The following is a 72,089-nucleotide window of genomic DNA, read 5'->3' as shown; positions in this document are numbered from 1 at the left end:
CTGCATCAATTTACATATACAAAATGTACTATATCTTGAGAAAAAAAGGCTAACATACATCCTAGACTGTCTTTCAATTTGATCTAATAAAGTTGGAGGTTATTTTTCTAATATACTAAAGTTATTAAATTAATTGTACAATGTCATAATTATTTAATTAATATTTGACTGGTAAACCTAGGAAATAAACAATGTAGTTGTTAAACATCTAATACAACTAATATGAGCATTGAAACTATTTCATGTACCTTACTTAAAAAAACAAATTGATTAAACATTGTGTTTGTACAAACAAACAAAAAAAACAGCCTATAAAAGTAATGATATAGATGAAACCGTAGGTTTAAAATCAGTACTAATGTTGGTATGGGTTAATTGAAGCTTGAATTCATAAACATGAGTTATAATACGCAATTATCATAACTAAATTAATATAAATATATAATAGTGGTTGTAAACTTACATCTTGGCTTGTCTTGAAACATAAACCATCACCTACTTTCAACGTCTCTTTAACATGAACCTTCTTCGGTGTAATTGACGTGACTGTTCCTGATGGACTTTTATCAGAAGTGGGCTGGTTATCATCTTCCTCTATGTCCTGCAAACATAATATTTAAAAAAAAAACTTAAAAGAAGGATAAAAATGGATACAAAATTTAATACTTAATAGATTCGAACCTTAAAAAGCGCTTTATCATAATCGGCCTTAGAGATCTGAATTACATCATCATCATCATCAGATTCAACCTTCTTGCTCAACCTTATCTCAACCTCGTCTCGATACACGGTTAAGCCAAACATAATATCATTAAGTTTTTCCAAAACCAGTAAATCATCTTCTTGAACGCCAAGATCGTTGCAAAGTTGAGCCCAACCTTGTGAAAATACATAGTTTGAATTAACCTTACTTGTTGACACTGTCCACGGAGAACCCTTATAATTAATTTCATATGAGCCAGCCACTACATTGTCTCCAAAACATTGTTGAACAAAAGAATCTTCAATGATCTACATAATATGAAACATAACACATTGAATGTTGGCTATGTACGTTAGATTATAAAAAAGTGAAAAACATGTTAAAGATAAATTGTAATGAAAATGAAATGAAATTACGTACCGTAAAACCCATTCTTAGATGACGATTAATTGTGAAATAAGATTGACGACATACGCCATTAACATAAGATGAAAGATGGAGACCAAAATGGTTCAATGGAAGAAATGTAAGCAGGCAAACCTTTTGAAGTTCAAGCTCTGAAACAACTGTTTCCCAGCCGTCAGTTAAGACTGGCATACCTTTTACTCGTTTCAACATTACGACCCATTTTTTCCCACTTGCATGATATATACGCAGCTTCCTATCGGCCCAATCCTCTCCATAGAATTGAGTAACAAAGGAGATCGGGACATCCTGTATATATAATAGTGTTAACTATATTTTAGTATTATAAGTTTCAAAAATCAAAATACTAAAAAATATTACTAAAAAAACTGAATTATAGGTAACATATAGAATGCATACTATACTCAATGATGATGGCTTCAGAAGATACTTTACAAACGAAGTATACATTTTCAAACCTGCAATAACAAAAATGCTAAGACGAATGATTTCAAAAAACAAATAATTTCACATTCTCATACTTTACCGAACAGTAATATATACAGTATAGAACAAAAACACTACAGACAGAACACTGATTGGCCTAACAATACTGAAGATTCAAATCATGAAAACACAAACTTATGTGGTTGAATAATCCAAAATTTATATGACCTTACAGATATTATTATAACTAATTTGAATGATTCTGAAATTTATAGTTCTTATACCCGTATATATCAAATTTAAAGTGAATGATTAAATACAGAGTAATAACCTAACGTTTATGTATAAAGTATACTCGGTATATAAACAAAAGTTGAACATAGAATAACAAAAATAAACTACAAACACTAATTTCTACTAATTAAAGTCTAGATCTTACGGAAAACAACAACATAAACGGTTAAGATTCGAAGTATATCAATGTATAGGTAAAAAATCAAAGATAGAAAGGATTATATCAAAAATTCATCAATAATCTAAAGGAACTTAATGTTGTTACCTACAAATCAAGATGCCAAGCCCTAATTCCAGAGTCGATCAGCTTAATAGAGAAGATTCCGGCGATAATCGTAGCAGTAGTTCCGGTCGGCGATTCACTTTAACATTGGGATGATGAAGTTTTGATATATGGTTGCGTATGGTAAGGAATCTAAAACATAATTACAACCGTCATTTGAAATGTTACATAAACATCCCCTATCCTTTGAACATTGACGCCAATACAATGGATTTAACCATAAATTACAACAACACCCTTTTAGTTCCAGTAATGGTTAATAAATATTGAAGAAAGTGTTAAAATATTAGTATTTTTAAATCATGTATATCTAACCACAAAGAATTTCCTTACAATGTCTAACCACAAGGAGTTTATTTAAAAACGTTAAATTCTGTATATTTAAAGTATTTAAATTTAAAAACGGATTGTATTATTTAAATTCTGTATTACTTAAAACGTTAATTTTTTTTAAATAGTATGAAATACTTTCTATAACCTGATTAATATATATGTTTAGAATAAATTATGGTAACTGTTTATAAAAGAAATTGATAACGTATTTTATACATTACTTAAATACATTACATCTATAATTAAATTGCTCATAAATTTAGAAATGATCATGAAATTGATTTATCGTTACAAATTTAATAAAATAATATGAATATTTTAAAGTTACATATAACACAAAAAATGTATAATTAAAGTTTTATATAACAAAAAAATTTATAATAAAAGTCAAACTTTATAAATAAAGACTTTGAAAATTCAAAATATGACGCTTTTACTGGGACGGATAGAGTAACATTATTTTTTTAAAAACGGATTGTATTAAAAATGATTCTGATTAATATATATATGTTTATATTAAATTATACGTTTTTTAAATAATGTAGAGTATATATAGTAAAAAAAAGTAGAATAATCATGACATATATATAAGAAAAAAAAGTATAATTAACAACAATTAACAAACAAAAAATTTGTTTCCAGAAATAAATAACTAAACCATGAAACAATCACGTTCATATAAAATAACCACACGAGTCAAACCATTGTCAAATTTCGAAAAAAACCCAACAAAAATATCCAAAAAATGAACACAAAACAAACGATGATATCAAATGTTTGAATTATAGATGACTAAGTTTCTTTCTTTGGAATTAGAAGCACTTCATCGACACCACTGTCTTTACGCATCTTTGATGAAGACTGGGAAGAAACATCATCCACGTCATACACGGTATCCAAATTGCGCTTCAAGTCACGTTCGTTGTTCGTATCCAAGTCAGCATCCTTCTGATCAAACGATTTTGTAAAGCCAACTTTAAAAACATTTGAGCAAGGGGTTACATCGTCTCCCGTTTGGGATATAGAATCCTATAAAAATAAAAAAAAAAAGAAATAGGGATGAGTTATAAATATTCATTTAACAGATAATGAGTAAAACTTAAAAGATATATAAGGTAAAGAATAGTAAACCTTAACAGGCAAATCATCATTACGATTTGAATCGGATGGTTCGACATTGACGGCTTCCTCATCAATAGGCTGATTTTTTTTTTAAAAAGTAAAAAACAAAAATGATATTAAGTAATAGTTAAACATTGTTGGCAAATTGTAATAATAGTACAAAGGTGAATTGGAATAAATATACCTGAATAGTGTCAAAATGTTTATCAAGCTCGGACAAAACAACAGGGTTATCAGTCATCTTGGAGACTGAGTAGCCATCAGACTTCTTGCTGATGTTAAAAGAAGAAACAACAATCTTGAACGCAAACTTCATATTGAGTAAAGAATTTAGCTCCTTTGGAAAGCTTCCTTCGTTTGCTAACTGTTGAAAAACAAAATATACTTTAGTGTTGTATAATAACCAAAAATATGATAAAATGAATTATTTAGTACATACTTCAATGTTGTTGTCTAAAAGCTGATTAGCATTAACCTTCAAAAGCTTTGTCACCTCACGCTCAAACAATGTTAGACTCACAATGCCAGTACAATCTTGCACACGTATATAAAGCCTAATTCTGCAAACAAATATTAATGAGATTTACTTTTTTTGACAAACAAAACTTAGCATGGATAATATTTACCTTGGAATTGATGAAACGGTCCTTGTATTACAAACATCAGTCTTGCATTCCAAGACAGTAACCTCTTCAAAACCATCAGTACCATCCTGCTTCTCTTTAACAACAGTAATGGTTGAAACCTTTTTGTTGCAGTTTGTGCACACGTTGTAAAACCACTCATTGTTCGATGCAAAACTCTTGATAGTCCCAACAATGACAACAAACTGCGTCTGTGTTTAAGATATAGATAATGTATAACAAAATAGATAATGTAAAACATATTAAAACAATTTTTTATCAGTGTTACCGTATCTATTGAGTTTAACGACCCAATGGGATAAAAAGTCAAGTCAGAAAGGAACTCTTCAGTGGCAGAGTTCGCAACAGAAGAACTTAAGCCAGAATAACTGGAAGAAATTTCGGGAGAAAGTTTCTCGATAAATCTAATAAAAAATGAAAAATATTAATTTAGAATCACAGAAATGCATACAAAATTATAAAAACATATTAGGATAGTGAACCTTTGTTTAAACTCAGCAACTTCATCAATATCACTGTTAATTAAGACTCGGGTGACGGTATACAAATTAGAAACCGACAAATGCCCTGTACATAATTATAAATTTTTTTAATTAATTTAAACAATTATTTAAAGTGACACCGTAAAGAAAAAACACAATATATTTGAAGTAATACGATACCTCCCCAGAATCTGTCTTTCCCAAACTGAATGATTACGACGACATTTTTTTCACCTCGATTGTTGCTCTCATACTCCATTATTTGATCCGCATAACCGTCCCAAAGTGTCACAAAGATCTGCTTATTGCTGAACATTAAAAAGGTTAACAAAAAAAGTAGTAGTTCAGAATACATAACATAAAAAAATAATATTATAAGGAATAAAAATGAAGATAAAATAAATAAATACTTCAAGTCTTCAAGCATAAAGGTGACTTTCTTCTGGTTTTTTCCATTATTAGTTTCCATGTCTACCTCGAAGGGAAAACTTTTGACCACAAAACCAATTACATCTGGGGAAAAAAAGTAAAAAGTGTCAACAAAATAAAAAATGTGTTATGTTGTATTATATAGTTTTAATTGTATATGATACCAATTGGACTTTTAAAGAACTTGTTGTCAGCTGTTGTGTAATAACCCTCGGTAAAACCAACACCCTCATAATAATTCTAACACCCTAATATATCTTATAATGTCTCGATATGTCTTTATATGCATCCCGTATGTGAAAACCGAGCCCGAAATATAACATAATTTATAAAATAAATTAAAAACAGTAAATATTAAGTTGAGGCGGGCCGCGTAGACCTACCCCAACCATTCACGCGGGCCGTATGAAGGTGTAATCTTTAGTTGACGCGGGCCGCATAAGAGATTTCATTAGTTGACGCGGGCCGCGAGGGTCCCAAAATCTGGCACGACCCTGGGCCGCCACGTGGCCCAACACCCGGACAAGCTAGTTGATGACCCAGCTAAGCTACGCAGTTGACCGGAGTCAACGCGGGCCACGTAAGCCCTGCCCATATATTACGCGGGCCGCGAGAAACCTCGATTACAGCCCTATATAAGAGGGCAACGGGCCTTCAGTCTGTTTCGTTCATTTCTTTCAACTCTCTCTCTAAATTCTAAATAGTGGGCATTATACCTGAGTCCAATACACCCTAAATAGCGAGGTTCTGCTACGATGTAAGTATTATAACCCCTGGAGACGTATTAGATACGCTGCCCGATTGATCTAGGGTTTCGTAACGGCTGTCGTGGTTCTGCCCGACGTGGTCGTTAGAATGCCGTCTCGGGGAGGGTATTACTAATGTTAAAATGGGTTATTATACTAACACACGTGCATTTGTGTAATTTTTAGATTAACACCAGGAAACCCTAAAGGATAATCTAAAACAGCAAAGTGAGTTGATCCACCTTTTGTAATTCTTTTGTTAACTATTTTTACAAAACCTTAAATACCTTTCCATGCGAATAACAGTTATTGAGTATTTGTAAGAATTCAATTATCGTGGGTATGTTGGGGTTTTGTATACAAAATTTGTTACCACCTGGTTAAGGAGTAACATTTCCACAAGTCAGGTCTGACAGTACCGACGGGTGATAATTGATATAACTTGGGAACAAATGTAATTGCGGGATCGCCCTCAATACTGTTCACTGTGAAATGATTTTATTTAAACTTGATTAAACTGGGATTCACTCACCAGTATTTTCCACTGACAAAATGTTTTTAAAACGCGTTTTAGGTAACAAAATGTGAAAGCCAAATAGAAGCCAGCTGGACAGCACTGAAGGCTTGGAAAAGTGGCAATAAAGTTACCTAATAATAAAATAAATGTTTTGTTAAATAATATAGGATTTATTCCTATAAAAGTGTGTATACTGAAAACTTGGGTTTTACCCATGTGTTTAATATTATAAAATGTGGTGGTTTACTATGATTTAATATTTCCTAACTACGGTCCTGATGAAAATTTCCGCTGCCAAATTGGATAATAATGTGATACCACCGAAACTGGTTCGCGGCCGCCCGTTCCCGGGATCAGGGATGCGACAGAAGGTGGTATCAGAGCTATGCCACTGATTCAGCCACAGAAGTGTTCCGCTGACGTCAAAATTCAAAATGTTAGGAAATAAATTACGAAAATATGTGTATAATTGTATTTTCTTGCTATGTGTTATCTGACTATTTGTTAGTTTACAGTATGAGCGACCAAGGACCATCTGACGCGTATCGTCAATTGTCTGGTTCGCCTAGGAGCGAAGGTACCTCCTCTTCTCAGCCTGCCCTCTCGGGGTATTCTGCTGATACGGAAGAAGGAATCTTTGTGTTTAAGGCTCAATCTGAAGAGCCATTTCCTCAGAAAAAGAGGGGATGGTTCAGTAGGGGAGCACACGAGCGTAGGAAACGTATGAAAAAGTTACAGGAACAGCGAGTGTTAGCCGCAACAAAAAGAGAAACTGATGCCTATAACCAGGATATGCTCAATAGGGGTATAGCTAATATCCATATTTTAGCAACCACTGCTGCTGACCCAAACCTGGAGCAAATGCTAGCACCCCAACCACAACCACAAATTCCTGACCAACCCATGGAAGTAGAAAACCTTGGAAATCAAGTAGAAATGCATGATTTCAACCCGGAGGAGATACCTAGGGTACCTGCACCAAACCCCCTAGACCGAAATTATGACCCCTGGTGGGATGAAATTAGGGACTATGTGCAACAAAACCCAATACAGGAAAATGTGCCAATGTTCAACCTAGGAGCCTACCCAGGGTTAGATCCTCAAGATCCCTACAACATTAGTGATGCATATGTTAGGGAAATTTTAGAGAATCCATACCCATACCCGGCCCCTATACCTCCGTACCAGGAACCCGCACCCCAGATTCCAAACCCAGTCCTAGAACCTGCACCCCCAATGAGTGCAGAAAATGTCCAAGAACTTAGGACTTTCAGTGAGGAAATTTTAGAAAACAGTGAGAGAATGCGACAGGTGGGAGAGCGTCTCGTATGGAAATACGATGAGCGCAATATGGATTTCTGGATGAATCCATATCCCTGAATCGATGGTGGAGACGGTAGTAGTAATAATAATAATAATAATAATAATAATAATAATAATAATAATAATAATATAATATATGTGTGTATGTGTTAAAAAAACTACGGATGCCTACTACTAGTAATGTAGATTTAAATTTCAGTCGGTATTGTAATTTTATTTCAGTATTAGTGTGTAATAGATGCATAATATACGAATAGAGTAAAAGTCGCAATGCTCGACGCTTTTGACCAAAAAGTGTGTGACATGTGATTGGCTATACTCAAATATTATTGGTGATATTAATATTTGGTAAATGTTTAAAATTCAGATGGCCGACGAAGGAAATCAAGATAATCTGAATAACGATAACCAGAGTAACATTAACGTGGTTAATGAGAATCTGGACAACAATAACAATGGAAACCAAATGGATAATAGTGCCGTTCAACACATAGTGGCACAAGGAATTATAGATGCAATGCCATTTATTATTCAAACAGTTCAAGAAGCGAATAATAAAAGTAAGCATAGCAGTAAACGACCAAGTGAACCGGAACACAGCGTGAACAATGGACCCATACTTCAGGTGCCCATTCCCAAAAGAAGAAGAACCATGCCATATGGTTGTTCTTATAAAGAATTCTGGTCCTGTAAACCAATAGAATTCTCGGGCAATGAAGGACCCATTGCAGCTCTACGCTGGATAGAGAAAACTGAAGCTGTTCTGAAAATAAGAAAGTGCGCTGAAGAAGATAGGATAATGTTTGCTTCTAATTTATTTAAGAATGCAGCTCTAGAATGGTGGAACACTATCCTCCAGTCAAGAGGAAATGATAGGATATATAACATGGAATGGGAGGATTTCAAAAATATGGTAGAAAGGAAGTTCTGCCCTCCCAATGAAAAGGAACAGATAGCAAACAAGTTTCTAAACCTTAGAATGACCGGAGTAGATAGTAAGGGGTACACTACTACATTCTTTGAATATGCTAGAATAGTGCCAACCCTTGCATCACCCGAACCAGTGTTAATCTCCCGTTATATCTGGGGATTAATTGGAGAAATTAGACATGTAGTCAAGGCAGCTAGACCCCAAACCATAGAGGAAGCTGTAGAACTAGCCAATACCTTGACAGATGAGTTAATCCGTACTAGAGAAGAAGACCAGAGGAGAAACCTAACCCAAAGGCTTACTCAAGAATTCCGTTCTGGGAATTCCAACCGTAGGAATGTAGGTTCTACCTCTGCACCATACTGCAGAAACTGCAAGAAGAAGCATTCTGGAAAATGCTCCACTCACTGTAATTACTGTAAGACACCAGGACACAAGGAAGAAGATTGCAGGAGAAAAACCAGTAATGGAATGTGCTACAACTGTGGAGAAAAAGGACATTAAGACAAACTGTCCGAAATTGGCTCCAGCTGCAAACAACAAGAATCCTAAAAATGCTAGAGCCTTTGTTCTAACTGCAGATGAAGCCAAGATGATTCCAGACGTCATAGCTGGTACGTTTTTAGTTAATGATATTTTTGCTAAAGTATTATTTGACTCTGGTGCAAACCAAAGTTTTATTAATACTTCGTTTTGCAAACTTCTAAATCAATCATTAACTAAACTACCACAAGAATGTCTAGTAGAGACAGCAAATGGAGAAACCGTTAAGATTTTTGAAATCTTGCAAGGAGCAAGAATAGAAATTTTTAATCAAAAGTTTATTGCAAACCTTTACCCGATGAATCTGGCTGGATTCGATGTTGTGTTAGGAATGGATTGGTTAATAGCCAATAAAGCCAATATCTTATGTGATCAAAAGTCAATTCAGGTAAAATCACCAAGAGGTGAAAAGATCACAATTAAAGGAGATAAACCATCTAGATCCACTAAATTCATCTCTGTGATGAAAACTGTAAGTTATATAAGAAAAGGATCTATAGTGTATTTGATTTCTATAATCACTAACACTAAAGGAAAAGAATTAAAAGACATTCCAGTAGTGTCTCAGTTTTCAGATGTCTTTCCAGAAGAATTGCCAGGACTGCCGCCAGACAGAGAAGTTGAATTCAGAATCCATCTGCTACCAGGAACAGCACCAATTGCCAAAGCACCTTACCGTTTGGCACCCGCTGAAATGCAGGAACTGAAGACACAATTAAACGAATTGTTAGAAAAAGGATTCATACAGCCAAGCTCATCACCATGGGGAGCATCGATATTATTTGTTAAAAATGTCACACCCCGGCCGCGTATAACATGCAACCGCGGCGGTAAGAGTGACTGGTCCGATTATGTGGATTTGTACGAACACTCTAGCCTTAGACAGAAAACTCAGGGTACAGGCATTCACTCTTCCAATTCGCACGTGTTCACACTATTAAAACCCGAAAACCTTGACGAGATTTTGAAAATTCAAAGGGGTTCAAAACCTTATAACAGAGGGTTCAAAACCTAGTAATCAATCATCCTAGAACAGATGATTAATTTTCAAAGCGGATTCGGAACCGAAGTTCCCGTTGTGGTTATCACCTAAGGATAGGTGAAGTGCATGTTTTTAAAATCTAAACACAAGCTAACTTGTGTTAGGGTCCTAGAAAGTTATAGTCTAGGTCAAAGCATTACTAATAACCTAATTCCCTATAACCAATGGCTCTGATACCAACTCTTCTGTCACACCCCGGCCACGTATAACATGCAACCGCGACGGAAACGCCGGGGAGTGTTGTGGACAGAATTAATTGTTTCATAACCATGGAAACCAAAGTTACATTTTATTTATTTAACAAGCGTAATACATTGTCTTAAACAGGAAAACAAAGAGTTCAGAACATAATTAAACTAGTCTATCTTCATTTTTATTCTCTAAGGCACAGGTCCGCCCTAGTGTCATGATCATCATCCTATGGAACAGCTCCTGAAAACACATGTGAAAGTAGGTACGTCAGCATAAAAATGCCTGTGAGATACATAGGTTTTGTGAAAATGGGATTCATGACTTGAGTTTAAAGAAATGTTTAATAACAGTCAGTCATGAACCTTGTAATTTGTCTTGCTTTGTAAACCATTTGAAAAACGATAATATCAGATGATATGTATAGATAAGTGTAAGGTTAAACGAGTAACCAAGTAAAATGAGTTGAATAAGATAAGTTGTTTGTAAAAATAATGTCTTGTGAAGAGTATGTTATTTGTGTAAAATGTAATGTGTCTAAACTGAAATGACTTAGATAACGCTACGATATGTAATATTATACAAGCATTTATATATAGGAAGAACCAGCGGCGTATCCACCATGTTTGTATCATATTACATACGCCATGTTACTCCAACCATTTACCCAAACCAACCACCATGTAAATTGTTCATGTATAAATCAATTGTCAAGTGTTATTGTGTAAACCATATCGAAATGTCTGTGTTCAATGTAAACCACCAAGTATGTATATCAATGTCAAAATGTTTATGTTTAATGTAGACCATGTAATGTGTACCCAAAATATATCTTGTATGGTAAGTGAGATGTATCAACTAAACCATATGTAAAATGCACAAAACAAGGTGTTGAAGTAAAACATGGTTTAAATCAACGTTATGTTTTGTGGAACAATGCATGCTCTACTGATATAAACATTTATGCGGTATTGTGAAATGCATACATCCAAGCCTTGAGACTATGGCGATAAACCTTAAACAGATTAAAGGTTTATCTAAGTTATGTATATCGAATTCGGTCATTCCTTCCAATCCAAACAAACCCAGGATTTCAGGAACGGGAGTTGTCAATTCCTATGGTACCACTACCTACTAACGAATGGCGTGATCAATGTTAATGAATGTATTGTTCCATGTTAAACAAACCAAATGTCATACCAAAATGAAGGCATGTGATGTAAACAATTGTACTAAGTATGCACACAATGGGCATAAATCGCATGAGATGTAATGTGAAACAATGTACTAAGTACGCACACAATGGGCATACATAGCATGAAGTGTAATGTAAAGCAATGTACTAAGTACGCACACAATGGGCATACATAGCATGAAATGTAATGTAAAGCAATGTACTAAGTACGCACACAATGGGCATACATAGCATGAAATGTAATGTGAAACAATGTACTAAGTACGCACACAATGGGCATACATAGCATGAAATGTAATGTAAAACAATGTACTAAGTACGCACACAATGGGCATACATAGCATGAAATGTAATGAAATCATGTACTATAATGTACTAACGAACATAGCAGGTATATGATGTGAAAACATGGAAAGCATGAAAGTAACAAGTAGGCACATGTGTTTCACCCCAAAACAGTTTGGAAAACAGTAAAAGATGGGGTTCTATGTACTCACCTGAGATTGCTTTGAATTCCTTGTGTAATAATCACACAATGCTAGAGATCACGGGATATCAAACGACACCTAATAGGTAGCTATATTAATATACCGGACCAAAATCGGAAGGATCGGATAGTATGCGGGTTCGTAAACCAAACGAGTATGGAGACTCGTGAAATATGGTTTAACAAAGCCTACATACTAAAATGAAACCTAACCTAAGTGCTTGCGGCCCATTACGACCCGTTTAGGTAGCTTATGCTACCTTAACGCATCGTTCGCGTAGAACGCGTTTGGAACGCCTAACATCGTGACCACAAGGTATAACCTCGGAAGGTTACAGCTATGGTCACCTAATGTGTTTGGTCGGATCCTAATGATCGACCAAATGGGTCAGGTTCGAAAGTATAAGCGATGGTTTAGATCGCTTACCTTACGACCCTATATATGCACTAAACGAAAAGTGACGAGCTAAGCATGTTAGAACATGCTTAACTAAGTTTAGAAAACAGTTTTGGCATCAAAACAAACGGCTTTGATGCTCACGAGTAGTTTGGTTACAAAATACGCAAGAGTGCGCATTTTGGCCGAAACTACGACTCGTCATTGAGCCTAGATAACGTGGTAATCAGTAGGTACAGTCGCCATGGACTATAACCATCGTGATCACGCTCATGTTATGAAGTTCCATGAACATCGTGTTGACCATAGGCTGGTCAACGCAGAAAGTCAAACAAAACGTTGACTTTCGGACTCGAAAAGCAAATAAAGAACGAAAGAACACTTACGAAGGGTCCCCGAATGCTAATCTAGATCAAAATGGCTTAGGTATGAAACAAAGGTTCCAACTTAGAGCTTTAGATCAGATTTTTGTGGGTTTTAGCCCAAGGGGGGGTATTTATAGGAAAAGTAAAGCCGTTAGGATCGTTTCTTGAATATCGTGCCACGATCCAAGCCGTACACTTGTCAAAATGTTGTGGTGCCTTATTTTGCCCCCACCATAAGAATCCGACACGTGGCGTTGCCCTTTGGGTGATCGAAAGGCCAAATGCAAGTGGATTAAACATTGAATCTGGTCTGCATGTCTGATGCGGCCCGCGTGAGGGTGCAGGCCAAACTAATGCGGGCCGCCTAAAGGTGCAGATCAGACAACAACTTTCAGAATTTACAGTTTAGGTCCCTATTGCATGTTTAAGTCATTTCCGACACTTCTAAGGCCCGTAAAGCCAACTTTAAAGCCCTAAAATGATGCCTAAACATTGTGGACATGAAACATGCTCAAAAATGTTCCGGATGTTGGTTCGTTTGGCCGTACGATCGCGATGTTCGGTTAATTACGACGGAATGCGCATAAGCGCGAAAAACGATCCAAATGACGCGACGAATGGATTTTTCTCATGCCAAACACTAAGGCATAATATAAGGATGTTTACATAAATTTTTGGATGTCCGGATGTATTCAGAACGTAAGTTATGCGCGAAAGTGCAAACTTGTGCACTTTTTGACACTTTTAGTCACTGAATGATCCAAAAGTTTGTTTTAGCATACCAAACCCCTCAAAGCCTATTTCTAAGCTATGTAAAGGATATTTATGGTATGTTTAACTTATGGACATGTTCCGGAATGTTTGTTACAGTTCAAATTGGCATACTTTCGCAGTTTGTCAAGTTTAGTCCCTGTAAGCGAATTAACTTGTTTTTGCCATACCAAAGCCTTTAAAACTTATTTCTAAGTTATGTAAAGGTTATTTAGGGTATGTTGAGTATAAGTTGATGTTCCGGAGTATTTGTCGCATTAAACTGAGTACGTTTACGCACCAGTTTGCGTATAATTCTCCAGAAAGTGATGTAGAGTTTGAAATTGAACAAAAGTCAAAACCTGAAAAATGTAAAACACAACCAAACAAACATTGGGATCGAATAACATTGTTTTATTGATAATTGAACTGTTCACAATGATTTCAAGCACAAATGTTACAAAAAAGAAGGACGGATCAATGCGTATGTGCATTGACTACCGTAACTTAAACAAAGTCACGATTAAGAATCGGTATCCATTACCGAGGATCGATGATTTGTTTAATCAACTTCAAGGAGCTCGATTTTTCTCTAAAATTGATTTAAGATCAGGATATCATCAATTAAAGGTACAGGAAGAGGATATTCCTAAAACCGCATTCAGAACAAGGTATGGTCATTATGAATTTACTGTCATGCCATTTGGTTTAACCAATGTCCCAGCCGCATTTATGGACATGATGAACCAAATATGTAAGCCATATTTGGATAAATTCATAATTGTCTTCATAGATGATATTCTAATTTACTCTAAAAGTAAGGAAGAACATGCAAAGCACTTGCACTTACTTCTAAGTTTATTGAGAAAGGAAAAGCTTTATGCTAAATTTTCAAAGTGTGAGTTTTGGTTAGAACAAGTGAAATTCCTTGGACATTTAGTTAACCATGAAGGAATCCATGTGGATCCAACAAAGATCGAGGCAATTACTAAATGGAAAACCCCTGAGTCACCAACCGAGGTTAGAAGTTTCTTAGGATTGGCCGGTTATTATAGAAGGTTTATTCGAGATTTTTCTAGAATAGCCATTCCTTTAACCACGTTAACCTGTAAATCTGTTAAATTTGAATGGGGACCAAAACAAGAAGAAGACTTTAGAATCCTTAAGCAAAAATTAACCCATACACCCATACTAGCGTTACCAGAAGGAACTAAAGACTTTGTAGTCTTTTGTGACGCTTCTAAGTTAGGTTATGGATGTGTATTAATGCAATGTCAAAAGGTTATAGCTTATGCATCTAGACAGCTTAAGAATCATGAAGAAAATTATTCAACCCATGATTTGGAACTAGGAGCTATAATTTTTGCCCTTAAGATTTGGAGACATTATCTTTATGGCAGTGTTTTTACAGATCATAAAAGTTTAAGGTATGTCTTCGGGCAAAAAGAGTTGAATATGAGACAAAGACGTTGGATGGAATTACTTAGTGATTATGATTGTGATATCCAGTATCATGCAGGAAAAGCAAATGTAGTGGCAGATTCTTTAAGTCGAAAATATCATGAAAAGCCAAAAAGGGTACGTTCTCTTAAATTAAATCTACAAGTAGATTTAAACGATCAGATTAGAAAAGCACAAGAATCAGTAATCAAGAATGGTACTGAAAATTAAAAGGAATGATTAAGGAATTAGAACAAGGAACAGATGGAATTTGGAGGTTTCATAAAAAGAGAATGTGGATACCTAAATTAGGAAATTTACGTCACCGTATATTAGAAGAAGCTCATAAGTCTAAATATACGATGCATAATGTACCAGGATTTAAGGAAAAATTTCTGGTGGATAGGAATGAAAAAGGATGTAGCAGTATATGTTTCTAAATGTTTAACTTGTTCATAAGTAAAAGCTGAACATCAGAAACCCTCAGGTTTATTACGGCAATTAGAAATGCCAGTTTGGAAATGGGAATTGATAACAATGGATTTTGTTACCAAATTACCCAAAACAAGAAAAGGTAATGATACAATCTGGGTGATTGTAGATAGGCTAACCAAATCAGCTCATTTCTTACCAATGAAGGAAACCTTTAGTATGGAACAATTAGCCAAATTATATGTAAATGAAATTGTTTCATTACATGGAATTCCTTTATCAATTGTTTCTGATAGAGATAGCCGATTTACCTCTCATTTTTGGTCAAGTTTCCAAAAGGCAATGGGAACTAAGTTGAATTTAAGCACAGCTTATCATCCTCAAACAGATGGGCAAAGCGAAAGGACAATCCAAATAATGGAAGAGATGCTTAGAGCTTGTGTAATTGATTTCGGAGGTAATTGGGATGATCACTTACCTTTAATAGAATTTTCTTATAATAACAGTTATCACACAAGTATCAATGTTGCACCATTCGAAGCACTTTATGGACGAAAGTGCAGAACCCCAGTCTGTTGGGCAGAAATTGGGGAAAAGCAATTATCTGGACCTGAAATAGTACAAGAAACAACTGACAAAATCATTCAAGTCAAGGAACGACTGAAAGCAGCACGTGATCGACAAAAGAGCTACGCTGACAACAGACGTAAACCATTGGAATTTCAAGTAGGAGATAAAGTATTGTTAAAAGTCTCTCCTTGGAAAGGAGTGGTAAGATTCATCAAAAGAGGAAAGCTTAGACCCAGGTATATTGGACCTTTTAAGATTATTAAAAGAATAGGACCTGTAGCCTATCAGCTACAACTGCCAGAGGAAGTGGCAGGAATACATGATGTATTTCATGTATCTAATCTCAAAAAGTGTCTAGCCGACGAATCACTCATAGTACCTCTTAAAGATATAGAGGTAAATAAACAACTCAAATTTGTAGAGAGACCTCTACAGATTGAAGATAGGAAAATTAAGAATCTCAAGCATAAGAGATTAGTTCTGGTCAAAGTGAAGTGGGACTCCAAAAGAGGACCTGAATACACATGGGAGCTTCAATCAGAAATGCAAAAGAAATATCCACACTTGTTCCAGTAGATCTCGAGGACGAGCTCTAAAACAAGGTGGGGAGGATGTAATAACCCTCGGTAAAACCAACACCCTCATAATAATTCTAACACACTAATATATCTTATAATGTCTCAATATGTCTTTATATGCATCCCGTATGTGAAAACCGAGCCCGAAATATAACATAATTTATAAAATAAATTAAAAACAGTAAATATTAAGTTGAGGCGGGCCGCGTAGACCCACCCCAACCATTCACGCGGGCCGTATAAAGGTGTAACCGGATTCCTTCAATTTCTTTAGTTGACGCGGGCCGCATAAGAGATTTCGTTAGTTGACGCGGGTCGCGAGGGTCCCAAAATCTGGCACGACCCTGGGCCGCCACGTGGCCCAACACCCGGACAAGCTAGTTGATGACCCAGCTAAGCTACGCAGTTGACCGGAGTCAACGCGGGCCGCGTAAGCCCTGCCCATATATTACGCGGGCCGCGAGAAACCTCGATTACAGCCCTATATAAGAGGGCAACGGGCCTTCAGTCTGTTTCGTTCATTTCTTTCAACTCTCTCTCTAAATTCTAAATAGTGGGCATTATACCCGAGTCCAATACACCCTAAATAGCGAGGTTCTGCTACAATGTAAGTATTATAACCCCTGGAGACGTATTAGATACGCTGCCCGATTGATCTAGGGTTCCGTAACGGCTGTCGTGGTTCTGCCCGACGTGGTCGTTGGAATGCCGTCTCGGGGAGGGTATTACTAATGTTAAAATGGGTTATTATACTAACACACGTGCATTTGTGTAATTTTTAGATTAACACCAGGAAACCCTAAAGGATAATCTAAAACAGCAAAGTGAGTTGATCCACTTTTTGTAATTCTTTTGTTAACTATTTTTATAAAACCTTAAATACCTTTCCATCCGAATAACAGTTATTGAGTATTTGTAAGAATACAATTATCGTGGGTATGTTGGGGTTTTGTATACAAAATTTGTTACCACCTGGTTAAGGAGTAACATTTCCACAAGTCAGGTCTGACAGTACCGACGGGTGATAATTGATATAACTTGGAAACAAATGTAATTGCGGGATCGCCCTCAATACTGTTCACTGTGAAATGATTTTATTTAAACTTGATTAAACTGGGATTCACTCACCAGTATTTTCCACTGACAAAATGTTTTTAAAACACGTTCAGGTAACAAAATGTGAAAGCCAAATAGAAGCCAGCTGGACAGCACTGAAGGCTTGGAAAAGTGGCAATAAAGTTACCTAATAATAAAATAAATGTTTTGTTAAATAATATAGGATTTATTCCTATAAAAGTGTGTATACTGAAAACTTGGGTTTTACCCATGTGTTTAATATTATAAAATGTGGTGGTTTACTATGATTTAATATTTCCTAACTACGGTCCTGATGAAAATTTCCGCTGCCAAATTGGATAATAATGTGATACCACCGAAACTGGTTCGCGGCCGCCCGTTCCCGGGATCAGGGATCGGGGGTTGCGACATGTTGGATCCTCCACAACAGAATCAAACGGAGTAAAATCAAAACCCCATTCAGAACCAATAGCCTCGTGGCATTCCTCAACAACGGTGTTGTTATTAAGGTTAATCTTCAAACCACCGTTAGCGTACTTGACCTTCTGACGATTCTCACCCAAGGAAGGATTTCTAATCGTCAAACAACGCTTTTCTTCTAAAAGATGTTGATATCCAGATGCGTTTTTAGCCAAAACAAAAGCTTGCATTTTTGTTCCCTGACAAACAACAACATTATTTTAGAAAAAAAATACGTACTTTAAGAATTAACAGTATATAATATTAAATTAAAACATAAGTCTATGAACACTTACCTCACTGTCCATGACTATCATATCATAACAATAAACTTTTCTAGCGTTATTGAAATCAGCTCTTGTCCACAAACGAACAATGCGTATTCTGATGGTGTAGTTATCAACGTTGAGGTCCAAATTATTCAACAGTGTGATTGCAGCTTCTTCCATTTCTGCAAAAAATTCAAATGAAAGATTAGAAAAAAAATATATATACTAACACATTGTAATAAATTATCAATCAATATCGTATAGAACAGTCAATGGTATTCTTACCAACGCTTATGAAAACTGATAGACAAATTGTTGAGTAGAGAAGATTGATTACAATGTGAAATGTTTAAAGAATATTTATAATAGGTAGGCAATGTTAATTAAGTAAACATTGTATATTATACAAAATTAAAATATCGAAAAAATCAATTATAATAAACGATGAACATGGAAATATGTAACAGAAAGGTCTTTTCTAAAAATACAGTCAATCAATCTAAATGTCCAAAAATAGGATAATATGTCATAAAAAATGATAAATTGAAATGTAACGAACCACCTTAGTAAACGGATTTGAAATATTAAATTCATTCTTTAGCTTTAATTGAAAATGAAGCTTTCCAGCATTCTACAACTTTAGCAGTTATAAACTCAGCACTGAAATATGACATATCACACATTCAGGAGCATATCCATATAATGTGCATCACTATCACTATCTATACTATATTTCTTTACTTTTTAGGCTAATTATAGGTCTGTAAACGATTCAACTGGAAAAAAAATAAATGGGGCATATTATCAATTTCCATAGTTATCAATTTGAAATTGCAAAGTACGGAGGGATTTTTTATGATTAATAAGTTTCAAAGTAATGAAAAAATCTAGAATTTGCAACCTATTATCTCATAGCTGAGATTCTGTAATTATAAATAATATAAAATCTATAATGCAAGGTGTATAAACAGTTTATAATGTAACAACATAGTGTTATATATTATAAATAATATAAAATCTATAATGCAAGGTGTATAAAAAGTTTATAATGTAACAACATAGTGTTACATATTGTATATATAATACTAAGTTCATAATACTATTTTATGAATACCTTAATATTATCTGAATACCTTAATATTAAAATCTTTATATATGCAAAAATTAGTTCTTAATTCTTATTTTTGATATATAATATGTGTAGATTTGTTAGATATATATAACACATTTAGTTGTAAACAATAATCAGCAATGTTAATATGCGAATATATCAATTTAATTTTATCCATAAAAGTAGTTTGTATATCGTTTTTTATCTATGATAAAATGTTATAGTGGGTTACTAAAATAATAGATTAAACTTTTAAGTAATGTCATATAGTGGTTAAAATAAGAATTAAGATGAAAGTTATATAAAAACTTGAAATTCAAGAACAAAACCAATGTTAAAACCAAAAAACTTGAAAGGCAAAAAACATGCCATAATTGTCATATAACTAATTACTACGGCTAACGTAAGGTACAACCCTCTCAACACTTAAAATCTGCTCATTTTCATCAAAAGAATAGTGAACCTGGTCACGGACCTTAATTCGAGCGGCTTTCATGAACTTCTTCCAAGAGGTTAAAGCGTATTGAAAACCACGACCATTGGTTCTTCTTTCACGTCTGGTACCGTTGGTAATCTGCAGTGGCGGATCCAGATGCAAAAATCTTATGGTCAAATCTTTTAAACCTTCATGAAGCTTAGCCATGCGTGAAACAGGATCAGGAATTCTCTGTATTGAAATAAAATTAATAAAAAAAGTTAATGTTTATTAAGTAAAAAAAAACATAAAACTTGTTTTTATCAGTTTTTAAAATGATATCCAAACTTACAAAATAATCTTCACCAGCCATACGAACAAACCGAGTAACACCACCATGTATTTGTTCTTCAACTTCATTTTCAGCATCTACATGTGCAACTTCAGTCTGCAAATTAATATATACAAAATGTATTACATTCTGATATGTATAAAATTTATAATTAACTACCAATATTTAATTTACCTCATCAACATCTAAGTTAGGATATGTGATTTCAACACCGTTTTTTCCAAAGATTTTTAAATAGAAAAAATGACCAAAACCTTTGGTGAATAAGAAATAACAACCAACCTCCAACTGAAACAGACTAATAATTACATCCATACCAACGGAAAAACCCACTTTGCCATCAGACGTTACAATGGAAACGTTAAACGTTTGGTTGTCTATCATTACGGTAGAGGTTACATCATTTGACGAATAATCGTAACTTTTTGGCAAAATACATTAAGGAATGACCTGTAGGACGATAAAAAAAATGAAAAAGGTAAGTATTATTATATATAAAGTAATAGTTCAATACATTAGGAAAAATAAAATCACATTTATCTTACATAAAAATTACATGATGGAGGGAGCATATATGTCCAGAAAGAGCCACGACTAACCCCACCAACGAAACTTGTTAATTTAAACGTAGTAGGATCTAAAGGATTAAATACTACCAAACATCCTTTGGTTAGACCCAAGTGTTCTACAACATTGGACCAACCATGAAAGAAAAATAACTTCCCTTTAGAAGCGCTTAAAAAAAATTAAAGACACGGCCATCTTCAGTGTGTATCATAACATTAGTAGGGCCTTTGTCAACACCCCATAGATTGGAAGCAGCATCATCAGGAATGGACTAATAAAACAATGAAATGGAAAATGAATTATAATTATAGTCAATAGATTTAAACAATACAATAATAATAAACTGTATTTAATAAGAAGAAAAAGAAAAGAACACAAATAACTAAAGTAATATTTTTTCCTTTACCAGAATTAGTTGGTCTGCTCGATTCATTACCCTACAGAACCAGGGTCCTCTGTAACTGAATTACATAATACAATGTTAACAAAATATAACATGCTAAGGTTATTGTTAGAAAATAATAAAAATAGCCACAAAATACGTTTATGAAATTTCACCCATACTAAATACCTGCAAAAACAGGATACATAAACAAACGACATCTAATCAATTATTATGCAATCAAAATAATTAACAAACAAAGGATTCATGAATAAGTTGAATCAGGATTTGTATAACTTAAAAATAACCAAAATAAGAAATTGAAAGAATTCTATAAAAAGTTAATTAATAAAAATATATATTACATAACAATAGATAAACTGATTTTCGTTTCAATAAGTTGAAAAAGGATTTGTATGTCAATTGTATGTAGAACAATTGTAAATAGAGATTAGGGTTTATGATATCGATACCAATTAACATATCCATTACAATCAACTACAACATAAAAATCAAACAACTATAATTGTGGTTTTATAATAAAAAATTAAAATCACAAACAGAGGTGCAATATACTTACCGATGCTTGTATTTGGATGTCTGATGATGAACGAAAAAAAAGAGAACGCTTCTCAAGTGAACGATTGAAACATTATATTAAAAGCATTTTGTATATATACAAATGGTAACGGTTTCAAAATTACCTAAAAAAATTACGATTATTCATTAAGAATGGAACTTTCCATATATAATGAAAAGAAGGTGGTTAAATAATTGAAGGGAATATAGAGGAGATCTGTGTTGAGAAAAAGAAACACTCTGTTGATGAAGCAACCAGTCAGAGAGATTTGATGGAAATTTTTTGAGGGGTCGTTGACATTGCCGAGGAGTGTAAGGAAATTATATCACTTAACATTTCCTGAGACTCCTTGACAACATCAACGACACCTCCATGTTCCAAGCAAAACACTTTCACTGTTTTTTTATTCAACTGAGGGTTTCTTCTTATTACCTCTAATATGTATCATCTAAAATGTATAATACAATAAGTTAGTGAAAATCAGATACCTTAATGAAGAAGTCCCAGTGATATTATAAACCTACAAAAACAGGTTTGAATGCCAAAAAAAAATCAGATTATATATTGTAAATCAACCGTAATGTTAATACTCACAAAGCAACAGATCTTGAGAGAAAATCAGATACAGGATTAAATTAAAATAAAAATGATCAATAAACCAACCAATCAAACACATTTAAAAATAATAGATTCAATTAATTTAGGGTTCATACAATACAGATTCAATCAAAATTAAACATTTTTTTAATTAAATTCAGATTTAAGGATTTGACTAAATGTAACATCAAATTCAATAACAATAACATACAGATCTGGAGTATAAATAAACATCAAATTTAATAACATAAAATAATGTTAATAAACATTAAAAACAGATCTGGAATTAGAATCGGACTTAGGGTTTCTAAAACATAACAATATTTCTTCAAAAAATTTATCAAAAACAGAAGAAAAGTGATTATACACACATATATGGATAGATAACATTAACATACGAAATAAAAGATATTATGCATTACAATCGATTCAGGGATATGAGTAAACATCAAAATCTATAACAAAAACATAAAGATAATAAACATAAACAACAGATCTATAATGACAATCGGAGCAAGGGTTTCTTGAACAGAAGAATAGTTTTTCAAAAAGTAAATCAAATTCCGAACAAAAAAAGAATGATTAAACTAAGAAATTAACAATCTACACTTACAGCTTTCGATATGGATCAAAGAACAATTTCAGAAATCGATTGAAGAAGATGAAGAAAATGACGAAGTATATGTTGAAGAGAGAAGGCGGTGGTATTCGAGATAATTGAAGACAGAAGGCGGTGAAGGTTTTTGAGTATTTATTAGCATTGAAGGAAATGAAGGAAATAGGTATAAAATGAGAATGACGCCCAATTTCACAATTCTCTGGCCAAAGAGAATTGCCACATCATGGTCAAATAGTCAACCATTATTTTGCTTTAGTATAATAGATAGATTTCCTCTTTTCATTAAAAACTCTTATAAAATGACTATTTTACCCTTAATGAACTATTAAATGGATATTTACATATTTCCCATTTCTAATATCATCAATCAATTACATATCTCCCCAATTCATGTAGTATTTTACTAATTCTTTTACTTGCTACTCTTCTCAAACAATGCCATAATAATCATAATAAAAATACAATATTTCAAAAATGTAATCCTTACTTCTTCATAATTAAATACAAAAACCAACACATTTTTAATCATATTTGTCACTGTGATGAAAAAACCTCCTTAATTCTTAACAAAGTATGAATATTACCGAAATAACACATGTTTGTACGAGCCATCTACAATTATTTATCATGTGATTAAGTTGATATCAGTAAATCAAATTAAAACTCAATTACTAATCTAATTAGTATTAGATTATTCTGCCTTAAATGAACAATCCTCAACACAATGCTCATAATTACCGTTACATTGGTTTGTATCATACGCACCACTATTTTTATTATAATTTTCAAACATCCTAAGACCATAGGTAATGGTTAATGCCCACTAAGGGGCATTTTTCACCACGTCATCATCATAATGCCCTTTTAAAAAGGTGTAATGGTTAATGCCCATTTCATTTACTACTTTCCTTTATTTTTCTTCTCTTTGGGTATTATTATAGAAATGTCCCACCCTCTTAATGCCCTTATAATGCCCAAGGGGGTGGTGTTGAGGGCATTATCAAACCTTTTCGTGCCCTTATAATGCCCATTACACATGGTCTAAGAAGCATATCTATTCGAAGACAACGAGACATTTTAAATCATGTTCCAAGATTAACGAAAATCTGGCAACTTAAAAGAAACAGTTTGGGGGTATCAGAAAGTATAAAGTAATAACATATACAACATTAGGGTTCTACAACTATACAAAGCAATGCACTTTCTTCAACTGAATATAACAACATAGAAACAAAATCATACAACTAACCATGACCTTGAAAGTAAGATAATTAGCAAGCATAATGAGAATTTAATTATGAAGAAGTAAGGATTACATTTTTGAAATATTGTATTTTTTATTATTATTATTATGGTATTGTTTGAGAAGAGTAGCAAGTAGAAGAATTGGTAATACTACATGAATTGGGGAGATATGTAATTGATTGATGATATTAGAAACGGTAAATATGTAAATATCCATTTAATAGTCTATTAAGGGTAAAATAGTCATTTTATATGAGTTTTTAATGAAAAGGAAAAATATGTAATATATATGGGTTAGGGAAAATATGTAATTAACTCTAAATTTTTAATGTCGTGTATTCATTTCATTGTGTGTAAATGAAATTTACTCTCAAGTTATTTTAATTATAATTTTTTTATTCTGAAATTATCTTTTATCATTATTTTGTGGTGGCTAACTTAATATTTGATGAAATACGTATTTGTCTGTATATATAAGTTGTAAATACTTTTATAATTATTATTTCTGAAGTTGTATTATGTTTAAGTTGTAATTACTTTTCATGGTTTTAAAACAAATTACAATTCTTTAAGTTTTCTACAAAATATCCAAATCTCGTTGTTCGGTGTATATTTATGAATAAGATTAAAATTAGGCACCATAAAGTATCATATTGAAATGATATATCGAAAGTCGAAACCATATAAAGTTAAACGCCATCACCAGGGTGATAAAGGCTGTGTCTCTTAGAGAGTGACTAGGGTTCAATTTCTATTATGCGGTAAAATTGGTGTAATTTAGGAGTAATGTTATGTAAACTTTATTATTAAAAAAAATATAAAGTTAAACGAACCAATACGAACAACAAATTTTGTTTGGTTAGCTTAGCTAACGAACACGAACAAAGGTCTCGTTCGTGCGACTACGTTCGTGAATGTTCGGTTACGTTCGTCCGTGTTCTTTGATTATATTAAAAAATTAATAAGTAATAAACCTGTTATCTAAACATATTGAAAACTTAAACCCCCATTTTTTTAAGTTAGCTAAAATTTGGACATTTAAGACAGTTTTTGGGATAATTATGTCTAAGTTAGTTAAACTTGATTCATCGTTTGGTGGTTGTAGTATTAGACTTCTTCTGTTTTGATTTGCCATTTGATGATTGTATTTAACTACTTATGTCCAATGTCTAAGGTTAAGGATGTTTTTATTTTTTATTTTCAAGTTAAACGTTTGTTTACGTTCGCTTTTATTCGTTTGCGTTTGAGACCAGCGTTCACGAGCTGTTCGCGAACAACTGAATTTCCTTAACGAACGAATATAAACTTATGTTCGGTATGCGTTCGTAAACAGTTTGCGAACATGTTAATTTCCTTAACGAACAAACACAAACATTGTCTTATTCGTGATCGTTCAGTTCGATTACAACCACAGATGGAGGTGGTCAGGTGGAAGTGGAGAAGAGAGAAGGAGAAGAAAGAGAGTGTGTGTGTATACATGCATACATATATATATACATGTACTATAATTAATTTTATTATTATTTTATTTAAAAGTAAAAAAAATAAAAAATGAAATAAGTGTGTATATATATAAATGTATGTGTATATGTATTATATATATGGGTTTGGGTCACCGGACCTCAAATATTTTTTAAAATTTTAGAAGATAGATTGGTTAAATCTTTCATGGACCACATAAAACTATTTAGATGGAACCTATAGTAAAAGGTTAAAGCTCAAGACAGTGGGTTCGAGTCACACTACTCATTTTTTTTGCTTTCACTCTTGTTGCCTTCTTCAAATTCGGAACAAAAGGGGCCTTCACCCTTGTTGGCTTCCCCAATAAAATCAAGCGTGGTTATTCTACGGGTCTGCAACTGCCATTCTTTTTACAAGCTTTAATTTAGTATTTAACTAGAAAAAAACACCCGCGCTACACGACGGTGTTTCGGGTAGTATCGATTTTGTTTGGTTATAGCAATCCAACAAATTTGCCCAAGATGATATCTACACTAGGGGTGTTCAAAACCGGATATCCGAAATTCGGATATCCGAACATTTCGGATAGTAGATTTCACTATCCGAATCCGTATCCGAAATTTCGGATATCCGAAGTTCGGATATCCGAAATTTCGGATACGGATTCGGATAATGAAACGGATATCCGGAATCTAAAAAACAAATTTCAAAATGAAAGTTTCAAATTTATACGAAATAGCAACAAACCATTTCCAACATCAGAATATCAAAATATGTACATAAACTCTATGGTTCAAAGCCAACCATTTTCAACATCAGAAAGTCAAAATATGAAACATAAAACCGATTCATGGAACATAGCTAATATAAAGTATATGGTTTACATAAAAAGGGAAAAACCCTTTATGGTTTATATAAGAAAACTCATTAGAAATTTAAACTAAAACAGTGAACATATCACATACAAACTAAAACATCGAAACAAATTTATGAAACAAATCAGAATAGAACTAGATCTGATTTGAATGAATCGATGTTGAGGTTGCGGGTTTATAAATCTTTACAAATCTTCTATTAACTCAACTGAAACAAAGCTTCCATGTTCAGATCTTGAGATCTTCTATATTCATACAGAAGTTTGATTCTTCGATGCTCAGATCTTCAATCTTGATTGTTGAATTCTTGAGACGATTTTGAGATGTAAGAGAGAGGAATCAACTGAAACAAAGCTTCTATGTTCAGATCTTAAGATCTTCGATATTCATATAGAAGTTTGATTCTTTGATGCTCAGATCTTCAATCTTGATTGTTGAATTCTTGAGGCGATTTTGAGATGTAAGAGAGAGGTGGGTCGTGAGGGGTCTGGGGGAGCGGCTGTGTGTAAAGATTAGGGTTTTATTAGATATAAATTGCTATATATATAGACCAATATTAAAAAATAAATAAATAAAAATAAATTGTTTCGGATATCGGATATCCGAAATATCCGAAAATTTCCGGAATCACTATCCGAATCCGAATCCGAAAATTCGGATTATCCGAATTTCGGATATCCGAAAATTCGGATATCCGAATTTTCGGATAATTCGGATTCGGATAATCGGATATTTCGGATTCGGTTTCGGATTCGAATGATTTTGAACACCCCTAATCTACACGTATTTTACATCGATTAAAACCATAAAAAGAATTTACATTAGATGATGTCGTCGTAATGCGTTAAACCGCAGAAGAATAACTTTTTCAAAACCAAAAAAATCCTTTAAGAAGTGATAAATTAATTATTCTATTGACCCGTGTGAACTTTCAACTATTTTTTTAGACTGTTTCAGATGAACGTACTTTATATTTATAATAAGGGTACATAATGAAATGTATCAAATTAAAAGCGTTACATTAAAATTTAGCTAAGTTCAAGGATTATATAGTGACATTTAAAAATCTTAATCAATAATTATGAGGTTAACCCCACGTGGCCTCATATATTTAGTTATTTATGTAAATAGAAAAGTGCTTTATGTTGAGGTTGTTGTTTTTGGTGGCGGAAAAAAACAAAAAGAGGGTAGGAGTGCTTTATGTTGAGGGACCAAAATTCTAAAGATAGAGAAAGACTTGTGGCAATATCCTAAAACTTTGATAATTACTATTCCACTGACATTTATGAATTAATATGTATTTATGAATTAATACATATGAACAATTTTAGAAAACATTATACAAAAGTTAATGAATTCATATATTTTGAAGCTCCAACTTTAATATGTATCCAAAGATCTCCTAACTTATTTCTTAGCTAAGAATGTTATTTTAAGAATAATTACCGGAGATCCTAGCCCTTTTAAAAGAGTTTGTTTTTTTGCTTTTGTTTTTGTTTTTTTTTTTCTAACGGCATAATGTCTATACACCAATTTAAGAGAAAACCCAATAAATATGGGAAAACCCCCCTTGCGGGAATCGAACCCAGGACCTATTAGTCCTAAAGCCTTATCTCACACCAAGATGCCAATAGGTTATAAAGTCATGAGCCCTTAAAAGAGTTAAGCTGTCAGAATAAAAGGCTAAGCCCACCACTCCACCTTTGTTTAAGGACCTTATAGCATTTACATTGGAATCCTTATATTTAGACTAAATTGAGTAAATCAACCTTTATGTTATATCTAAACTGCATTTTATACATTTTACTATCAAATTGGCCAAACCCAATCTTTATATTCATGTTTTGTTACATTTTTAACCTTTACAACTAACTTCGTCCAAAAACTCGGTTAAGTTACTTCACATGTTTTGCATGTGAGGGTATTATTGTTATTTCCATATTGATTTGAATGACTTATTATTTTATTATATAAACCTCAAATCAAAAATGCAGGTTGTCTTCCCCAGGTGAGACAGTTATTGGACATCGTCGCGTTGCACGACGTCGTTTGGACCATCGCTGGTGATGGAGGATTCCGACAAGAATCCACCGAAAAACAAGGCAGTGATAAAAATGAACAAAGCGCAATAAAACCACAAGCGTTCTTCGACTTTGCAAACACCGTCTCCGCCACCGCAACATTTGTATGAAAAAACATGGTAATACTAAAATCTACAAGTTTGTTTAAATGTATTATAAGAGTCCAACATCTAAGTTACATAAGTTAATCGATTCAGTTTATTTGAATTTTATAATTTTGAAGCTAAATTTAATTTAACATTTAACCGAATCTAAAAATTACGAGTTCGGGTTGATTCGGTTCAATTTGATAAGAAAATATAATTCGACTTAAAAAGCCAACATTATTAAAGTAACGTCACCATCCCAACTCGAATAACGATCGACCCGAAAATCCTAACGTTTGATTATGAAAAGTTTTGACACCGAAAAATGGACCTCACTGAAAAAAAAACTTGAGTCCGTCACTGACATTAACCCATCGCATTGTCATCAAAATTGGGCGGTGACACCGCCACACGGGCGCCAAAAGGGGGTGTCAATGGCCTCTCCGCCAAGCCCTTAACATGCATGATTGTTGAAGATGAGATAAGGTCCACCATTCCAACTTGTCATAATTTTTCTTTATTTTTTTTTCTATTTTATTGATTTAATCTTTTTTACTTAAACCATCCCGTCATTATTTTTCTTTATTTTTATTTTCTATTTTTTTACTTAAACCATATCAAGTTTATGTTTATGAAAGGTAAGTTAGTTGAAACCCCAATATACGTGAAAATAACGTAAAACACTTTTTAGTTAGAGTAAACTGTTAAAATAGTTCTTGAGGTTTGATCATTTTTATCATTTTAGTTTAAAACTTAAACTTTTTGAATCTGTGTCTCTATGTTTTCAATTTTGTTGTCATTTTAATTCAAAAGCAAAATCTGGTCAAATTTTTCAGTTAACATCCAATTTTTTTAATCTTTTTCCTCCCTTTCAGTGAAGGGCAAAATTGTCAGATTTTTTTAATTTATTATAATAAAACTTTAATAGACCATTTTGCCCTTCATTAAAAAGGGAGGAAGAAGGCAAAAAAACTGTATGTTAACTTAAAAATCTGACCAGATTTTGAATTTAGATGAAAATAGCAACAAAATTAAAACTAGAGTGACTCAAATTCAAAAGGTTTAAGTTTTAAACTAAATTAACAAAATGATTAAACCCAAACCATTTTGGCAGTTTACTCTTTTAGTTAAATCAAACGTAAGGGATTATTATTTTACAATTCTGAAGTCAAAAGGGGAACATTTAAAACCAATCCAAACCGCAAGAACCTTCTAGCAATTACCCCAAAATCATGCTACAAAACGTCGCCGTTCTTTCCTCACCAGTTACCAGCCCAATCAGTTTCAGATCATCATCGGAAAAAATGGCCGAAATAGTTGACCTTTTGCCGAAAGAATACGGCTACATCATCCTCAACCTCGTTGCCTACTATTTCCTCAACTTCTACATGTCCTTTCAAGTCGGCAGGGCTCGAAAGAAGTAATATTTCAACCCCTTCAATTCTGTTTTCCGGTTTATGAAACCTAACTAACAATTTTGTTATTTGATGAAGGTACAATGTTATGTACCCTGCACTCTACGCTACTGAAGCGGATACCGAGGATTACAAACTCTTCAACTGTATTCAGGTTTGTACAGATCTGTTGAATTGTTTCATCAAATGTTTTCGCTACCGGTTGAATTTACTTGTTTGGGGTTTTGTGGATGTGCAGAGAGGGCATCAGAACTCGCTGGAAACCCTGTCGATTTTCTTTGTTTTGATGGTTGTTGGAGGGCTTAAACACCCGCTAATATGCAGTGGTTTGGGAGTAGTTTACACGATCGCTCGGTTTTTTTATTTCACCGGTTACTCCTCCGGTGATCCTAACGGCCGGCTCCCCATTGGGTATGTCAATTTTTCAGTATGTTATGATTTGTTGAAATTAAGATACTAAAGTTTAGTCTGTGTTGACTTTTTCGTGGAGCTCGTTTAGACGGGTTAAATAGGTCGATCTGAACACGACTTGTTTATTAAACGTGTTAGAAATAACTAAGGCTGTAAACTTGGTTTAAAAAAGAGCGCCTTAAGCGCGCTTAAACGCAAAGCGACCCTAGGCGCAAAGAGCTGCGCCTTGTGTGACATAAAGCGAGAGCTTTGTACAAAAAGCGGACAAAAATTGAGCTTTTTTGGAAAAAATCCCACTGGGGCGTGAGCTTTTTGTACAACAGGTGTTTTTGTGCTTTAAAGTGTTATACATGTAGCTAAAATGGTTTTACATTAAGGGACTGTTTGTTTACCTCTTAATGAGGCTCTTAATGGTTCAGACCTCTTACTAATTCAGCACTTAATGGTTCAGACTGTTTGTTTCACGAGCAGATGTCTGAATGGTTCAGACATTTGCCTCTGAATGGTTAAGATTTATATAGAGTCTGAATGGTTAAGACCTCTAATCTGAATTGGTTAGACATTTGCCTCTGAAAGGTTAAGCATTATACATGCTCTTAATGGTTCAGACCTTTTACTGGTTCAACACTTAATGGTTCAGACCTCTTACTGGTTCAGCACTTAACCATTCAAATGTTGCCAAACAACCCCTAAGTGATTTATACATTAAATCATATATAAAGCTTATTTATCACTATATTTTGGGTAAGGATGCTAAAAGTCTATAGGATATATATATATATAAAAAATATATATATAAGCACCTTGCGCCTCACGTATGTTATGATTTGTTGAAATTAAGATACTAAAGGTTAGTCTGTGTTGACTTTTTCGTGGAGCTCTTTTAGACGGGTTAAATAGGTCAATATGAACACGACCTCTTTATTAAACGGGTTAGAAATAACGAAATAACTAAGGCTGTAAACGAACCAAACATTCAGCGAACAGTTCGTGAACTGTTGGCCGGAAGTTTGTTCATGTTCGTTCGTTTGATTAATGAACGAACATGAACAAGAAATCAGTGGCGGAGGTTGACCAAAAGTTCCGAGGGGGCGGAAAGTCATGGTACCCAATTTGTATATTGTATAAATATTTAGGCAAAATAATTGGGGGGACAATCCTATATAATTTTAAAATTTTAAAATTTCCGGGCGAAAAATAGGAAATTTTACACATCTAACCGAAACATTGTGGTACCCCCACTTCACTCTAAGCTACGCCCCTGCAAGAAATTCCGTTTGGTTAGTAAATGAACAAACACGAACAAATGTCTCGTTCGTTCAATTGCGTTTGTGAACGTACGGTAATGTGTTCGTGCACATTCGTTCATGTCCGTTTGTTTATGTTGCTCATTAAAGATTTTCTTTTATAATTTATTTATTTTATCTAAGCTTTTTATATGCTTTAATTCTTATTTATCTCCTTACCCAAACAAATAAAATAGGAAACTCCGTCTCCACCTTATTGATACACCGTTCCACTTTCCTTCTCTTTATTCACGTCGAAAAACATTATCAACCTTCGTTCAACGATTAGGCTTTCAAGGTCTAGTGCCACTCCCTCTCACCATCCACCTCTAGCCACCGCGTCTTTACCGATTTTATCTGTGTTCATTTGTGTTTGTGAATCGTTCGTGAACATATTATATCCTTAGCGAACGAACACGATAAGGCCTTGTTCGTGTGCGTTCAGTTCGTTTACAGCCATAGAAATAACAACTAAATGAAAATCTGATGGTTTTTTTTATATGATTTGTTATTGAAATCACTCAATTAGGATTTAAGATCATAAAGTTTGGCATGTGTTGACTTTTTTGTTCTAACACATGGTCTGGGTTGACTTGGTAGTTGAGAAATGGTGGCCATGTAGTAAGCATGATCACATTAATTAACATTTATATTTGATGGTTGATGGTGGAAATATTTTAAATGGGGTATAAATAGGTCAACTTAAACACGACATGTTTATCAGACGGGTTAAAACTAACAACTAGAAGTTTGATTATTTTTGTGTCGGATTAAGAATTAGCATCCTTATTGTTATTGAGTGTGTTTTGTTTGCAGGGGATTCAATAATTTGGCACTGTTGGGACTGGTGATAGTTAATATATGGTTTGGGGTGAGTCTTTTGAAGGCATAAATCAGAAGCAGTTGACAATGTGAAGAAAATCATGTTATATGGTTCCTAAAATAACTTTGTTATCACTTGTATTGTTTATGAAATGTTGTAGACTTTATGAAGTGTTGTAGACTTTTCTAGTTACAACATTTGATATTTCATTGATCACATCTTTCCTTTTCTTGATAATTAAGAGATGTTAAGGGCTGATGCTCCCTATAATATATTTTCAGATTATGGTTTTCATTTTCTTTTTCAAAATTCATGGGTTTGGTCCTCACTTTTTGTTTGCCGACGGTAACATGGACATTAGGGTCCAAGGGGCAGAGCCCTTAGGCGGGGGTCCTGGGCTGGCGCAAGCAGGATCCAAGGGACAAAGCTCCTAATGAGCCTACATCGAGTAAAAAAAATCCGATTACAATGTCGAATTGCCTATAGAATTTGCTTCTATTATGGTCGGATTGCTTGGTTCTTCATTAGTAAATGATTGTTAGCTTGGTTTAAAAAAAAAGCGTGCCTGAGGAGCCCTAAGGTGCAAAGGGTTAAGCTTTAGGTGACACAAGGCGCAAATGGTTGCACTCTAGGGACATAAGGCACATGTTTTACATAAGGTGCGTGTGAGGCTTGCTGTTTTGACAAAAAATTGGTCCGAGGCGCGTGCCTAATGTAAATGGCTTTTTCTGTGCAGTAAGATGTTGTACAACAAGCCTTTTAGGTTGTACATGTAGGTAATTTATATGTTAAAACATATATAAAACTTATTTATAGCTATATTTTGGTTAGGGAATGCTAAAACCTATGAAATATATAAAACTTTTTTACATAATCACCTTGGGTACAAAATTGGTTAGGGGATGCTAAAACCTATGAAATATATAAAACTTTTTTACATAATCACCTTGCGTACAAAAAACACATAAATTTTGCGCTTTACTCCTCGGTTTTAGACCTCGTCGCCTCGGTGCGCTTCTCGCTTTTTAAAACCGATACTGTTAGTTTTAACTGTTTATCACTTGTAAGTTTAGTTCAGGTTTGTCGGACTTTATGACAACGCTGAAGGGTGTTGGGAAGGACATATCAACTGGATTTCAAGAACCCGGTGAAGCCAAGGGTGACAATGGTTGTTGTGGGAGGAGACGACAAGTAGAAAACCAGCTTTGTGTTATCGGCGGATTGTGCAAACTGCATTATTGATTCGAGTAATGTTAAGAGAAAGAGAAGCGGATGGTTACATTTGGCTTAATTAAAATGGTTAAAAGTGTTACACGCAAGTATAGAAAAGTTGAGAACAAAACCACTAATCTATACTATATAATAAAATAAATCAATTAAGGGACACTTGTCCTTATTTTAAACTATCCTTAATTGTAGATAATTATTATTTAATTTAAATTATTAGATATTTATTAAATTAATATAAATCTTATCAACTCTAAATTATTGGCATAAACTTAACTTAAAGTCTTATCTAAACTAAAAAGTATTGTTTCATTTAACAAAGATAAACATGCATATTATTTAATGTTAATGTTATTATTGCTAACTATGAGAAATTATATTAAACAACTTATTAATCAAACCAAAAATTTAAAATAGTATTAACCTAATTTAAAAAATAATTAAAAAATCCATTTTGATTTAAAAAGATTTTTTTAACAATAGATAAACCCGTGTAATACACAGGGTTTTTAAGGGGTAAGTTTGTAGAATAGTAATCAAGTTTTTAAAGTGTTCCAATCAGGTCACTCAAGTTTCAAATGTGTTCCAATCAGGTCATTCAACATTCATTTTTCATTAAAATTAAGGGTTTTTTTCATTCATTTTATAGGTAACCGTGGTAATGTAGATTTTTGTTTCTTTTTTCTCTTTTATTTGATGCTAACGTCGAGTGATAACGTGGATTGTAACTTGTTTTTTTTAATTTTTAATGTAATTAAAGTTTTTTATTTTTAATAAATTTAATTTCATATATTACAAAATTTATCTGTATGTGGTAGCGACGACGCCACGACGGTAGTGGTTGCGGCAATGGTGCTGGTTGACCAATGCATTTTATACACAATTTATCTGTGTGTTGATTATTCTTAGATGCATTGATTATGTTATGAAATATACTACTTTAATGGGTTCTTTATATTTTGTATCTTACATTGAGAAAATGTTCTAAAATGTTTTATTTAGAGCAAATGAATGAAAGAGCAAAAACGAAAATAAAAGAAAAACCAAAGTCAACATTTGTGATTTGTGTAGTCTTGCAACAGGAAGCAAATTAAAAATTACTGGGCTACATTGCTACACTGCTACAGTGACATAATTGGGCTACATTTAAAAGTAAATGGATTATCTATTGATTAAAATTAGCCCAAAGGATTTCAAAGCAGCTCACGCAGTTCAATTCACTTGGGCTGTCCAAAAACTCACAGCTCTTTGGAAAAAAGCTTGCTCAATATGACTCGCTTTAAAACTGAGTCTAGCCAGCTCGGCTCGCTTAGAAAGTGAGCCTAGCTCGGCTCGTATCAAACCGGATTGGCTTGGTTTCGCTCGCTTGTTAGCTCGGCTTGGTTTAGCTCATATTATTTTACTTTTAATATATATTATTTATAGATATAATAAATTTAAAAAAAATTGATTATTATTTGCATGTGTTTTGGAGTGCAATTAGATATATATGTCATATTTGAGGGTTGATTATGATGCTAATAAACTTATGGGTCAAGTTATTCTACAAAAGCTTCTAATTGTAAGTAGTGTAAGAAGGATTTATAGAGTGACAAGTGTCCAATAACCTAAAATTAAACCTACTACATCACCACCCAAAACCTAACCCCCCCCCCCGGGGCAAAAAAAAAAAAAAAAAACTACCCCAAAAACCTAACCCCCCACCCCTAATTAAAAAACCTACCGCCCCCCCTCCTTCGGCAAGTGGGTGATGGGGGAGGGAGGGTGGGGGTTTAGGTTTTTTGGTGGTGGTGGATGTTTAAGTTTTTTTTTTTTTTTTTCTTTTGTGTACTGGGTTTTTTTAGGTTACTGGACACTTGTCACTTTATAAATCTTTCTTACACTTCTTACAATTAGGATCCTTTGTATCTGATCCTAATCCATAAACTTATATATGTTGTATCTTGTTGAAATTTGAAACTTATCATGTGTTTGGTTGAACTAGATTTTGTTTTGCAAAGTATTAGGTTGAATTTATTTTGAATATCTAATTTTGAACTATTGAATAATATTTAGACTATTGAATTTCAAAATATATGTATTATTAATATATTATTATTTCTGTCATTCCACACGAAAAAGGGCAATTACAAAGCAATGGCAGGTAGTCGGGCAACAAGTTGCGCCGCCACCCCCTTTTGAATAGAAAAACCAATTCTACTAAGAGTAAATTACGTTTTTGGCCCCTATGGTTATAATCACTTTTACTATATTAGTCCAAAATAAAAAATTTTAACATATCTGCCCCCATGGTCTCTATAACTAACCATTTTGGCCCCTAAGTTTAACCATTTTAGCCCCTATAGTCTCTATAACTAACCATTTTGGCCCCCATGATCTCTAGACTTAGGGGCAAAATGGTTAGTTATAGAAACCATAGGGACAGATATGTTAAAAATTATTATTTTGGGCTAATATAGTAAAAGTGATATAACCACAAGGGCCAAAAACGTAATTTACTCTTCTACTAAATACAAAGTTTGAAACCTTTAGTGACGAAGAATTACTATTAACGACTTTTTGAACCCGATTCAAAAGTCGCACAGCGTTAGGAGCGAGACCACCAAAGGTATCAAACGCAAAGGGGACAAACACATGTTGATTCTCCAGGCAGGCTTTCTCGTGTTTTACCACTTTGCTCGCCTCTGCCTTGAGCACTGCTTGCCCTACGACAAAGCCCTTTTCCTTGAGCCCGACAAGGGGGGAGACTCCAGTTAGATATACACAAGCGTGTTTCCCCCCTTCCCATCCAAACACAAGTATGTCCGCCGGGCGTAAAGTGGACCTCCCCTCTAAGGGGTCAGTCAGGAAATTTACTGGAGCTTCCTTTTTGGCAGAGATCCCGGCCCGCTTAAGAACATCACATAACACATCTCTCACCCAATCATGTCGATATTTAAACCTTGGTAGCTCTTTACAGTGGATCGCGTGCTCGTCGAAAGAATCCAAACACGCTTTGCGGCATACCGGACATGGCTCGTCAACTGGGAACTAAGGAATCATCAGTCGGTATCTAAGGATAGCACGGTATTCCACAGCCGACATGTGTTACCCCAAGCCTTCAATAGGTGCGACAGACCGAAAATCCTGAGCATGTGGGGCACGTAGACATTCAAACCCAGCTCTTTGCCGAGGGGATAAAACAAACTTCTCTTCAAACCTCTTGACAATTTCGCCATATAAGGCATTCGCCAGAATTTTCTGGGATTTAGGAGGGGCGGTGTCTTTAATGAAGAAACCGCCAATATCAAGGTCGGGAAGAGAACTATGCAAAAGGTCTAACTCACTCCTGTAATCGGAGTCTAAAACATCCCCACCACATTCTCGGAGTATGTGGTCTTGTAAACCCCAAGATTGGGCCCTTGAAGCCACGAAAGCATATGAAGAGGCATCCTCGGCCGTACAAATCCCTAAGCCTCCGAACCGGGTCGGGAGAGAAGCCAACCTCCACTAGAGATCTCCAAAAAAGGAACCCCCACAAACAACAATATCCTCTAATGCTCCCCGGAGGCCTTCATCAAAAACAGAGACAGCTTCCCCGACCAAAGAAGGTTGACACGTTTGAAGACCAAACAGTAATTTAGCAACACCCATACAAGAACGAAGCAAGAGGAGCTCGCTCTGAGGGTCCCGTAGGCGTTTAAGGCACCTCATCAGCTCGACTGCACAGTTCACTCTTTTAAGAGCCATACTACTAATAAACTCTGCATCACGACTAACGGCACCCCCAGGAGTTTCACACCCAGCACCGGCCTCCCAATCCCCCGAGGGAATGAGCCCTCCTGAACCTTTACACCATTGTAGGCTGGCCAGAAAACTTCAGTTTTCTTTATATTAAGTTGAAGCCCTAAGGAAGGACCCTCAGCTCTGATGATATCTAAAGCATTAGCCACTTGGGTGGCATCTCCAATAAGCGTTCCGTCATCTAGGTACCAGGCATGAAATAGAAGTTTGCAGCGATCCCTTATTCGGTGAACAAGGGGGTGTAGAACAAGGGCAAAAAGGAAGGGCCCCAAGGGGTCCCCCTGCTGAACGCCAGTAGTAGTAGTAGACCAAATAAACTCATCCCCACATATAATCTAGCTGGTTGACCATATTACTCTATATAACAATTTGCGTCAATTGTTGGCTACAGTAATGCATCCAGACCGTTCATTTTTCTATCTACGGTACGCACCTCCTCTCCTTCTATCTCCTTCTCTCTGTGTCATCTTCTGATTTTTGGGGTGGATCGCACGAGTCTCCAGCGGAGTTCAGGTGAATCAGATCGGCAGCAAGTCACGCGAACAAGATGAGCGACGATCCGACGAAGATTAGCGGTGGAATCAAGCGACGATGGTGGTTTTATTGCTGAATGGGGTCTTCATATCGTTTTTTTTCTAGCCGGCATAAAGGTCTTCTTCTCTTTTGTTGTTTCTTTATGATAGTTGACCTATCAAGCGCCTTCAATCCAGGTTTGAACTTTTAGTCAGTTATTGTTTTCTATTTAATGTTTTCTCTTCTTAAAAGTCATTGTGGAAATAGGAATAAGAACAAGGGTTTCTGAAATCATTGTAGCACACATAGTGAGTAGCATATTGGTAAAAGGTGTATCGATGTGTGATGTGTTTTATTTACAAAAGCTTAATACCGTCCTTTTTTTCATTAACTTCTAAATTTACTTTGTTACTTGCTTGCTTACACACTCAAACTCATATAATTACTTCTGCTACAGTACCAATTAACTTATGTATATAATAAAGTTTGCACTCAAGATAATGATTATATACCAATTAGTGACTTTGGTTAGGTCTAAGCATTCGCATGAGGGAAAGACGGAGTTTTTGCCTGAGTTGTCGATTATCGCGTGTATGAGGCATAAGAATCTTGTCCTGCTCCAATGATGGTGTGTCGAAAAAGGCGAGTATGTGTCGTATGGGAGTATTGATAAAGTGTTTAATCAAGAGTCTGGGCATTGGGGGTTCTTGAAATGGAACCATAGGTATAATATTGCGGTTGGGTTGGCTTCAGTTTTGGCGTACCTTCATCAAGAATGCGAGCAACAAGTGATCCATCGCAATAATAAAGCTAGTAATGTGATGCTAATTTTAATGCTCGGTTAGGTGATATCGGGCTGGCCCGGATCATCGACCATGATAAAAGCACGGTCTCTACACTAACTGCGGGGACCATGGGTTATTTATTGCCCGATTATCTTAAATACGGGAAAGCTACCGATGAAACCGATATTTTCAGCTACGGTGTGGTAGTTCTAGAACTCTGTTGTGGGTTGAGACCAATTGAGAGGGAGCTAAGGGGTCATAAAATGAACAATTTATTGGCTTGGGTGTGGGAGTTGCACTCCAAAAGTGCTATTTGTGATGCGGTTGACAAGCGGTTGAACAAAGAGTTTCATCCGAATGTGAGGTTAGAAAGCTTTTGTTTATATTTTATTCTCAGAGGATTAGATAGTTGTTCTACTACATCAATAAGCATTGTACTTGTATCTTTGTGGATATTATTTCTGAGCTACCTACAAAAGATCCTTATGATGTTCCTATGGCTTTAGGTAATTTTAATTTATCAGAAAATTAAATCCATCAAGTTTGATATTATGGTGTGTTTCCTTTTTTTAGATATGTATGTTATTTTTTTTTTATTTAATCAAATGAAACATGATATTGTATCTTTGTTTGTATTCACACTAATATTAAGTTGATGTTTAATAATACAAATCATTCTCATATTTGAATTTTACTTGCTATGCTAGATTTTATTTTCATTCCGATTCATTTACCTGTTTGAATTTCTCGTCATACATACAATTTTGTATAATGAGGTTCTTTATATCAACTTTCTAATTTTATCTTTTTTAATTGCAGGGAAGCTTGCCTAGCCGGGCGTGCTTGCTAGAGTTGGTCGGGCTAGATTGTGCCACACAAATTCGTAATATCTAGAGCTAAGTAACAGGATGGTATGTGTTGATATTTTAGGTACTCAAACTTTATGGTGTACAAAATAGAATCTGTCTTTTGGAGTTATCACTGGTGATATGCGAAACTGGTAGTTACCTATACCCTGCCGCAACGCGGCGGGTACTTCTGGTACTTATACTAGTTATATTAACAAATGTGGTAGGATCTTAGGAATAGTGTGGTGGTGCTAATATGCACCGCCATGTGTCACAATCTCATCGGTTTGTGATTTCAAATTTTTTTGCAATCTCAGATATTTCCGGGCAGGTTTCTTTGCAATCTAAATCATTTTCGTTACATTTTTATTTTACGATTTTCTCAGTTTTGGTCGTCGTTTGCTTACTACCCGTGCCCGCAACACTGGTTTTGCCCCCACTTTTTAAAAATCCGTAAAAAATGTTAAAATAAAAACACGTCGACCCACTCGACTATATAATATTTGTCGATATAAGTTCAAGTTTGTCTATGCTTTATGTCAGGTCTCAATATAAGTTCATGTTTTTCTTTGCCTGTGTTTTACGTCACGTGGCGGTATAAATTCGTGTGTTTTCTTTAAGATTTTTACCGATTTTGATCGTCGCTTGCTTACTACGTAACACGGTTTTACCACCCGGCAACGCAGGGGTTAAATACAAGTTTATTATATATTTATATTTATATGTGAAACATTATATCAAAATGTCCCCTTATTTAATAACCATTAGCAACTAAATTTAAGCATTTTAACCTCGTAAAAAATCTATACTATATAATAAAAGAAACCACTTTGAGGACACATGTCGCTTTATGAGGTGGTCTCAATTAAAATTTGTAGAAAAGATTTTAATGATAAAGATAAAGATAAGTGATAACTATATATTAATTAACAAAATTAAAAACTATATATTAACATTTTTATTATTTATAAAGATAAAGATAGTTTTAATTGTTTAAATAAAAGTTTATAATCTTTATCTTTATTTACTATCTAATAACCGACGAGTAATAAAAATTAAAAAAAAAACATTTTTTTCTTTTAACATTTTCTTTTACTTTTTCGCTTATTAATAACTATTTAATTTAAAATTTCATCGATTTAACCATGCGTAATACTTAAGTTTCTAACCTATTAATAAATAAATAAAAATAAAGTAAAATGTTAACTTGTGTAATACACAAGTTTCTAACCTAATAATAAATAAATAAAAAACAAATTAAAATGTTATAATACATCAAAGTTCATTTTTTTTTCAAAAACATATATTGACGACCATATGTGTTAACCAATTATATTATATTTAATCAACCCGTGTAATACACGTGTTTATTCAACCCATGCAATACACGTTTTTCAAGATGTAACTTTTTTATTATCTATAATAGGGAAAATGTCACAGAATAGTAACCATATTTTAAAAGTGTTCTAATTAGGTCATTCGTATCGTTTTTGTCCCAATTAGATAACTTAACATTCAAATCGAGCCATGTCCTTTTATCCATGTGTCAAGAAAAAAATGGAGCATAAGATGTTAGGCTCGGATTATTTTAATATATGAAGTTATATTTATTAAAAATAAAAATACTTTAATTACATTAAAAATTTAAAAAACAAGTTACAATCCACGTCACTTGAGTTAGCATCAAATAAAAGGGAAAAAAGAAATAAAAATCCACATCACCACGGTTACCTATGAAATAAATAAAAAAACCCTTAATATTAATGAAAAATGAATGTTTGAGTGATCTGATTGGAACACTTTTAAAACTTGAGTGACCTAACTGGAACACTTTTAAAACTTGGTTACTATTCTACAAAGTTACCCCATAATATATAAAGTTATATTTATTCAACCCGTGTAATACACGGGGTTATAACCTAGTTATATTATATATAATAACCTTTGCCGTAGGTCTTAGGAACAGTGAGCCAGGGCTAGGGGTGCTAGACGGGTCGTGTTCGCGGGTTGGTGGGTTCAACCCGACCCGAACCCGAAAATCGTTTCATACATATGAACCCGAACCTGATCCGGATATTCGCAGGCTAACCCGAACCCGACCCGTTCAATCCGAATTTTTTTATTTTTTTTAATTTTTTAAGCAAATTAATATATTAAAATTAACATCTACTAAAAAAAACACAAATTAGATAATAAAATTACATTAAAATCATAAAATCTATTTTTTTTGCAATCTCAGATATTTCCGGGCAGGTTTCTTTGCAATCTAAATCATTTTCGTCACGTTTTTATTTTATGATTTTCTCAGTTTGGGTCGTCGTTTTCTTATTACCCGTGCCCGCAACACTGGTTTTGCCCCCACTTTCTAAAATTCGTAAAAAATGTTAAAATAAAAACACGTCGACCCACTCGACTATATAATATTTGTCGATATAAGTTCAAGTTTGTCTATGCTTTATGTCGGGTCTCAATATAAGTTCATGTTTTTCTTTGCTTGTGTTTTACATCACGTGACGGTATAAATTCGTGTGTTTTCTTTAAGATTTTTACCGATTTTGATCGTCAGTTGCTTACTACGTAACACGGTTTTACCACCCGGCAACGCGGGGGTTGAATAAAAGTTTATTATATATTTATATTTATATGTGAAACATTATATCAAAATGTCCTCTTATTTAATAACCATTAGCAACTAAATTTAAGCATTTTAACATCGTAAAAAATTATATTATATATAATAACATTTGCCGTAGGTCTTAGGAACAGTGAGCCAGGGGCCAGGGCTAACTTGCGCTGCCTACAGAAATTACGAAAGTGCCCTACATGAAAACATACAATATTGTCATTTCGTCCTTTTTAAAACTTTTTTTAATCAAGGAACAAACATAGAAGCACATGGTACATGCACAGGTCCACCAGACCACCACCACCTTACGCCACTACCGAAATTGTCGCCGGAATGTGTTGCAAGCGTTAGACCTAGGGGTGTTCAAAATCAGGTATCCGATATCCGAATTTTGGGTAGGGGCTTGGGAACAGTTCCCGCTTCCAGGTTTTGGCGAGCTCCATCTTCCGGTCATTCCCACCTTTACACAGCAGCGCACAGACATGTCATCCACCAACAACTACCACCCAGCCCCAATCCACTTCCGGCGACATCCAGTTACTACCCTCGCTCACCATCGCTCTCCTCCGAATCAACGTCACGTGCTAACATCGATCAACACCGCTCTACCCCAAACTAAGTGACGACTTTCGTCAGACGATTAGGGCTCCAACAGGTACGCTTCAAGAAAATACGTTTTCCTTCGATATGGGTAATGTTGAAAAAGATGACCTTCACCCGTTTGCCTTGTGTGAGTGCCATTGTTGTTGATTTTTTGCCCTAATTTGTTGTTCAACTACTACTATGAAATATGTGGCTATTTGTTATCTTGCAGTCCTTCAAAATTCTGATCTAAAACTAAAACTAAGGTGTTGGGCCAAAATTGCCAGGGTAATCAAACTCAGCTAATTAATCTATACAATCCTACATTGATGAACAAGAAAAAAATAAATGAATATGCCTTTAGATAAGACTTATTCAACCCATGAAAGTAAAAAAGTTAGGGGCCTTTCAAATTTAACACCTGCCCACAGAACATTACCACAAATGGATAGAGGAACCATATTTGATTTTAATACAACCAACATGATTAATAACATGAAGCAAAATCAAGATCCAAAATAGCCGAGTTTTGCGCTAAAATATATTCTTAAAACAAAAATAGTTTAACTTACATGCTCAACACCTTCATCCTCAATCGCCTTGGTTATACGAAAAATAAGTACGCCAATATTTTGAGTCTCTTGGCGATAGTAGCAGCCTCATTTTCAGGAGGCAACTGTATGTAAAGGAATCTCGGGTTAACAAATATATGGGTGGGTCGTGTTTTTTGTATTTGTTTTTCCGTTTTTAAACTTCTGGTATACAATCATTACAGGTCGCTTTGTTGTGTGTTTTTGAAGATACCCTGTTCCCATATCAGTTTGCTATCTAAATTGTTGGTTTTTTTTTTTATCTGGGGTCTTGGGTTAGATACACAAAAGTTAGTTTAAGTCCATGTAGTTGCTTTTTTTTTCCGCTTTACGCCTACGACCAGGCGAGGCCTATGCGCCTAGGACCAGGCGAGGCCTATGCGCCTTGAGTGCGTCTAGCGCTTTTAATAACTACGTGTGTATAAATAATTGACAAATGGCGATGGAGAAAATTGCAGGTCAAAGAAAGGAAAGGACATAAAAAAGTCGTTGTTCAGAAGCTTTATGATGCATGTAGGGAGGTCAAAGGTGTTTGCTAATTTTCACTCATCAGTTGTTCCAGATGCTGAGGGCATTGAACACCTGAAAGATATTTTAAGTAAGTTTTCCTTTTTAAATTTTATTTATTTCCCTTCAGTTTTAATGTTGAATTTGGTTAGAAATTAATTTATAGGAATAAAACCCAGTTGTCGGTTCGCTTTCGTAAGGCTATAGGACTCCAACAAGTATGCTTTCACACTTTAGGTTACTGTTTTCAGTTTTTGTTGTTCATGCAGAGTTTTTTTAACAAATCCACTACTTTTTTTCCTTTCGTGTCTAAGAAGCCCGTCTAGCAACAGCAATCAACACAGCTCTGTCCAAAATTGACGCCCTAGACCCAAACACCACCAATTCAAACCCTTTCGTAAATTATGTAGTTTCATGGTGATAAAGATTTATTAGATATATCTATACTATATAATAAAAGAAACCTGTTTTGGGACACTTGTCATTCTCTCATTTAATTGATTAAAATTATTAATAATATTAATAATAATAATAATATTTAATCTAAATTAATACAAATTCTTATTATTGATAATATTTAATCAAATCAAAAATCTAATCTAATACAAATTTTTATTATCAATAATATTTAATCAAAGCTAATAAGAATTCATACGAATTCTAAAGTTGATATTAACTTTCAAATAATTAAAAAAAGAATCTACCTAACATCAAAAAATATCACGTATGTATTGAATTATGTCAACTCAATTTGTTAATGACCACGAAATCAGATGAGTTATTTGTCTAGGAAAACTTTGATGGGGTTAAATGAAATACATCAGGCATAGTGGATGTGGATGTGGATGTGGATGTATGATCATGACATCAAATAAATTAAATATATACATGATTTCTTGATAAGGGTAGTAGGTGTGGGCGTGGCAAGGGGCGTTGTTGGCCCTTTAACGTTGTGTACATCACCCCGGGTTAGCGCCCGGGTTAGCGTTTTGGTGGGTGTTGCCTGTTTGGCATGGCAATAGTGCTTAGCGTGGAACGCTGGCCTGGGGTTACGTGTTTCTATTATCTTTATCATTTAGTACGGTTAACCGATTTATCATCAAACAACCTCCCCACCTATTCAATCATATGATTTTTCAATCTTATATTAACTAAATAAATAAAGATTAACATTCAATCTTATCCTACTTTAAATATAAAAAAATCCGTTAGTTCAGATTAATATTCAATCTTATCATACTTTAAATATAAAAAAATCCGTTAATTTTTTTAAATATTTTTTTTTATTATTTGATATATTAAATCATATTTATTCAACCGATGTAATACATGGGGGTTTTTAAAAATATAACTTTTTTTATTATTTGGTAAACAATATTACATTTATTCAACCCGTGTAATACAATGGTTTTAAAGATATAATTTTTTTATTATTTGGTATATAATATTACATTTATTTATCCCGTACAATACATATGGTTTTTATAGATATAACTTATTTTGTTATTTAATATATAAAATTACATTTCTTCAACTCGTGCAATAAAGGAGGCTTTTAAAAAGATAATGTTTTATTATTTGGTATGTAAAATTCATTTATTCAACCCGTGTAATACACGGTGTTATAACCTAGTTCATATATATGTATTAAAACATAACATAACCGAGAAACAGTAATTTAATGGTAACGACGTCATTTTATGAGAAAGAGATACGGAAGTGATAAGACGAGAAATCTCTAGAGAGAGAAAGATAGATGCAAGCCACGACCTCCTTATCCCGGTGACGCACTTCACAGGTGATGATGATGATAATGGTGTCGTTTGTGAGTTTAACTTCGACGACACAGATTAGAAGACGTCGGGGGACAGCGGAACAAAGACGGGGACGACGAAGGCAAGACGGGCGATGGGACTACATGTCCTGATCACTTCCCGAACCGCCGCCCGGATTGACCGATTTAAGCGACAGAAGTAGGGTTTCGAAGTCGATGCTCCGGCAAAGGAAGGTCTTTAGCGGTCTGATGGGGCAAAAACCAGCGGCAGCAGCAAAGTCCGTCCCAACCTCACTGTATGTGCCGAAATCCGACGATGATGGCGTCCTTTTTTATTGCTTTTTTGCAATATTTTTCTCTTTAGCTTTTAAACTAGGAGGTGACGCACTTGATGTTTTAGGTGAGGGGACTTGATAATGCCTAATTGATGGTTATGAGTGATTTGAGTTGATGATGATGATTGTTCTTCTATGGTTCCTTCTAAACGCATGAAACCCTGGTTCTGTTGTAACCTCTTATCTAATAACATACATAAGTAGCTTCATTTTGTTTATTTATAGAAAAAGCCTGCCTCAAGTTTTGGAATTTTGATGTTGATGAAACAATGGTTAACCGGGCAGGGTTAACTCACTGATCTCGTCAAGAAGGGTTAATCCCTTCCTCTCGAGGATCGCTGGCTGGATCGTCCGCCGGTTGGTCTCCTGCACAAGGAAACAAGCCATGTCTCGTAACAAGGAGGATGGGGTGGGGGGTGCTCATAGTTACCACTCTCCGGCGTGAGAATCAGTAGTTTGCTTGAGAAGCAAAGTGTGATAGTAGTAGTAGTGAGAGAGTTGTGAAGAGATACCTCAAACCTGGTTTGGGGTTGGTATTTATAGCCGAGGAGTGAAGGAAGAGTTGAATGGACGGACTGACGACGTGCAGCCCTTATGCAGGTGTGTCAGGCTTGTCGGTTTTGGAGGTGAAGCCACGTCCTACTGCAGTGTTAGTCTGTCGCTTACGTATGGCCTGACAGGCGACTGCCAGTGGTGCCACTTGCTCTGTGGTGTCAGTCCCACTTGCCTTGTGGGCAGGATGCGGTGCAGGCCGCATCGCTGCCTGCGGTAACCTTTGACGTTCCCGCGTTTCATGCTCTGATGAAGACATATGCGGGATGCGGTGCCAAGCCGCCTCGCCACTCGTGGTGACTGTTGTTGTTGCCCAGATCCCTTGTCATGACGAAAATGTTCACATGATGTGGTGCCAGCCGCATCACCATGTATACCCATTTTCATGCACAAGGTAAGGCTTCTTCTTATCACTGGACCGATTGGATTCGAAGGATGCGTTCGCGCATGCCCAAACGGACGCAGGTAAGTTCTTTGCTGGTGGGGGTTTTTGATAAGGGTAATGGTCACTTGCGGTCAGCTGGCGCGAGATCTAGGACCATACCCCTTCAAGTCCCCCCAGTCTAGTGTTGCTGCTTCGTGCAAGTTGCATGTGGGAGGAGCACTGGACTATGGTGTCTAGAAGGTAGTTTGTAGTCTGGAGAAGATTCTAGGCGATGTAAATGGCTTTTGCTTTTCGTAAATCAAGCTGGAGATCCGGTAGAGTCATGTGACGTCTCTTCCGTACCGGTGAGCAAGTTTCGTCTGATGCGAAATTCTCAGTCGATCCGGTAGTATGGTCTACCCTTTTCTGATGTCATCAGGGTTGGGTGCCACCTGTTGGTGTGTCGAACCGACCTCTGAGATGGTGAATGAAGAAGAGAGGGCTTCGAACCAACCTTTGAGATCGTGGCTCAAGACGTCGGTTGGCTTCGAACCAACCTTTGCGACGGTGATGGAAGATGTCCTCACCCGCAAATTTAGTTGTAACCTCTGCGGTAGCTGATGCAATGCTGTGAGTGGCTTTGCTCAAGCTCTATGTTCAGTAATTGGACATGTAATGATGATCCCTATTTTGTGGGGTTTTCATGTTCTTCCAATTAGCTCTCAAGTAACCGCACGTCCTTTGCGGTTACCTCGTTCCTTTGCATTGTTGGCCATGTTTGGTCGAACAACGTGAGGTACTTGCGTCATTGTTGGCCGTGTTTGGTCGAACAATGTGAATCTGGATAATGGTCAAATAAACATGGTCATAGGCATGGCGATGCCCACCATTGTTTATTCTATCCAACTCATAAGCGGGTAAACAAAGTCATAAGCAGACTTGTTACCACTATTCGTTCGCTTGTTGCTCAACGAGATCTCTCTAGATGATTGGAAATCTCGTCCGCACTTGTTCTGTAGCCACTTTCTTTCACGCTTCAATGGGAATCAGTTTTCCTTGAAGTAGCTTCGTTCATCTGTGTGATGACTTAGTCGTGGCTCTTCCGTAGCTTCCATTCGCGTAGCTGGATATGTGACCGCAGTGACTCATGAGTGTCTGCGGTTTTGTAACAAAAGACTCGCATGAAAAGAGTGTTTTGCTCGTGTGCGGCTCTTGAAGGATCAGGAGTTAGGGTTGCTGATGTGCGGTCGCGCATCATACTTATCCTTTTCCCTAAGGAGAAGCTGTTTGTGCACCCTCTGTGGTTGTGAACCGGACACGAGGGATTTGAAGCTTGAAGATGCCTCAAGGAGTGCGGTTTGTTTCGTCCTGGGAAGCGGTTTTCGCAGTCCAAAGAGCGACACTGGTTCTGAGCATCTGACACACCTGTGCGGGCTCGTGTGTGTCATCCCCGCATATTCCACGTGTGCTCGTGGGTATATGAGGATATTAGTTATACCCCTTTATATAATGTAGAGATATATATTTTTTGCCTTTTTAGGGGTATGTAAAAAACGACATGCGGTATGGGTTATGGCGCGGTTATACCAGAGAAACGGCATGCTGCTTATATTTGGATAATGTTGTTGCTTTTTTGTTGCATACGTGGCTGAACGCACGTGTGAGTTGGTGAAGGTTGGTAGGATTTCCTGCATGTGCTGAAACGAAAGGACGTTTGCACTGCCCAAGGTCATAAATGCACTGTAGCAGGAGTGTAAACGTCTCCTTTGTCAGGCGCGTGGGCAGCCACGCGCGCGTGGTAACCGTCAGCGGAAACGTCGCTGAATACGTGGCGTCGCATAACTCGCCCTTTTTGAACGTGGTGCTTCGGTTACTGCATCGCATTAATTGCGATGGGTATATAAGGGGAAACCGTTTGTGGTTTCCCGTCACTTGCTCAAAATTTCAAAATTTCCCCGTGAAAGAGAAAGTTCCCTTTGTCTTCTCCGATAAGTTGTCTGAAATTCCGGTGAGGTTGTTGAGTTTTCTGAACTCATTCTCTGTTTTCTTAATTATTGTCCCTGATGGCTGAACCATCTAACCTAGGGGTGTGCAATAACCGAACCGTTAACCGAAACCGTTAACCGAAACCGAACCGAAAATCGACAAAACCGAACCGAAATTAACCGAAACCGAATTAACCGAAAGTCGGTTAACGGATATTTTTTTACCAGCGGTTAACCGAAATTAACCGAACCGGACCGAATTATTTGTTTTCTTTATATATTTCTAGCTTTTATACCTCTATTTCATGTATTTCATATTTTATACTTTTATTTCATGTAATAATACATCTATTTCATTTATTTATGCCTTCATTTCATTTATTTATTCCTTCATTTCGTTTATTTATACCTCCATTTAATGTATTTAAACATCTGTTCATGCATTTATACCTCCATTTAATGTATTTAAATATCTGTTCATGCATTTATACCTCCATTTCATTTATTTATATATTCATTTCATGTATTTATACATCTATTTCATGTACTTATACCTTCATTACATGTATTTCTAAGCAAAAAAACTAGCCCTTGTTTGAATTGGTTATTAACCGAAAATTAACCGAACCGAACCGAAAACCAACAAATTAACCGAATTAACCGAACCGATTAACCGATGACTTCTGTTACGGTTACGGATAATGCTAATAACCGAACCGAACCGTGCACACCCCTAATCTAACCCACACAATGCTGAGGGTGAAAACCCCAATCCCTCTTCACCGGCGGCGGCGGAAGAGGATGAAGAAGGTGGTGGTGGCCCCGGCGAGGGTTTACCAGTGTTAAAGTGGGCAAAGAGTCAGTTTGACGTCCTGATGACCAGTATTCAAATGCCCAAGGAGTTTCGGTTTATATTCCCACAAGAGGGTGACACCGGTGCCGATGCTCCGGCCGCTTTGTCACACCCCGATTTCCATACGTTTCACCGGTGGGCCCGGTGGGGGATTACCGTGACGTAGTTGGCAACAATATAGTTAAACCACACAATATTTAAATGCACAGCGGAAGCATAAAGATAGATATATATCAACCATCAAATGTAATATCCAAGTATCACAAGTAGTCGAAATAAATCCACAGGAGATCAAAAATAAAATAGAAATATTGTTCAACAGATAGTGGCATCCCAAGCTTGCGAGACTCTAACGATGCTAAGGAGTGGCCAGCCTATTTCGAGTAGAAACTGCATTTAATCTTTTTGAGGAAAATACGTCAGTTTACACTGGTAAATACGTTCAACCGACACTTTTGTAAAAGGTTTAATAAAATTGATTTGAATGCACAAGGCACAAACTCTTTATAACTTGGGATAATTAATCAATTAAATCTTGTAAAAGAATTACATGCTCACTATGCGTTCAGTCGCCCGGGTCGTGCCGGGTTTAAGGTTAATAGACACGCCACAAAGCATAAAGCCGTGGCGGGAAAACCAACGGTTATACCTTTATAAATATAGACACATTGTCGGGTGTACGCCTACACCCGCGTGTCAAGGTCGTGGCCATTTCGTAAAATGATGCCAAGGATATCCGGGACATGGTCATTAAGCTCCCAAAGGCGTAAAGCCAACAAAACAGATTTTTAAACGGGTCACATTGATAATACCCAACTACTAATGAGTTGGGGTCAATTGCCTGACCAAGCGGTATTTTGTATACCGTAACCCAAGCCCGTATAACGGAAAATAAGTTAAAAGTATTTACTTGAGCAAGTAATAACCTCAATAAACAAATGCAAGTATCTTTTACTGGTCTCCTATTCTGGAACGAAGGTTTATAACAACCTATTAGAATCCTAACGGGTCTTTAATTTAGCCTTAGCTTAGACCGGTCAGTTTCAAAGGATAATTACGGTTTAATCGCGTGAAAGGCGAAAACCGGGAACGGAATGTGGTTTGGACCCAACAAGTTTGAAGACTTTTTTTATATAGGTAATATAACCACACTCTGGATTTTGAAGTAAAAACGATAAGGTTTGACCCGTTTCGACTCGTTTATGTAAACTAGTTACATAAACCGAACCGTACGCGTAAAAAGCGTAACGGGTAACCGTAAGGGTCCTACACAGGTTTCCTAAGTTAATATGCTCTAAGGAGGTTGTGGTATCGGTAGGATACCTTCCATTATGCCCATAACGAGTTTAATCCCAATATACGCCCCGTAGGGGTATTTCGGTCATTTTAAAGATGATAAAAGAGGTTTCCGAGTTCTACAGGAAATCTGAGTTTTCCGAACAGTTTATAAAGTCCAAAATACTCTATTTATTATTTAAAATCAGTAGCAACTAGATTCGGGTCAAAATACCTTGTAGAACTCATTTTATGTTCGAAAAGGGTATATTCGGTATTTACCGAATCAATGCCATAACCGCATGTTATGAGCAGGTTAAAAATAATTAAAAATCTTTAAAAATTCCAAAATATTATTTTACATCAGTGTGTAAAAGGTTTGGTGTCGAAATTTGGGTTTAGGTAGGCTTTATGCTAATTGCGTCGCTTAATTACTAAAGTTTCCATAATTGCGCTATTTAGCATAACTCCTATTCTAGACCTCGGATTGACGTGACATTTTAGGGACATGCTTAGAAATCAGTAACTAAGGTTATTGTCCTTTTATATGTCCAAAATTCTCGTTTTAAAGCAAAAAAGGGCGTTATGGTCAACACTTAAGCATATAACGGAAATGTGCAAACGACTCGGACAAACAACGAACCGGTCACAGAGGGTTATACCATCACGTAACCTGGTCCTAAGAGAGTCCTAAGGCATATCTAAATCATACCATAACGGGTCGGAACTGAAGTCAAAGCAAAAGTCAAAGTTTTGCGACTTTCGGTTCCGAACCGGGTCAAAACAGTAAATGGTCGGATCAAACAAGCTTAGGCCAGTTATAATTCTTATTATCATGTTATATGAGTGTCAAAACAGGTTACACGCCATCTACATTACTTATTATGCATAAAATCGAAAGTTAGCATTCTGTTGACTTTTTCTAAGCAACTTTGACCCGACATTTGGACTACTTAGAATGGGAATCAGAGGGTGCCCTTTTAAGGGTTTAATGCCCACAAGATTACCAACATATAACTACCTTTGATTTGATTAATCACTGGACCATTTGTGATTATCCGCTAAGTCAATCGTTAATTACGAGGGATTGACTTTTAAGCTATATCTAAGCAAAACTTAACCAAGAAAGGGTGGAGCACACTTACAAGAGTCCTATGCACGACCAGGGATGAGTATTGAAGGCACTTGAGCTCCAGAAATGATCAGAAGTGTTGTTTGAAGGTGTGAAGAACATTGATGCACTAAGTGGCCTTTTATAGCAAACTACACACCTTTGATCATTGACAACAATGCTTACAAGTGTTCTTGGATGATCACCAAGTGTCCTTGAGTGCTAGGGGAAGTTTAGGGGGCGCCCATGCTCTTAATAATGGTCCATAAGTCGGTTAAAACAGCAAACAGTGCTTCTGTCCGACTTTTCTGCATCTGGGAGGCTGACGCGGCCCGCGTCCAAGATCATGCAACCTTTACGCGGCCCGCCTGGATCTCACTGTCAGCGCCCATATCTTCTACTGACAACGCGGCCCGCGTAAAGCCCTTAGCTACCTTTACGCGGCCCGCCTGAGACCTAAAAGTAAGATTTTCAAATCTTTTCAATTATTACTGTTGGCCTTTGGCGATTCGAAGGAGTAACTTTGCGTTTTGGGCCTCTTTTAATTACGTATAAGGGCCCCGTGATTTTTACCCGCGCCATTAAGTCCTCGGTTAATTTATTACTACCCGAAAAGTCCTAACTTTCATTGTTGACGCTTTTAACCCCTCGCATACGAATTTGATCATAACTTTCTCGTTTTAAAACGGAACTTCGCGAAATTTATATCGTACAATCTAGCGAGCGTAATTCACTGTCACAAGGTCTCAGGTTCGTTAAAAGGTCACTCAGAGGTATAACTTAAACATGTTGACACATTTAACCCCTTGCAGTTTGTAATCTCTCACTTTCTTCTGCATTTCGTTCCGTACGATCCATGATTTATTTGTTTGAATGTACGAGCATCATTTAGGGTTACTGTACAGTATATTTATCCTTTAATTGACATTTTGAACCCTCGGATTCACATACTTTCTATGTTTGTCAACTTTAGTCCTTCTTTAGTATTTATTATCACGTGTAAACTTATGACATGTGTCAATACATTATAGGACGCAAAATTTCGAGGTGTTACACGCTTACATCACCATGTGGGCCGACTTCTTTTACGAAGGCAATCTCCGACTGCCGTTGACGGTGTTTGTTGCCGAAGTGTGGGAGTATAATCACATTCATATCTCCCAACTGAGCCCATTCGGGGTGATTCGAATCAGGAATTTTGAGTATAGTTTTCGTGCTCTTGGTCTGGATGTTACTGTTGAGAACTTTCGGCGGTTCTACCAGTTGACGGTGAACACCGGGTTTTTTTCTTTTGGCCAACGGTATGGGAGCCCCAAGCTGATAACCCCTCCGAAGGGTATTACCAAGTGGAAGACTAAGTTCTTCTATATTAAGGCTGTCGCGGTTGTTGCCAACATGACAATGCGGAATGTGAATGAGACCATCCCTGCGGAGGATATTGTTCTTCCTACTGCGGAGACGGTGGGGTGGTTCCCCAAGTTGAAAACCATAAAGTTCAAGAAGCTGGACAACTCGCAGTTGTGGGTGCTGCGGATGATGTTGACCAGGCCTGATAGGAGGGCAAGGCCCGTTGTGCTGGAGAAGAGTGGTGGTAAGCATTTTTACTCTTGCGTGGTGTCTTTACTTCTTTGTCTGTTACTGATTTTGTAAGTGTACTATCATAGGGCGCTGCCCTGAGGAGGATATTTGATCCGACTTTCCAGGGCAAGGTTGAGTTACATCCGTGTGCGGAAGGTGAAGGTTTTAACCTGGACATTGTTGACAACTTTCGCGTTCCTACACGCGACGTGTTGAATGCACCCCTGCCGCAAGGCCAAGGTATAATCTGTAATCTTCTTTATTGCCTTATAAAGGAGTTCAACTTTCTGACTTGCTTTCTTGATGATTTAAACGCAGGTATGCTTGGGGGCCTGGGTTTGTTTGAGGTGAAGGGTGGCCCCAAGAAGCATGCGGAAAAGAAACCTGTGTAGAAAGCTATGCGGGGCCGCAACAGGAAAAAAACCTGAGGCTCCTGTTGTTCCTCCTTTGGTGCCGCAGGCGGCAGGTATCTCTCGTTCTTGTTTTTGCAGATACACCGATTACGTAGTTGTATCTGACACCCTTGAGGGTTTGGGTGTTCTAGGTGGTGGTGCGGCTGCAGTTGGGACCTTCGTGGGTTCCAAGCCTGCTGGTGAGAAGAAGAGAAAACAAGAGGAGAAAGCTGCTGATGCCGGTGGAAAGAAGCGTTCGAGGATACAGATAAAACGGATAACTGCTGTCTCTCAGGTGAAGCCTGTGGTTGCGGCTGGTAAGTGTCTTATAACTTTGTAAGTTTTTGCCATTGTAACTTGTAATTGATGTTTGTTGTTGCTTTGTTCGCAGAACCGTAAGACTTCTCTTTTTTATTTGATGCTCCTCATTCCCCCACGCATGACGCGTCTGCGGATGCGGGGGTAAATAAAGAATTTTCCAGCCCTTTTGTCAAGGTGGTGTCTGAGCCCTCTGTGCAGGTAGAGGATACTGGGAAGAAGACTGCGGCTCAGATCTTTGACACAGTTGATTCCTCTGATAATCTGATCTTTCCGCAAGATACCGATGATCTCAACTTAAAGTTTTCTGATGCTGAAAAGCAAAAATCTGATGCGGAAAGGCACAAGACTCCTGCTGCCGAGAAGGCTTCCGGTTCTGCTTCTGGGGGTACGGGTTTCGAAGGGCCCCCCATTCAGCCTGAAGAGTCTGAATTGGAACACTACTACCGCACCTATACAGAGGACCGGGCTGTGAACTATCATCGCCCCCTTGGAGTGTTATGCAAGGGGATGATATTTCAAGTGATCATTCTGCTTGTAAGGAGATTTTGGGTGGTCTGGGCACCCTGTTTGAAGTTAATCGAGCCCGCGCTTTGCCCTGTGAGCTCCGGATCAACCAACTCTCCTCCATGCTTGTGGGGAGTTTCATAATGGCAAATGCCATTATGGAAGACTATAAGCTGCTGGGGCGCAAGGAGGAGGAAACTGCTCGCTTGCGGGCTGAGGCTGAAGAGTTGGTAAAGGCTGCTCGTGAGGGTACGGAGCAGCTTAAGAAGGAGAAGGCTACTTTCGAGCAGTATAAGCAAACTGAGGAGTGGGCGGCAACTGCTGGCCTTAAACAGGTTCGTACTCTCGCCAAACTGCTTTCTGATGAGCGCAAGAGTTGGAAAGAATCACTTTCTAATGAGCGTAAGACTTGGAAAGAATCTTGGGCCAAACAGAATGAAACGCTGTTTCGTGTTCGTCAGGAGCTGACCAATGTCAAGGCAGCGAATGCTGCTTTGGTTAAGGAGAAGGCCGCGGCTGAGGCGGTTGTCAGTAAGGCCAAGGAGGCGGAGGCCCAGGCTGCAAAGGCTCTTGAAGAGGCCAAAGAGGCGGGGGTCCGTGCTGCCAAGGCCCTTGAAGAAGCGAATGCTGATCGCACCCACTTAAACCAGACTGTTGGGGGCCTCCAGGTATGAGTTGCCTTTTCTGTTTCACAAGTATGTTTATCTTTATATGCTTGTGTTCTTTGTTTTCGAAAGGCTGAAGTGCAGAATCGCGTGACCATGGTTGTGGAGGTTACTGCCCGCGCAACTGAAGCTGAAGCGCGGGCAAGGGAGGTTGCTGAGGCTAGAAATGGCCTTGTTTCTTCATTCAATCAGCTCAAGGATGATCGCGATCGGATGCATGATCACGGTATTGGGCATGTGAGTATCCGATGCCTTTGCTTTTGTTTAGGTTTGTCTGTGATAACCTTATTGCTTGTGCTTTTGCAGATTGTTAAGGCTATCCTGGACGCACCTGAGAACGCAACCGATGTAGATCTGATTAGGCTGCGTGCGCGGGAGGCTGGTTTTAAAGCTGGCTACAACCGATGCATTAGTCATATCAACGTTTTATCCAAAGGCGAATACACCGATTAAAGGTCCGGGTTCCATCTCATGGATACCGAAGGCCGTCTTGCTGCCGCTCTTGCAGCATATAATGACATGTCCATTTCCGCCCTTGAGCAACTTGATAAATGCTTGGATGCGGAAGACTATGTGGACCGCTTGCGGTTGTTGTACGGTGATGATGATGAAGAGGAGGAAGAGACCGGTGGTGACGGCACGGGTGGTGCTGATACCAGCGGTACGAAGAAGAACTAGGTTGGCCTACGTGCCTTTTTGTTTCCTCAATGTAAATGTTAGGACGTGATGTAAATCTCTTGTACACCGCGTAGGTGTAGAAAATTTTTTTGAATATAAAGTTTATCCTTTTGTTCAATTTATACAAGTGTTTTTACTACTTGCATGTTTGAACGTGTATATCCAGAACTCTACGCGTTGTAAACGCGGTTGAGTATACTTTATACCTTTGTCGTATGAGTATGAGACAATTCCTATTTTCCTTCCATCTAAGGTTTTAGGAATTGTGTAAGTTTTGCGAAAACGGTATGTACGTATCCAGCCGGATAGACATTTAACGTTTTGCCGTTGTTGATCTATTACAATATTTGTGTGTGGTCACCACTTTGTGTGGGTATTGCGAATGAAGATTTGCCAATCTGTTTTTGCAGATACCGCAAAGTGGAACACGCATTTGTAATAGAAGGAAATAAACAATATTGCATTAAATTGTTCATTTATTTATTTGCAAATGGCCTGCGGCCCGATAGGTTACATGGAAAATGTAAAAACATGGCTTACATGTAACAGCGTCGAAGCTGTTGTGCATTCCATGTGCGTGCGATAGGTTCGCCTTCTAACGTTTGCAGCTTATACGCGCCTTTTTAGACCTCTTGGATGAGGTAAGGTCCTTCCCACTTGGGGGCAAGTTTCCCTGGGCGCTCAGCGTTAGATGCTTCGTTATCGCGAAAGACGTAGTCTCCTGGGTTAAAAGTACAAACGCGGACGCGTGAGTTGTAGTACTTTTCAAGCTTGGATTTGTACTTGGCCTCGTTGATGGCTGCATTTTCACGCCTTTCTTCCAAGAGGTCCAAGTCAACCCTGCGTTCCTCATTGTTGTCTATCTTGTCGATAGCCAACATTCTGGGTGAGGGGAAACCTACTTCCGCGAGGATCACCGCTTCTGAGCCATAGACCAGGCTGAAGGGTGTCTCACTGTTACTCGTTTTTGGGCTTGTCCTATGGGCCCATAAGATACTTGGGAGTTCATCAACCCAGCCGCGTCTGGCTGTTCCTCACCGTGCTTTGATGCCTTCGACTAAACTTTTATTGATACTCTCGACTTGGCCATTCCTTTGCGGATGCGCCACTGAGGAGAATATGTGTTCAATGTGTAGTTCTTCTAGCCATTTTTGAAAGTCGTCGGCAGCAAAGTTGGTGTCGTTGTCGGTAACGATGCACATCGGTAGACCGAAACGACAGATGATATGTTCCCAGATGAATTTCCTTGTGATAATAGCGGTGGTTGAGGCAAGTGGTTTTGCCTCTACCCATTTTGTGAAGTATCTACAGCCACTATGATAAATTTCACCGCACCTGGTGCGTCTGGAAATGGTCCTACCACGTCAATTGCCCATTTCTGGAAAGGCCATGCGGTGGTGACAGGGATCAAGTTGTTCTTGGGACGCAAGGTCTTGGGAGCATGTCGCTGACAATTAAAGCACTTGCGCAAGACTTTGACCGCATCTAGGTGCATGCCGGGCCAGTAATACCCAGCATTCATAATTTTGGCAACTACCATGCGTGGACCCGCGTGTATGCCACATATTCCCTCATGTATCTCTCCGATAAGGTATGTAGCATCTTGTGGATCGACGCAGCGTAGGAGTGGCCCCAGGTATGATTTACGGTATAGGATACCGTCTCCCATTTGATAATGGCACGCTTTGTGTTGCAACTTGCGTGCCTCTGACTTACTTTCGGGAGTGATGTGGGGTAAAATACACATATTTTTCCCGTGTAAATTATATAATTATTGTATAGGTTTTATTTATTTTTATTTTGTTTTAATGTTTTATTATATTAATTTTGTGTTGGGTCAGGTACTGGTGCAAATGGAGCGAAAATGAGTAATAAAGAAATGACCAACCAGTTGGGCAAAGTAGACCGTCAGGGACCGAATAAAAATTGCCACTATTTTTTGTGAGTGGACCGATGCCACTATCTCTATTTTACAAGTTAGAATGTTGCCTTATTATTTATTGTTGTGGTGTTGGGCTTTCAAAAGATATATTAAAATTTGTATGGACAATCTGGGGGTTCGGAACATATATACAATACTAGGTTAAAACTCCGTGTATTACACGGGTTGAATAAATGTAATTTTATATACCAAATAATAAAAAAATATATCTTTAAAAATCTCGTTTATTACACGGGTTGAATAAATGCAATTTTATATACCAAATAATAAAACAATATATATTTAAAAATCTCATTTATTACATTGGTTGAATAAATGTAATTTTATATATTAAATAATAAAAAAAGTTATATCTTTAAGAACCCCGTGTATTGTACGGGTTGAGTAAATTTAATTTTATGTATTAAATAATAAAAAAATTACATTTTTAAGAACCTCGTCGAGCTGAGGAGCGAGACTAAGTTCGACCGTTAGGGAGACTAAAGCGGGATGCTGTATTATACGGGTTGAACACATGTAATTTTATATAAACAATAAAAAAGTTATATATGTATAAATCCAATGTATTATATGTATTGAATAAATCTTATTTTATATACTACATAATAAAAAAAGTTATATTTTTAAAACCCCGAGTATTACACGAGTTGCATAAATGTACTTTTGTATAGTAAAAAATAAAAATGTTATATCTTTAAAAAAAAACCTCGTTTATTACATGGGTTGAATGAATCTAATAAAAATTTATATCTTAAAAAAACTAACGGATATACTCGATATACGATGGATGAGGTGATTGCGGTGATTGTTCTTATACATGTCACGTAAACATAGTGATTACCGTATTTGAGTTGAGAATTGAACACGAAAATATAAGTATATAACCAATAAACACCTTTTAAATATTTTTGAAATAGGTTCTACCCTTAACTATTTTAGTTTAATAAAATAAATAAATCATTTAAATTAACTGAGTTAGGGCTAAGGGACATAACTTGCAAGGGTTTGCAAACATTGAGTACGTTTTCTGTAATTATTGAAAACAAAGGATACAGTTTGCAATAAATGACATACATAAATGACGATTTTTGTTTTACTCTATTTTAAAAAATTATATATATTATCTCTTATATGAATTGTTTAGATTTATATTAAACTTAATTGTATAATTATTATTTAATTGATATTAATTATTTATAAAAATAAATGACTTTAATAAATAACACGTGTCTAAAACTTACTTGGTTTCTTTTATTATAGCAGATAGATTAAGAGATAAAAAAACAATCAAGGAAAGAGGGACATGATCGTTTTACTGTTTATTCACTCCATGGGCTGCCAAAGATTAGAACCCAGCGAATTTTATGAATTTCGTGACCTTGGGCGTTGTGAACAATTAATTACACATTGATTTGTTTGTATATTAAACCCTACTATAATTCTTGAAAAGAAAGCAACATCAGATGTGATCTTTGAGGGCACGCAAATTTTGAGAGGCAGCCATAATTTTCTTGGACGCAAATTAATTAGAGGCTGCATATTATATTAGTGGGGATATATTATGGAGGGTAAAAACAAAGGAGGCGGTGGATATATATATTTTTTTATTAATTTCCTATACTACATTTACCAAGTGAGGGAATAGTGCCAGACAGCTTACCAAATGGGGGAATAGTGCCAGTCAACTGCCTGACACTCTCCCATTGGACCAACCAGTTTACTATATTATACCCATTTTAAATTACGTTTTTGCTCCTGTTTAAAATTATCGTTTTGCACCCAGCTCAAAATAAAATTACGTTTTTGTCCCCATCTCAAAATTATGATTTTGCCCTTAATTAAAAAATACGATTTTGCATGGCACTCTCCTATTGGACCAACCAGTTTATTATTTTATATCCATTTTAAAATTACGTTTTTGCTCCTCTTTAAAATTACGGTTATACCCCCAGCTAAAAATAAAATTACGCTTTTTTCCCATCTCAAAATTACGCTTTTCCCCTCGATTCAAAATAAAATTGTGGTTTTGCCCTCAGCTCAGAATTACCTTTTCGCCCCCAGTTCAAAATAAAATTTTGTTTTTGCCACCAGCTAAAAATTACGATTTTGCTCTCTGTTAAAAAATGTAATTTCCCCCGTTTAAAAAATTATGATTTCGCACTTAGTTTAAAATTACGTTTTTTCCGCAGTTCAAAATAAAATTATGTTTTTGCCCCCAACTCAAAATTACAATTTTGCCCTCGGTTCAAAATAAAATTGTGATTTTGCCTCCAGCTTTAAATTACGATTGTGTCCTTAGTTCGAATTTATATTACGCTGTTACCCCAAGTTCAAAATTACGAATTTGCCCCTGTGAAAATTTACAATTTTACCTCTGATTCAAATTTACAGTACTACCATCACTTTAGCTTTTGACAAATTACGATTTTACCCCGGTAAAAAAAATACAACTTTTCCTCAGTTAAAAATTACAATATTGTCATTGCTTTAGTTTTTTTTTATCAAAACTATAAAAGTGTTTTATTTTAATTGGTTGGCTCGATTTAATTGTTTTTCGTGTCAATGAGCTGCCTAACACTCGCTCGTTGTTCGGCCATCGCCCCGCAACGCGGGCGGGGTATTAACTAGTTAGACTATATAAGGGGAATTCCATTCGAGACGTATCATCAGCCGCACATCAGAAGGACGAACAGAAGACATCAGACGTGCACGATCATAAGGGACGAATTTTAGAGGTGGATTTAAGCAAGGGTTCAGGGCTAGGAATCATTGGAAGCGAGCGGGTTTGAAGCTTACGGGTTCTCAGTTTCTTTTGTTTTCTTAGTTCTTTGTTCTTTAATTCAATGAACTTTGTTATGAGACTTTGTTTATTTGTTTTTAAGACCATTGGCTAATTTTCTAAACTACATAGGCATGACAATAGTTTAAATAAAGTTTGGATTTTTATTCGGTTTTTGGCGTGGTTTATGGATTTTCTTGTATTGTAAAAGCTATGGAATTTTAACTTGGTGTATATGCATTCTTGATATTTGTTTTACTGCTGTTTATTGCTTCGTATAATCCTTGGTGACGGTCTATATCACATAATAGGGTTGTTCTAGGGTTCTTGATTTAGATGAGTGTCTATATCACATAATAAATCTTTAACTCTTTAAGGTGAAATTACGTAATTAACCTTAGAAGTAATATTCGGTAATTTAATAAAATCAAGTGTTCTGCTAATCTTGTCGCTATGAGGCTCGAGGTTATTAATAGGTCTCGGTTTGGTTTATAGTTATGTCTAAGAAATCGGTCTAGTCCTTAAACATTCTCTTATCTATTAAACCAAGATTAAAATCCATAGTTGCCTTAGACTTTCGCGCTATGAGGTAGATTGTCTTATTTAGGCACTTTTAAGAAACTAGAGGACTGTGAGGAAATCTAGAAAACCGGTAATCATAACAGCCTAGGTAGTGCCACAAGAATCACCTTGTGAGGGATTGAGTGGCTTAGTTGGTATCTTAATAGGTTTAGCATTTAAAGATCCCGGTTCCATACCACAAAATTATCGAATAGAAATCCATTCTGAGTTAAGCTTGCGTCTAGCCTAGGTAGTCTTCATCGCCACTGGTTCTAGTCTTCATCCAAGTTCGTGTCTAGTTATTTAATATTATTTGCATTATTTAGAATTTTTAGAAACCCCCCTAATCAATAAACAATTAGTTAAAGTCGTGTCAGTCTTAGTCTAAATAGAGTCTTAGCGTAATCATTAGAGTCTCATGGGTTCGATACTCGGACTTACTTTAGCTATACTACATTGATCGGTACACTTGCCGGTTGTGTGGTTTTAGTTTTAGATCGAGTCTAAGTTTATAAATTTAAAGCTTAGAGTGTCTAGATTAGGGCTAATTTTAGTTGTTTTTATTAAACCACTTCAAGCACATCAGGGAGTAACACCTGATTGCAAGTATGCAATGATTGGTGTCATCCAGGATATTGTACCGTACTGGTGAGCATGGTATCTTCTTCCATGCTCATGACGACCAGGTCGTCCATATAGATTTCGACACTTTTGCTGATTTGGCCGCGAAAAGTGTCGTTCATCAATTTTTGATAGGCTGCGCCTGCGTTGCGCAACCCCAACGGCATTTTTGTGTAGCAGTAGTTTCCAGTGGGCGTGCGGAATGTCGTTTTATCTTCGTCCTCGATTGCCATTTGTACCTGGTGGTAGCCCTTGTAACAATCAAGGAAACACTTCCATCGAAATGGTGCGAGGTTATCGACTTTTTCGTCGATCTCCGGAATTGCGTAACAATCCTTGGGGCAAGCTTTGTTGAGAGTCTACGGGTAATTTCGCATGGCACCCCTGTCATGTCTGCGGGTGTCCACGCAAAAATATCCGGGTTTCTGAAGAGGAGCTGCTTCAGGTGCGCTATGATGTTGGGGGACAAGGCGTGGCCCAACGTGACCGTTTACTCTGGGTGTCTCGCGTTGAGAACCCATTTTTCTGGTTGGGTGTTGGGGGTAGGCCTTGCCATCTTGGTCGGACGCAGCTCGTACGACGACATGACTTCCCTGCGTGCGTAGATTATCGCGACCCCCGTTTCGGTTGGGAAACCGACAGAAGAGTGGGGTACGGACGTAATCATGTTGAAGTCGCCTTGGGATTCTCTCCCGAGAAGCACGTCATATTTGGAGGTGTGAGGTAAAACCATGAAGTTCACCTCCTCCGTTCGTGTGTGCCTTCCGTTGGTGAGGCACACAGGAAAAGTAATTTGGCCTAGGGGGAAAACAGTTTCCCCTGCGAACGCGACCAAAGGGTAGTCCACCGCTTGCAACCGATCCTTGTCCTCCTGATCGAACTGGTTGAAGCACTGCTCGTATATGATGTCAGAAATACTGCCTGAGTCGATGAATAATCGCTCGGTGCAGTAGTAAGCCAGGTGGCCTGTAATAACGACGGCGCGCCTGTCGCGCGGGCCGCCTCGGACTTTTGGAAAGACAACTTGCTCATCTTTCCAGTCATTGTCCGGTCTTCTTACCGCCTTGCACGGCCTTCCTTTGCCTCCGTTGATCATATGGGTTGAGGCCACGTACATGGTCCTCTTACCCGCGGAGGTGCCCTCGTTGTGGGGGGTGATGCGCTTGGTTGGTTTTTGCGCGCCTGGCAACAGATGTTGCAGCTTCCCTGCCTTTAGGGCTCGCTCAATCTCCAGTCGGAGACTGATGCAGTTGTTTGTTGTGTGGCCCAAGTCCTTGTGGTACTCACAATAGAGTGTGGGATCCTGATTCTTCTTGGACTTCATCGGTTGGGCCGGTCGCAGAAATTGCGTGTCCGTAAGGAGGATGTCGCTTGGCGACTAGTTGATCTCGGTCCAGTTACGATCCCGAGATTCTTTCTTCGACGCTTGGTTCTCACGATGGGCGTTGATTGTTGCCCTTGCGTCGGGCTGGTGACTCTGCGGGACATAAGGTTTGGGATCGCTGCCGCGATTCCAAGTGTCCCGGTTGCGCTTATTATTGCGCTTGAGCTCTTGGCGGGAGGACTGGCCTTCCGCTTGGGGTTGCGCCTTTGCGATATGCGGTTTGAGGGACCGCTGAGTCTGGGCGTACGTCTTGACCGCAGCCATGACGTCTTCCCACTTCTTTGGCAAGCCTTCCTTGCCGGAGATAGTCATAACCATTTGTTCGTCCCTAACGGCTACGATGAAGTGGTTGCGTGCCATCTGGTCTTCCATGCCACCTATCTCAAGGCATTCTTTGTTGTAGCGGACGACGAATGCCTCAAGCGATTCGTTGTCCCTGCGCCAGATGTTCATGACGTCCATAGAATCATGTTCGTGGCGTCGTTGCTGGCTAAAGTGCGCGAGGAACTTGGATTCCAAGTCCTCAAATGAGGCCAGTGATCCCACTGGCAAAGAATCGAACCAAGCCCTCGCCAGACCCGTGAGGGTCTGGGGGAAAAAATGACACCAGGTGGGCTTGTCCCACCTGCCGTTGCACCCTGCGCCGGTGAAGATGTTCATGTGGTCCTCCGGATCGGACGAACCATTGTATTTCCCAATGTTTAATGGGAATTTAGTGGTGGTGACATCGGCTTGTGCTATCTCCGGGACAAACTTGGAGTTTTCGGCCGCACATTTTGGCCTGTAGGATTGGCTCTGGGGGCGTTTTGCAGCGCGGAGATATGTGTTGCGGGGTTGAGTTGGAGGAACATAATTGCGTCCTCCCGGTCTGCTGCTAGAAGCGTGGGACTCCTCGCGGTATGTATCGTCGTCCGGATCAGTGCGACCACACCCTTCTTTATGGGACTGCGGTCCCAGCCGACTTTGAATGCCGGAGCCGTGGTGGGCTGTGGATTGTCGCCTGTTCTCGCCGTGAGGGCCCAGGCGGCTATGTACTGGGCCTCTGGCACGAGACCCGTATGAGGAATCATCCTCATCAATTGTGCGAACCTCACAGCAAGAGGATCCGCGGTTTTCACACCTACTTCGGGAGGCTGGGCGTGTGGGGGCCCTGCCATCGTATTGTAAAACACGACCTACAGGGGTATGTGGTGCCGGGGTAGGACCGACCGGTACTTGCGCTTCTGCGCAAGCTCTGTTGTATGTTGCGGCTAGCAGGGCTGTTTGCTAGTCGTACCAGGCATGAGGGTTCATGTCTGGAGGGATCACAGATGCGTATTGTGAAAGGCCGTGTCCAAACGTAAGGGATGCGCCCCCTTGCGTTGATGTGCCAATGTGGCCAGGATTTGGGGCTAGGGGAGTGGTCCCCGTGGGCCCTGGGTTTGCGTGGTGTGGGTTATCCCCGGTAGTATTGTTTAGACGATCAGACATGGTCTTTTGAGAGAGAGAGGGATGGTTTAAAAAGTGCTAAGAGTAGCGGTGGGCGCCAATGATGAAACAATGGTTAACCGGGCAGGGTTAACTCACTGGTATCGTCAAGAAGGGTTAATCCCTTCCTCTCGAGGATCGCTGGCTGGATCGTCCGCCGGTTGGTCTCCTGCACAAGGAAACAAGCCGTGACTCGTAACAAGGAGGATGGGGTGGGGGGTGCTCCTTGTTACCACTCTCCGGCGTGAGAATCAGTAGTTTGCTTGGGAAGCAAAATGTGATAGTAGTAGTAGTGAGAGAGTTGTGAAGAGATACCTCAAACCTGGTTTGGGGTTGGTATTTATAGCCGAGGAGTGAAGGAGGAGTTGAATGGACGAACTGACGATGTGCAGCCCTTATGCAGGTGTGTCAGGCTTGTCGGTTGTGGAGGTGAAGCCACGTCCTACTGCAGTGTCAGTCTGTCGCTTACGTATGGCCTGACAAGCGACTGCCAGTGATGCCACTTGCTCTGTGGTGTCAGTCCCACTTGCCTTGTGGGTAGGATGCGGTGCAAGCCGCATCGCTGCCTGCGGTAACCTTTGACGTTCCCGCGTTTCATGCTCTGATGACGACATATGCGGGATGCGGTGCCAAGCCGCATTGCCGCCCGTGGTGACTGTTGCTGTTGCCCAGATCCCTTGTCGTGACGAAAATGTTCACATGATGCGGTGCCAGCCGCATCACTATGTATACCCATTTTCATGCACAAGGTAAGGCTTCTTCTTATCACTGGACCGATTGGATTCGAAGGGTGCGTTCGCGCATGCCCGCACGGACGCAGGTAAGTTCTTTGCTGGTGGGGTTTTTTATAAGGGTAATGGTCACTTGCGGTCAGCTGGTGCGAGATTTAGGACCATACCCCTTCAGATGTGTAGAATGTATGCTTACTTATATATTTCGAAGTCGAAATGTGGTTTTAAAAAATATGATACATAACTGAGCAATAAGACATGTGAAAGTTGAAATCTAATTTTTTAATAAGCATATTGTCATATCTTGTCAAAATATTCATCGTTTATGTTGTTTTGAGCAGTTGTGATATTTAAATTGGATAGGTTGATAAGGTACAAGTGGTCAAGGAAGAAAAATATTATTGATGATGGTGAAGACAGTGATGATTTGGATTGGTTGGAGTCGCCTTCTATGGTGCCTGTTAACAAGGGGAAACGATGCGAGCATGATTATAAAGGAGTTGAGGTATAAAAGTTAAGTTAGATTAGTTGACTTCTATGATGTATGTCTGTATATGTGATTATAAACATATTTTACTCTTGATTTTCAATGGCGTTCATTATTAATCGCTGATAAATCGTACTTACATACATTTCCCCCCTGCAAATTCTTTAGATATGGATCTCCACGTCACTTTTTTTTGTACAAGTTCATTTACATATTATATGTTCTTGTAGAGAATAGTAGATTGCTTGCTCTAAGCTTCCCGCGCGGAGCGCGGGTGACACTTACTAGTTATATATAATAACATTTGCCGTAGGTCTTAGGAACATTGAACCAGCCAACCAGGGGCCAGGGCTAACTTGCGCTGCCTACAGAAATTACGAAAGTGCCCTACATGAAAACATACAATATTGCCATTTCGTCCTTTTTAAAACTTTTTTTAATCAAGGAACAAACATAGAAGCACATGGTACAGGCACAGGTCCACCAGACCACCACCACCTACGCCACTACCGAAATTGTCGCCTGAATGTGTTGCAAGCGTTAGACCTAGGGGTGTTCAAAATCGGATATCCGAATTTCGGATATCCGAAATTTTCGGATACCTGATTTCACTATCCGAATCTGTATCCGAATTTTCGGATATCCGAAATTTTGGATAGTGAATCGGATATCCGAATATCCATTAGTTATTTAATTTTTATTTTTTATTATTTTTTAATATTCCGAACCGGATATTCGGATAGTTTTGGATATCCGGATATAAATTTTCGGATAGTTTCGGATATTTCGTATTTTTTCGGATGGTTTCAGATATTTTTCGGATAGTTTTGGATATTTTTCGGGTATTTCGAATATCCGAAATATCCGAAAATTTTCAAAATCACTATCCAAATCCGAATCCGAAAATTCGGATATCCGAATTTCGGATTCGGATATCCGAATTTCGGATTCGGATATCGTATAGTTCGGATCGGATTTTCGGATACGGATATTTTTGAACACCCCTAGTTAGACCCACTTGACCAATGCTAACACAATCCCTAAGCCGACAGTACAGTTGTGATAAACTTAGCTACAGAATGTCAGAAATTACAAATTTGTTTCAGCTTTTTTTCACCCATACGCATCATCAGTTGTTGATCTATTAAGAAAAATAAAGTAAGTCGAAAAGAGGGGAGAATATTACATGTCGGAACGATAGATTTGTCACTGCATGTGACCGAAACTGTCCTTATCGTCGGTTACTGGAATGCAGCCAGATGTGATGATGGATGGGAAGATTGACTTTGGATCTCATTGAGTTCTTGCTAAAGCAGCGGCGGTTCCGACAAAGACGACAGGAGGCCATTAGAAGTCGCCAGTGGTTTCAAAGAGAGAGATAGACGAGTGGGGGAGAGGGGAGAGAGAGTAGGAGCATGATACGTGCCAATGTGACCCCACGATCTCCTAGCTAGCACGTTCTCACAAAACCCACTTCCATGCACCTTTAGTTATGCAATTTTCCTTTGTTTAGTTTGTAATTCATGTCCTTATTTCACGTAAGTAGGTAAGTTAGAATGAGTAGTGGGATTAGTGGTGATAGTAGTTTAATTCTTTTTGTAAGCCTATAAATAGGTATTTATGTTTAGTGTTTTATTATGAATGAAAAATATTACAAAGTCTCAAATTCTCTCTAAATTTCATCTAGTTTCCGTCTTGTTTCTTTTGAGTTTGATCCACTCAACGGATTATTTATCCCAAATCCGATTGGTACATAACAATTGGTATCAGAGCGGTCTTGATCCCCTCATGGACGCTCACGAATGGAACGAGTCGTTGGATCGAATCATATCAACGATTGCTGAGATGATCGATCTTCTCAAAAACGAGTCCCGTAGATGGGCAACTTAACCCATTTTTTCTACACCGCTACCGTCACCCGCTGCCGCATCACCACCACCGACTTCCGCTCCCGTACCTACACTTCCACCACCCGTTTCCGCCACCGCACCAACTGCATCAAAAACAGCCTCAAAACCCGTACTACCAACACCGACATCCGCCTCAAAATCTGTCCCAAAACAGGCAGACTCAACCATACCAATAGCCATCCCAAAACCCGCAAAACCACCACATACCAAGTCCAATTCAAGGCCCGCAGATCGGTTTACGAAATTTACTAGTCCCTTCATCTGCTCACATGGATGTGTTCCTGGTACCCAAGCTCCATCACATATGGTGGTTTCTAATCGTTATGCTCCGCATGGTTTGTTCGGGCATGTTGGTTTGAGTTTTATGGAAGACCCACCGGAAACTGAATGGCGTCCGCCATGGCGCTCGCTTAGACGTATCCAAATGACACCGGGGAAAACCGAGTGGCGACCGCCGTGGTGCCTCGCCAAGTCTCTTCCGATCATCCTTGAGGACAAGGATAGTTTGAGTGGGGAGGAATGATACGTGCCAATGTGACCCCACGATCTCCTAGCTAGCACGTTCTCACAAAACCCACTTCCATGCACCTTTAGTTATGCAATTTTCCTTTGTTTAGTTTGTAATTCATGTCCTTATTTCACGTAAGTAGGTAAGTTAGAATGAGTAGTGGGATTAGTGGTGATAGTAGTTTAATTCTTTTTGTAAGCCTATAAATAGGTATTTATGTTTAGTGTTTTATTATGAATGAAAAATATTACAAAGTCTCAAATTCTCTCTAAATTTCATCTAGTTTCCGTCTTGTTTCTTTTGAGTTTGATCCACTCAACGGTTTATTTATCCCAAATCCGATTGGTACATAACAGAGCAAGAGTGACGGAGACGGTTACGTGATGGTGTTGTGGTGTTTACGATTGCCGACTGGAGCCGATGGATGTTTTGTGGTGGTGGTGGTCGTGGTGTTTTAGGCTTAGGATAGAGTTTGAGAGAAAGTGTATATGGTTTTGATAAGGACTCGGGTGGCTCTGGTAAAAGAAGAGTTATGCTTTTGTATTTCTTTCATTTACTACCCCCAGCATTTACTTTATTACATACTAGGTTAGAACCCCGTGTATTACACGGGTTAAATAAATGTAATTTTATATACTAAATTAAAACAATTATTCTTTAAAAATCTCGTTTATTACACGAGTTGAACAAACGTAATTTTATATATTAAATAATAAAAAATTTATATCTCTAAGAACATCATGTATTGTACTGAATAAATGTAATTTTATATACCAAATAATAAAAACGTGTGTATTGTACGGGTTGAATAAATCTAATTATATATACTAAATAATAAAAAAATGCATATCTTTAAAAACACTGTGTATTACACGGGTTAAATAAATGTAATACCATACAATACACAGAGTTCTTAAAGATATAGTTTTTTTTATTATTTAATATATAAAATTACATTTATTCAACCCATGTAATAAACGGGATTTTTAAAGATATATTGTTTTATTATTTGGTATATAAAATTACATTTATTCAACCCGTGTAATAAACGGTGTTTTTAAAGATATATATATTTTTTTATTATTTGGTATATATAGTATAGATTTATTCAACCCGTGTATTACATGGGGTTCTAACCTAGTAGGTTGAAGGAAAGATTGCCATATGGTATTAATTGGAGTCTTTTATTAATAGTTAGATTAATTAAATAAACACATTCTGGAACTTTATCCCTTTATTGGAGTCGACTTAGGCAAAAGAAACAGACTGTAGTGTTTAAACGTGTTAGCCATGATGACAAACGGCAAAGATGTGTGTTGCTAAAAGTCACAACATTTTTTTTTCTTTTTTTTATGATTTTTAAAGCACATCACAAGTTAATAAACCCAATAATTTTACTTGATCCTATTTGAACGGAAAAGATAAGTACAAACTAAATTTAAGAAAAAATGCAATATGAAAATAAGAGATAGAATAATTGATATTTTTTTCATAAAATATAAGATAACGGTAAACTAAATAAAAAAGTGTCAATTTGGTAAATAATAATATTAAGTATCAAAAAGTGAGAAATTACAAATGTAGACATCTTTAATGAATGACACGTGTCCAAAATCAGGTTTCTTTTATTATATAGTATGGATTCATCTAAACCCTCATAAAATTCCAAATATCCCATATTAATAAAACTCTCATAAAATTCTAAATGTTCCTGTTATATTTCATTATAGCATTTACAAAATTTACTCTAGGACCATAATATGGATAATATACGTATTAAAGAAACAGGATCAGGAGAAAATGCTCAAAAGTGTGAGAACGCATCCTGGCCCAACACATGTCCTGCGGTATAGAGAAAGGCGGAGGGGCTTTTTTGTCTTTTCATTCTTTTTTTTATTTCCCAACGCGGTATAATATTTTATGGCGTCTAAGTTTTTTTTGGCGTTAATTGTATTTTTTAAACTTTTTGGCGTTGAATTAATTTTTTTTGTGTCACATATATAATTTTTTGGCGTTATAGCGTTTTCTGGTTAATTTTTTTGGCTTTTAAGGCTTTTTGTATAATAATTCATTACGAATCACTATTATTTGCATAAGATTACAATAAGACTAATTTTTTTTGGCGTTTAGTGATTTTTTTTGGCGTTTAATACCCTTTACAAGGTGTTTTGCCAGCAGCTGTTCTCCCAGTTTTCATACTTCTAGCGTTTTGGTGTTTGTAGTTTTTGGCGTTTTATTTAATAATGTATTTTTTATAGAGAATTAGATAATAAATCAACATATAACTTGATATCAAAACAATATAAAATGAAAACAAAAATAATAAAAAATGGTAATCTAATTTCTCTTCCGAATCTTCACTGTCATCAGCCTCTATCTTCTTGATTTTGTTTTGGCATTTTGAACCTTTTTTTAATACTTTAGCTAGATGCCAACTTTTCTACATAAACACCGTCTTTTTCAGAAGAAGCTGCTTAGTGCCATCCTGTTTTTTGGTGTGATATTCTTGTTTGGTGGAATGTCATTGAAGATCAACTCTTGCTTGATGCTATTTGTAATAAGGGAGTCCAAAATAGCATTTTACAGTTGTGTTGAACCATTTCTTCCATGCCTATAATCATCAAGAACAAAGCTCACATGATGGCATATCACTGTCATCAGTCTCTTATTCTTGAATATTTGTCCATCTCATCCAGCAAAATATCATTGAGTTAACCTCCTCAGAAAAAGGATCCATTTCAGAGAAAGCTTTGATATCTGTGGCGTTTTAAAGGGAGTGGTTTCTAGAGGATATGGCGTTTTTGTGTTTTTCTGGGTGTGATTAATTTCATTGTGTATAGACCCCTCTCTTATAGTAGTTTTTTTGCGCGTAGTTTAGGCGGGACTTTTTACTATAATAAATGATAGTAATAAAGTAACTGTCTTTTCAGTTACTGTTTTTTGTATTTACTGTGTTGATCAGCTTTTATCAGTTTTATAGGTTATAGACGTCCCATCTTCTAAGTTTAGCGTTTTTTTTTAAATGGCCTTATGCAGACCAACATGACAAAATACAATAACGGAGTAAATAAAATATTAAGCAGGAAAAATATT

General features: G+C 37.0%; 3 protein-coding genes and 1 long non-coding RNA gene across 7 annotated transcripts; 3 read left to right on the top strand and 1 right to left on the bottom strand.

Annotated features, from left to right (window-relative positions):
* Positions 1-3,427: 3,427 nt before the first annotated feature.
* Positions 3,428-3,812, bottom strand: LOC110907249. The gene is made up of 3 exons (XR_004878777.1): positions 3,772-3,812; positions 3,597-3,665; positions 3,428-3,494 (listed from the first exon to the last, which is right to left on the bottom strand). It is a non-coding gene; the product is annotated as an uncharacterized LOC110907249 (long non-coding RNA).
* A 26,180-nt stretch (positions 3,813-29,992) lies between these two features.
* LOC110909178 (microsomal glutathione S-transferase 3) lies at positions 29,993-33,052 on the top strand. The gene is made up of 4 exons (XM_022154201.2): positions 29,993-30,243; positions 30,317-30,392; positions 30,477-30,649; positions 32,752-33,052. Exons 1-4 carry the CDS (start codon positions 30,056-30,058, stop codon positions 32,825-32,827), a joined length of 513 nt encoding a protein of 170 aa, XP_022009893.1. The 5' UTR covers positions 29,993-30,055; the 3' UTR covers positions 32,828-33,052.
* Positions 33,053-38,087: 5,035 nt separating this feature from the next.
* On the top strand, positions 38,088-60,038 carry LOC110909180 (probable L-type lectin-domain containing receptor kinase S.7). Of its 4 annotated transcripts, none has more exons than XR_004878776.1 (5): positions 38,088-38,478; positions 38,814-39,430; positions 39,886-43,195; positions 44,171-44,310; positions 59,809-60,038. XR_004878776.1 is itself a non-coding variant. In XM_022154203.2 (3 exons), exons 2-3 carry the CDS (start codon positions 39,195-39,197, stop codon positions 39,914-39,916), a joined length of 267 nt encoding a protein of 88 aa, XP_022009895.1. In that variant the 5' UTR covers positions 38,124-38,478; positions 38,814-39,194; the 3' UTR covers positions 39,917-40,275. The 4 variants fall into 4 exon arrangements, 2 of the variants coding, with proteins under 2 accessions (XP_022009895.1, XP_035838700.1); XR_004878775.1 differs by lacking the exon at positions 59,809-60,038 and adding an exon at positions 58,448-58,732; XM_022154203.2 differs by lacking the exons at positions 44,171-44,310; positions 59,809-60,038 and having other exon boundaries at positions 38,124-38,478; positions 39,886-40,275.
* Positions 54,079-56,745, top strand: LOC110909179. Its single transcript, XM_022154202.2, has 4 exons — positions 54,079-54,286; positions 54,365-54,512; positions 54,591-56,165; positions 56,235-56,745. The coding sequence occupies exon 3, from the start codon at positions 55,257-55,259 to the stop codon at positions 55,935-55,937; it is 681 nt and encodes a 226-aa protein (XP_022009894.1). The 5' UTR covers positions 54,079-54,286; positions 54,365-54,512; positions 54,591-55,256; the 3' UTR covers positions 55,938-56,165; positions 56,235-56,745.
* Positions 60,039-72,089: the final 12,051 nt, after the last annotated feature.

Source organism: Helianthus annuus, chromosome 14 (assembly GCF_002127325.2).
Source record: "Helianthus annuus cultivar XRQ/B chromosome 14, HanXRQr2.0-SUNRISE, whole genome shotgun sequence".
NCBI classification, from domain to species: domain Eukaryota; kingdom Viridiplantae; phylum Streptophyta; class Magnoliopsida; order Asterales; family Asteraceae; genus Helianthus; species Helianthus annuus.
Note: the sequence above shows the minus strand (reverse complement) of the source record. Positions and strands in the feature narration are given on the sequence as shown.

What these genes read in the sequence shown, in the direction of transcription:
- LOC110909179 (XM_022154202.2), top strand. Translation starts at nt 55,257, where the DNA reads ATGCAAGGGGATGATATTTCAAGTGATCATTCTGCTTGTAAGGAGATT.
- LOC110909180 (XM_022154203.2), top strand. Translation starts at nt 39,195, where the DNA reads ATGGGTTATTTATTGCCCGATTATCTTAAATACGGGAAAGCTACCGAT. An exon ending in GAGTTTCATCCGAATGTGAG is followed by an intron (nt 39,431 to 39,885) that starts GTTAGAAAGCTT and finishes TTTTAATTGCAG; the next exon opens with GGAAGCTTGCCTAGCCGGGC.
- LOC110909178 (XM_022154201.2), top strand. Translation starts at nt 30,056, where the DNA reads ATGCTACAAAACGTCGCCGTTCTTTCCTCACCAGTTACCAGCCCAATC. An exon ending in GTCGGCAGGGCTCGAAAGAA is followed by an intron (nt 30,244 to 30,316) that starts GTAATATTTCAA and finishes TATTTGATGAAG; the next exon opens with GTACAATGTTATGTACCCTG. An exon ending in AACTCTTCAACTGTATTCAG is followed by an intron (nt 30,393 to 30,476) that starts GTTTGTACAGAT and finishes GTGGATGTGCAG; the next exon opens with AGAGGGCATCAGAACTCGCT.